Below are 72089 nucleotides of genomic sequence, written 5' to 3' on the forward strand. Positions count from 1 at the left end.
AACATTTCATTCAGAACATTATATCCTATTATATTTATTTGCATCCTGCATTTTAAAGAATGATTTCTTCTTTTACAGATGATGGTCACTGAACTGAGGTAGCATTCAACAAGAATAACTGGTTGCCAAGGGGTCATGTGACTAGCTCGAACATTTGAGTTCTAAATTACACTGAACTAGTCAGTCAGTCAGTATAGTACTCTCTATAGAAAGGCCATGAAATCTATTTTTCAGTTTCAGCTGTTACAACAGGTAATGGTTTACCATTTATTAAAGATAGACTTTTGGAAAAGAGATCAGTTGAGATCCTCCTAGTCCATCCATGTAGTTTCAGAAATTACTCTGCAAACACACTGAGCTCTATTAACTCTGTTACTATATCTGTGCATTCATGTGACACCTGTGGTCAGTCAGGACCTGTGGCTAAGAGATCCTTGTGTATACTTCATAGGAAATGAAACAGCATATCATCAAGGCATCAGCTAGTGATAGCAAAACATTCAGTCATCCATTTAATGGCATGAAAATCTCACTATGAACAGTGAATTTTAACATGGGGAATTAAGCAAAAATTTTCTCTGCAACCAGCTGTGATTTTTTTTGCTAGAGCTTCTCAAAACACTAGATAAAAATATTAATTATGAATGTGTTTTTTAATTCTGTGAATGCAGCAGGGAATGGTATGTTGGTAAGAGAAACTTAAAATATGTTTGCTGACACTTTCTGTAAACTGGATGAAATTCAATAAATTTCTCATATGAAAGTCACCAGGAACATTCCACTGTGCATTCTCTTAAGAGCATTATCAGTACTGTCAGCTAACATGTAATCTGACATTTGGCCTCAAAATGTTTCACACAGAAGTCAGCAGCAGATGCCTTATTTCTTTCATGATGTATATACCTTTTCTATTGCTCATTGTTTATAGCAGACATTGTTAACTGCTGATTGAAGTGTGATTTGTATCACAGACAGTGAGACAGATGATCTGAGAGAAAAGCTCTGCTGGTCCAAGGCCAGTTCCTTCCAATAGCCCAGATATCTCTGCACTGTACTCCTGAAATCAGAGTTAGGATATCCAAGACACTTAACGACATTGTACAAGTAGATATAAAACAGTATTTCCAGTAAAAGAAAGAAATTAACAAACTGGAGTTATTCCAACAGAGGACCACTAAAATATGGGAGTGTTTAAGGGGCTGAAGCATATGATGAATGTGAAACTGAGGGAGCTGTTTGTCCATCATTCAGAAGAGTGTGTGGTGATCTAATTGCTGTCTCCAAGGTTCTAATGGTAGAATATAGTGATGTTGCACTGCGACCTTTCAGCACAGCAGCTGAACTCTTCAGAGAAGCGCCTAACAAAAGAAAAAGGCACAATAGACAAAACTTGCTTCTAAGTTTCCCTGAATGTAAAGAAAAAGCTTTTCACAATGAGGACAGAGACTGTAACTGGAGGCCCAGAGAGTCTAAGGAATCTCCACTCTTTCAGACACTCAAAACTCAGCTGCACACAGCCCTGGGGAAGCTGACATTATATTAACCCTGCTTTGAGGAGAAAGTTTGCACCAGAAAGCCACAAGTGTCCATTCCAACCTAAAGTATTCTGCAGTTATCCATTTCTTGTCATCTCAGGTCACCTCTGCTGCACCTGGGAAAGAAGACTTTCACAGTCACCTTAGTGACTGTCAAATTCAGGGTAGGAAAGTTTTGAGAAGAGGCAGCCCAAAGGCAGGATGAACAAGTCAGAGAAAAACTGTCACCCCTTGGCAAAACATAAGACATTCTGACTTCTCCAGAAAGATCGGTATGGAAAGACTAGTAGAACTGAAACAGATGTCATGAAGGATGTGGTGCTGCATGGGAACTGAATGATGTCCAGATTTACACAGGGAGATCTCAGAGATGAGGAGGACTTTTTCTCAGTGAAGTGCTTTATAATGTGCCAGCCTCTTTTGTAACAATCCTTCAAGCTAAGCCAATACCACTGATCCTGCTGCTGCAGAAGGGAGGAAGTGGACCGATGTCCAGAAGAGAATGGTGCAGAAAAGCACTAGCAAAATCAAGAGACATGATCCTTGTAGAGCCTCTGAATGTGGCCTGAGATCATGTTTGAGACAGGGACCAACAAGAGAAAAGGAAAACATACCCAATCCAGACCTTCATATTAAATTGCTCAGTAATGAGCACAAATCAGGTAAGGTAGTCTCTATGCCTACCACTGTACCACAGTCAGATGGACTAAATCAAGTGCAGCAAAAGGGCCAATTCTGACTTTTAATAGAAGGTACCAGCAGCTTGATTTTTCTTTCACCTGTTTTTGTTCCTATGCAGACTTTTCAAAAAGAAAGGTTTCCACCTGGATCTGTCCTTCCTCTGGGAATGTGCTCAGACTTATAGATTTATATGGTTTCTTTCAAGGGGGAGTAGGTCTTTTAGGTGGAGAAATCACACTCACCATTACTTCATTTTTAAAGACTCCTAGTGTTTCTTACTAATAAGTTACTTATGTGTCTCCTGACAATATCAGCATCTGTCTGTCTTCCCTAAATGGTCTCTATTACTGGGAAAATTGTCAACAATGGGTTATTTGAAAGAGATGCTCAGTGTGGTTTATAACAGTTAGAATACTCTGACTGAAGATGATACTGGTGCTGTTTCAGAGAATACATTTGAAGATCCTGTTGGATGAAGATGATGACAAAGAAATTTTGTCATGGGACTGTGTGCATTCAAAATAGTAGCAACAAGTGAGGGGTCATGTTTTGGGAAAGCAGTGAGAAGAAAATGAGATGCTAACAGTGGTGCAAAGTGCATTGATGCACTTCTGAAGAGCTGAAGGAAAATTTAAGTGGATGGCAACTTTTTTACTTTTTGCAGACAAAGACTGTACTAGTTTGAAAACAAACCAGTGGGAGGCACCAAGTCAGAATAACAATTTAATGGGGAAATTAAATAAAGGGAAAAAAAAAAAAAAACCAAAACAAACCCCACTGTTTCAAACTGACAGAGTCAGGATACAACCTGACACCCTGTTAGTCAGGGTGGCAGTAGCAGTCTGATAAAATGGTGGCTGCAGTCTGCCTGAAGTGCTGGATGTGGTTCTGTCAACGCAGTGATCCTGTAGAACTGGTCTGCCCTTCCTCAGAAGGTCCAGTGGTGGCTGTATAGCTCCTGTCCTCTGGGAATCCAGTGGAAAGGGTGTCTGTGATGTTTGGAATCTCATATTATATCCAGGATGGAATGCTTGGTTCCTCCCTCTGGGTGGAGCATCTCACAATGGGATGATGAGTTCTGAGGCCAGGTGTTGATGGGCTCATTAACAGAAGATAGTCCAGAGGGAGGAGGAAAGGAAACACTGCCCCACCTGGTCTCAACAGCTCATGAGGATGGTAATAGAATACATTGCAACCCGGGACAAAGACAAAACAAGACATTGGTTATGGAAAGAAGGCAGAAAAATTCATGTGTAAAGGACTAGTTTGTTCACCTGAAATATTTTGGTCTTCTCAAGTTAGAGGTTCTTTTTCTCAGAGGTATAATTATTAAATGCTAACATAGCCTAATATCCAATATGTTGTACTTCTTTCCATGTTGCCAGTGTTACAAAGACATCATTTTGCAGCAGGAAGTTCTCTTTCAGCAGTGTGGCTCTGAAAGCATAATTTTCAAATGCTTTTCAGAGTTTATGCCTGGTAAGTGAATCTCTTTACCTTGTGAACTTTCACATTATTGGACCAACTGAAATAGATGCTCTTGTCCTTTCAGGATAGAGTTTCAGCCATAACACTTAATTTCTGACCTTTGTGGGTTTAACTTATACTCCATTCTGACCTTCAGAATAATGGCATGAATATAGGCATTTGCATATTATAGATCCACAGCCTGAAATATCTACTCAAAATTAGAATAAGTAGCTGCTGGGTATACATAATGCTTGTGGGGGTTTTTTGTTGGTATTGGTTGGTTGGTTGGTTTTGGGGGTTTTTGTCTGTTTTGTTGTTGTTTGGTTTTTTTTTTGTTGTTGTTGTTGTTGTTTTTTTTTGTTGTGGGAGGTATTTTGTTACATCAGTGAGGCTTTTATGTTTTTATTCATGAATGCATGTATATATGTATATGTGCCTTTGGTATTGAAAAGAACACAATATGCAACATATGAGCTGAATAGGAGGACAGTAAAAAAGAGAATTTTTAAATTAAAATTTGACTAATTACTTTTTTTTTTAGAATATATTACAAAAACTACTCCTGGACTAAAATCTTATTTCAAGTTTCAGCATGTTGTGGAGTTTTATAAACAAATCACAAGCTCCTGAATATAGGGGTTTATGTATCGAAAAGGCTGACGGTACCTAAACTATAATAGCAAGAACAGGCATTACTCTAACGCAAAAGGAACACTTATCCAGCAGAAGGGTGACTTTGTAAATCATTGTTTTGAAAAGTACCTTTCTACTTAGTTATATTCAATCTGCAAATCATAAATTCTTTATTTTACTGGCAAAAAAATAGGCTGGATTGGATTTCAATTTTTTTTTCTTGCGTCTCATTATTCTACATCTGTCCTGACTCTTCCTTTCAATCATTTCCTTTGTGATTGCTCAGCTTCATGTTTGCTATAATTTGTTAGGCTAAAATGCTTGACGTTTATACTGGGAGTCCCATGCAGCTAGGCAGCTCAGAACCTGACTTTCATCTTAATGGGCAAAGCAAAAAGCCAGCAGAAAATGGAGGCAAAGGAGAAGAGAAAAAGTTGTTTATATTTCTGAATTGGTTAATGCAATGCTGTAAGAGCTATTCTGGAATAGAATACCTTTCTCTTCAGATAAGCACTGGCAGCTGTGCCATCTGCAGTATAGAATACCTACCTGCTTCTGAAATATATAGTGATTCTGTGATAGCTGACTTATATTTACTTACATAAAGCAAGCTATACTTTCTCCTTCTGGATTTGTTCTGCTTTCATTTACTCAGTTTGGCAGCTTACCTTGTGTACAAGCTGTCAAAATTTGACTAATGTGCCTCTGGGAATCAGCTGGTCAGTAAATCTTTCCTTTGTCAGGCTCCTTTGGCTTTGTTGAACTGCTTTGTCATTATAGTAACCAATTGAATTAGAATTGGTTTTTTATTTGATAGTTCATTCTCTGAAACAGACAAAAATTACAGCAGCAGCATGGTAACAAATTGAACAGAGCGGGGGTGGGAGAAAGCTTAATTTATTTTTTATTCCTCTCATGAATAAGAGTCTTAGATTTCCCAATATTACCTTAGAAAGATGGAAAAAGAAATCTACCTGTTTATGTGAGCAATAATTATATATTCTGTGTAAGGAGAAAACATTCTGGTGTGCACTGATGAAGACTGTTAGTCATTTCATCATGTTCTGCAGCATTGCTTCTTCTGACTGCGCACAGTACTAATAAAACAAGTTAATGGAGTTTATTCTGTCACAAACACTACAATTTCAAAGAGCTGATTGCAGTCTATGGGAAATCAGTGTCTAACAGCCTCTTAAACATGCACAGTAGTTTTAACATATTATCCAACAGAAGATATACATTAAAGCACTCTAGTTATATGTGTAAGAAGATATGGAGAAAAGAGCAACAGCATCCACTGTTGCTAGTTCACAGGCCATTTTGTGATAGTTGGATCAGTACAAAAAAATGAGTGCCTCTATGTTTCCAGTATTTACAAACTCTCCAAATGATAGTTTTTCTGAAACTCAAATTAGCTAGGATGTGGAATTGAGAAATTCACATTTTATAAGATGCATTTAAACCAAATTGTACTATTTAATAAGTAACTTGCAGCTTGGATTGATGTTGATAAAGATGTACAAACCAAATGCTGTTTCACAGTCTCTGAAATTGCATGTTATTCATACTAAAATATGAGGCTGATTATAAGATGCAATGGTAATCAGACTGAATTAATAGGAGCCCTTCAACAAACCTTCATTTCCTCAAGACTCATGACATTCCCTGTAAGTAGACATGGAGAAGATGTACTATTTTGGAAAATAGATTTCAATTGTTACATGAGGATTCAGGACTGTCACTTTGGTTAATCAATAGAACTTCCAATTTAAAATACTGTTTAATTGACATGAAGGTTTTCTACAGGATAATATGTTCTTCTACCCCCTCAGTCTAATACCAATTAAACTCTAACAAAAGAGAAAAATGAAAAGAAGATGTTTCGATGTTCACTGGACTTTAGGATCAAAGAAATGTATTTCCATTACAGAACACTACTATTTTACTTCACTGTCTCCTTATAAGAAACCCATCTCTTTGGCTCATGGAATACTAATTAAAGCTAAGGGATCTTAGGAAAGCTGAGGCTGATTCAAATTTCTAAATTTGAAATTTTCTGTCACAGGCAGACACTAATGGGTCTTTCCTTGTATAAAATTTAAGTACACAGAAGCTATCAGGAATGGAGTAATAGCATTGGAGACAAAGCAAAATAGAGTTAGTTTATTGCTGGCCTGGACTCAACATTAGCAGGATGTCCTTTGTTCTTGTTTGTGATGCTTTTTGTGGCTTGGTGAGAAATAGGGACAAAAGGGAGATGGCAGCAGCAGATGTGGATATAAAATGTGTACACTGTTAAACATATGGCCTTAGATGAGAACAAACACAACAGAGAAGGCGAAATTGCCGTTGCCATACCAGAATTTCTGTCACACACATGATGTCTAGCCAGCAAACTTCATTTACAGCCAGCACACTGACAATCCCTAGGATTCAGTAAATGTTGCCTATATGATTTTAAATATCTTTAGTGCAGTTCTAGTATTTTCCTTTTCTTTTTTGCTGTTTCCTGTATTATTTTCAAAATTAAGGGCATTTTATAAAGAGATGTAATCCCATGTATTCAAAGACCTTATTGATCTCATTTCCATTCTTTAATTTTACGCAGTGTAAAGTCTGTCTTTGAATAAAATAAATGTATTTTCAGGGCATCCAATTAACGATGTATTAAACATATTTTTTCCAAAAGTTTTAAAGTGCATAATATTTTAAGTCATTAATTTTTCAAAATAATTTAATGCTTAAAGCCTGTTAAGTGTCTTTTGTCTTCAATATTAAATTCAAATACTTTCTGCTAGTATATCACATCTAAGTCAATCTGCCTTCGTTTTATTTAACGTGAAAATCACATAAATATTTCTCATTATCCTGTATTCTTGATTAAGGGCCTACAAGTGGGTCAGCAGGATATTGATAATGGGGCATATTCTCTCCTCAGAAAGATTGTTAAATCCTGAATAGGTCTGCTGATGTGCAAAGTTTACGGCTTCATTCTGCAATGTAAACGTGCAGTGTTGCATGTGTGAATGTAAAAGCAAGATGGAGAAAGGGTATGCAGAGATGCTTACTACCAGACTGACTGGAAATTGCCCTGGGGAATGAAAAGAAGATTACCCAAACCTTCTGACAGAAGATGGCAGAAGAGGTTAGTGCCCAGTTAGGATAGCAAGATCTCTGTTCAAAGCCCTTGCCACTCTGATACATCTATTGCTTGTCATTTTATCCCTGCTTCAGCAGTAATGAAACCAGCAGGCAACAGCTTCTGTCTAATACTGTTGGGCAATACTTAGGGCAGCTGCTGAGCATAGCTACAGCATTAATCTCTAGTTTAAGTCCCATTGATTTTGTTGGTGTGTAAGTGTGCGGTTCTGAGGATGTCCTACAAATGAGCTCAGTCATGAGAGACCGAGAGCTTTTCCTTTCTTCTGATACATTGGCTTCACCTTAAGTTTGTGCTCAAATAAGTATCTTCCACAATGCAACCTGCAAGGACTTGCAAGATCCTTGTTTAGATATTCAAATTTAAGAGACTAAAACTCATAATATTTACAAGCACTGTAGAAAATATATGTATAGCTCTCCTCTTGTGCTACAACTTGTAGTTATTTTGTCCACCTTTTTAAGTAGTAGTATGCTCTGTTTTCTCTCTCTAAGGAAGAAATAGAAGGGTGTCATAAAATGGGGATATTCCATCAGTTTTAGTTTGACTACAACTTCAATCACATTTACATTATCTACTAGTTTTTAAGTTATGCTGGTTCTATGAAGTAGAGAGTAATTGTACTGAGAATATGTAAATAAAATTAAAGATATTAACTAATAACAATGAATTTTAATTACATATTGATAATGAAATGCAGTAAAAAAATGCTCAAAGAAAAGGCATTATTTTATACCTTTGGATAAAACTGAGGTTAGATCTCGGTCTCCATCTACCCATCATAACTCTTCATAAGCTATATTGTCTAAAGGAAATGTGAAAGTAATCAACCTAACAAATTTATTTATGGGAATAGAAAGGAAGATGCCCCTACAGGTCTTTATTTATTAAGGGTTCTCCAGCTCTTTGCTTTAGAGTAGGTATGATCTATAATTTTTTTACTTTCCTAAGCTATGCAAGGTTTTCCCTTGATGCCTAGGTCCCTCAGATGCATCTTATCTCAATATGTAGATAATTCCTCTTGTCTTCCTTAGAAAGCTATGAAAATGAGGCACCAGGGATATGAATGTCCCATTTGAGTTTCTCAGACACCGTATACAATCCAATGCGGCACCTTTTATTTCAACGTATCTGTAGGAATTTGTCGCACATTACTGAAATCCTCTCAGGGGAAGTACAGCAGCTGTTTAACAATACTTGGCATCAGGCTACAATGTATTAAGGCAGGAAGTGATGAGCCAAAACATATCAAATTGAACTGCAGGGGCAAAATAGGTATGCAAAATGCAAATCCTCAATCAGAATTTGGCCAATCTTCCAGGACTAAAACTGCAACTCCTGCAAATAGTGATGTGAAATTAAAACACAATTGTGAATATGCTGGATAGAAGTCTTACTAATCCCTTTGTTCAGGAACTTACTAAGAAATATTGACTGTGTAGATACCAGCCAATTTATTGAAGCTGTAGCCCTAGGGAGCTAGTGCAAGTTGTAGTGCATTATGATGTTTTGCTCTGTGGCATTAGTGCAAAATATATATCCATTGCAAGTCAATTTTAAATGCATTTTTCTAATGTGATGAGTCGTAGTCAGTGTGTAAGACTTTGGATCTACCTCAAATTTTTTAAAACTTTTTTTCTTGGAAGTAAGGATTGTTTATATATCTCCAATCCTTTTAAAATAGTAAGAGTTTCCAGGTATATTATGAAGCTTTACTAAAGTTTAAATTAAAGGCATTAAAATGTTGAGATAACTAAGGCAATAAGGTGGGTTTTTTTGCACCAGTATCAGTGCAGGATTTGAACCATGTTCTGAAGAGAGATGGAGAATCGATTGTACTGAGAGATAAAGGAAGATGTTTCAAATTAGTAGAAATGTGTGAAGACAGACTAACTCTAGCTGTGTTGTGGCTGTTCAGAAAAGGAGAAAGACTGGTAGCAGATGATCTCTAAGGGAGCAGATCTGTTAGGGAAAGTACTGAAAATTATGGTTTAAAATAAAATGTAAAAAGGAGGACTACACTAGAAAAGATGGCATAAGGGAAGTACTTCCTCTCTTAAAACCAGGAAGGTAGAAGAATTCTGAAATCTTGGCATGTGGATATTGCTGGAACCTGTATTTACAATAGTCACTGCTGACAAGTAAAGGCCAGATCAATGCACAGAGTTAAGTAAAGAGAAAATGAAAAGTTGAAAGTCAAAGATCAAAGATGGCACTAGTTAAGAAGTAGTTATTTGAATTACTCCTGTTTGCCAGAGGGTCACAGGAGAAAATTAATTACATGACCAAGAAGGTGATGAAAATACATAGAAGTCATATTCAGTTTTCACTAGAAAATGCTCTAGATTCACAGATAAATAATTTACTTTTTTTTTTTTTTAATTACAAGAAAGAAAATTATTCAACACAATCAGGCAATAGCTGGAAATAAAGTAATCACTGAAAGTGAAAGAAACAGCTTAAGAAGGATTCAGACAAGCAAATGTCTGTATGATCTGAAGATAAAAGCAGCATATTATGCAAAATTTAGTTTTTTCATTTCATTCAGAGAATGTGCATTCTAATGTAAAACAAGAACTTCTTAGGAATATGGGTCAATTAATTTCCATTGGATGAAAACTAAAATCTAAAGTGGGGTGTTCCCTAAGGCTCACCAAACTGTAATTTGTAGGAAGAATTCACTGAAGACTTTGCCATTCTTGATTAAATTTGAAAGGAAAAAACAAATTTTGTATCTTCTAGCTAACAAAGCAGCCAGCTGATAGTTTGCTTTTGCTTCTTCATGGTTGTATAAAAGTATGTTTTATACATGTAAGTAAAATCATGATATATGATACTTGATTTCAGAGTCTACTTTGTTCAAATGCTGCAAGATGTTTTAAAAAGTCTCATAGCTTCATAAAATGAAAGACAAAATATTTCAAACCCTTTGAAGAGTACAACAGGAATTACTATTGCTGTGTAATGAACTCATAATCAACTCATTGGACATCGATGACTAGGATAGAAATTGGTGTACATTATAATCCAAACATTAAAATCAAAACTAGAATTAAGAAATAAAATCTCACTTTGGGCTGTGAAAGCACATGGTTAATCCTACTATCAAGGGGAATTAAGTGACTGTATTTGAAGCTGTCATGGAATGCCTAGTTCCTTTAAAATCACATTTTTTTTAGATTGGTTTAGTTTTGTTTTCTTAGTGCCTCTTCCAGACCATCTGAAACTGGTAAAAAGTTCTTAACCAGCAAGTGCAGAAGAGTATCTGCTAATGGCAGTGTCCTTAGTGGTCAGACAATGGTCATGCTCATCAACAGGGATTGGGAGAAGGAAAGCACTAGAGGAACTAAGGTTTCTGGGCATCCTAAACTTAACTGTTCAGCAGCACAAGGTGCAAGGGAGAGGGAAGAGTCACTGAGACCCTGAGGAGCTGTGTGGTAGTCTAAGTACTTTTGAGCTGCTGAAGACAGAGCTCATGAGCTCTGACATGTGAGAGTGTGTACTTTTTGTGTAGGTAAAAGAGAAAGAGAGAAGGAGTTGGAGAAATGCAAACAGCTCTATGGCAACACTTGGAATTTTTGTTTTGGAGCTTAGTGGAGTATGCAGTGCTTTCAATAGAAGCTCCTAGTAAGTGCTGCTTCTTTATAGGAAGTACTGAAACGAGATCATTCCAATCATTATCAGGCATATTTCACCTTGCAGACAAAGAATACTGGCTAAAATACTCATTAAGCATTTGAGTTTTACAGTTCATTTAGGCTGTACAGACAAAAAAAACCCCATCAATAAAAAATCTTGAGAATGACCTTATGGTCCTTTCTCTAAGAAAAAAAAAAAGCATATGCTGTGTAGATGAATTAGATGATGGGATACCATGGACTGCAGTTTAACTGAAACCATTGATCTTTACAAATTACACCCATTTGACAACAGGGATCCATCAAACTCCCATAATACAATGCCAAAAAAAATTTTTTTTTTTCTTTTTATACTTCGCTCCTTTTATTTTTCTTCACCCTGTTTCTGATTATCTTCTCCATTTTATGGTGATGGCACTAAATGCTAATGAGGTCATTCCTAGTCCTATCCCAGTCAGTCTTTTTGGCATGATTATTTCTGGAGTTGAACAAACCGCATGGAATAAATGAGAGTAGCGCAGTAGGAGACATTTTCAGAGTTTCATGTAAGAGCTTTCACTGATAATTCACCTTGATGGCACAGATTTATCTGCATTGCTAATTTGTGTGCTTGAGCCTGCCTGTTCGAGTTTGAGTGTGTGTATTCTCTTTGGCAGTTCAGTCTCACAGATACTACAGTACAAGGGGCTGGCTTAACTATTTGTCATAATTATGAGAAGGATCTGTCTTTTCCACCTTTCTTGAGGTTATTTCTGTTGCTGGACTGCAAAATTATAAGGAAGGCTGAGGAATGACAGCCTCAGGAGAGCTGCAAAATGAAAAAGGATCTCTATTAACATAGCTAGAGATTCTGTGAAGTTGTATGAAGCAGTCACTGACGATAAAAATTGCTGAAAGGAACGTCCAGTGATCACACCAAAATGAATTTGGACTGAGGTTTTCTTTCATTTGGTTTTGAGGCTGTTTTGTTTTTTTTTTTTTTTTGTTTGTTTGCTTTGGTAGCAGTGTGGATTGTGTTACTCCAGTTTAAAAGAAAATATATAGATCTGGGTTGACTGATCAGAGATTTAATTAACATTTAAACAAACTGGTATTTGGTTTGGGGTTTTTTTGTCAGATAATGCCTTTTCTTTAACTTTTTCCATCATCTTTACTAATTCTTGCTTGAAGGTAAGGTATGTTTTTTTTCCCATTGCCTTTTTTTGTCCCAAGATATTGCTGATCTGTTTGCAGATATCCATTTACTTGTTCAAATCCTTAGCTGAGCTATAGTAACTTAGACAACCTCATGTGAAGTAGAACTGACCTAAAACTTTTTTACCCTGTAACAGTTTATCTGCCAATTTGGTATCCAAAAGGAGGCTGCACATCTCACATCTGTTGGTTGCTGACCTCCTTTTGGTTCTGACCACTGAACTAGATAGACCTTGACTCTAATCCAGTGTGACAGTTGTACTGTCCCTCTGTCTTGAAAGGGTTTTGGCTGGTGCAGAGATCCTGTTGAACCTCTTATGCCATTCTCATGTCCAGCTCCATAACAGGAATAAGGACAGAGAACTGTAACACCACAATAATGTTTGACTTTAAAGTTTGCTGCTAGATGCTACTGGTTTAGTGCAACAGAGGCTCTTGATAGGCCCATTTGCAACCCTCAGAATTTTGTGAAGTATTTAAGTCAAATATGCATATGTACACCTTTTTCATTACAGCAAAATGCAAAATAAAACAAAACAAGCAAATAAACAAACAAAACAACCCACCACACAAAGCTAGCACCAGCTGTGTAAATATACTGATTAGCTCTCTAAATGGGGAAACAGAGAGATTTATTGTTGTGCTTTTAGCCATTAAACTAGGAAGTAGCTGCCTCATCTTCCCTAATTTGCAGCCAATTCCTGACTCAGGTTTCCTCCCTTGATCAGTTTAGAGTCAGCAGAAGTGTTGTATGAATAAGGATGAAATACAAGCTGAGTAAGGACTCCTTTCTTGATCTACAGGGAGAGACAGAGGGAATGATTATAGGACGGATAGTCTGCTACTCTTACTGGAAACAATTTATAACAGAAAATATTTTTGGAAATGGAGTTTTTTCTTTTAAGCTATGTTGACTTCACAGAATATTTAGCAATTTATCTACCCCCTTCTCTAACTGGTTAGAAAAATATTGACTCAGAGCTAGTTATTCTTGTCAGAGTTCCAACTTTGGGCTTCATATACAGCTGCTACGGAGGAGACTCCAGAGCACTGGCAAGTGAGAAGACAGCATGCGTCAATGTCACTGCATGGCCAGTCTTGGAGACAAAGGGTCCTTATCTTCTTTTCTTCCCTCAATCGGGAAAGTGAAGAAGATGAGCTGAAAGCTGCTTTCATTCTCACAGATGTCAACATTAAATTCTCACTAAACCTGAAGGGGGCAGAGTCAAGCGCTGCTTGAGCTCCTTTTGCTTGTCTTTCCCCACACACCCTATTCCCTTTCTAAAGGCTCCATTTTAAGAAGTTTTTCTGAGATGTCAAAATTTCCCTCTCCCCATTCTAGATATAGTTCCCACAACACAGACGGTAGGAGAATGAGAAGGTGGGCAAGACTGTGCTTAATTTCTGGAAGCTGATAGTACTCTCCTTCAAGAAAATGCAATACCATGAGGTGTGCTCTTGCATATTGCTTCCTTTCCTAATTCAGTTGAATGGGATACTGAGAGCAAGTTGACATTGTTAAAGTAAATGATCCAGGGCTTTGGTAATGAAGACACAGCCAGAGTGAAGTTTATTTTTTTAATCTTGAACAACCCAAACAGTATTAAGTAGGTTGTTCTAAAATATCCTGCAGTATTTTCACTGTGAACTGTATTTCAGCATGGTGCATACAAAATCATTTATAATAAGTTGATTTATGGATTGAAATGGCTTATTTATATGCAGTGTGAATCGATACAGAGTGTTTACTGAATTTTCTCCATAATAGCCTATCATTAGCCAGAACTCCCAGAGTGGGAGAAAAGGGGCTAGACACTGGAGACTAAAAAAACCCACCTAAAAAAAAGCTATATTATGTCCCATCTGCTTGGAAAGGATTCTTTTTTATTAATTTCAAAATTATTAATTTGATTTTTCTTGTCTCCTAGCCAGAAACTGGATTTGGAAGAAGTCACACACTATATTAAAAAATTTTGAGTTTTATAAAATCTGAGTAACGTGAAATATTAATTTATTTTGGGAAGAAACTAAAAAACCTGCAAAACAACAAGGAATTACACTTCTACAAAGTCATTGCTTACCTTTTTTTTTACTGAGTATATTTTACCCTTCTATAATTTTGGGATTCCAATCGCCTGTCAGTGTACTTCAGTGTTATAACATATATGAAATCACTAGTATTATATCAATCCAGCAGAACATAAAATCAAGCCTGATGCTCCTTCCAATTTTAAGAAGCCATTTAATAACAGACAGTATGTCTGGTGTACCACGCTTCTGCAGCAGAGCAGCTTTATTATGTACTGTTGCTTAACAACTGTTGCTTAACAACGAATGAGGGTAATCCTGACTCTTCCATCACAGAGCTCTGCAAACTAGAATCAGTACTAACATCTACCTATCTGGAAGGATAGGTTGGAGAGAAGGAAATTAAAATACGTGAGGAAGGCACTGCAAATATTCCTATCCTCTGCTAATCTATTTGCATCTCACATACCTTGAGCATTCTCACCTCTAAGTGCCTAATGCATGTGGGAGCTTCATGAAAGATAATAAATATGAATAACAGCCTGTAGCACTCCCACCCTCATGGCTCATTTCTAGCTCCTGCTATTCCTATCACTTTTTCTTTCTTACTCACAGAATAGTTATCTTTATTTTTATTTATTGTGCTCAGGAGAGTTTATTGTGTTAGTTACAGATTAGTCTGATTCTGCTACTCAGTAATGACATCAGTAATGAGAATTATGTAAGAAATTCAGTCAAACAATAAATGTGACACCATAGAATCAGATTTTATTATGTATATGTGTGGCAATTGGAGGGTGATTTCAAAATGACAAAGTACTCATGGTTTCAGTGCTTCCTGCAGCTGTGCTCTCCTTTAAGCTTTATTCTCCATTTAAGAAAGAAAAAATCTAAATCTAAATCATACATTATAAACTCACAGTTTAGCCATTTCAATATCAAGAGAAAGTTGAAAGCCAGTGCAGTCATGAATAAGCACTAAGGAAAGCTTCAGACAACTGCTGTTTAAAAGTAATGGGAGGCAGGAGGGAAGAATGTTCTGAGTAAACAAAAAGATTTCAGAAATCTGGAAAACAACTTTAAATCAATATTTACACATATAAAACTGTTATCTAAGTTCTTACCATTTACCCTTTCAGAAAGGGTAAATAGTAAGGTTCTAATGGATTTATGTCTGAATCTAAAAGGAGATTTAAGGTGGTCTTCACAATGGCTTATGTAAAAAAAAGGGAAGCTGGTTATCCTAAACTCCTGCAGTCAGAAAGGAAAGGTGTCCTCCACTAAGGAAATGCAAAACAAACCCTGGGTTATGATTTTTCTTTAAATTTTGTTTAAATAAGCCTCTCTTTTTCAACTGAGACATTTGGAGTCAGTGTCCTCCAATCAGGGCTTGATTTTCAGTGTATTTGGTATTTTCTTTGAGCACATGAATCAGATGTGCAGACACTTCACTTTCAGAGACTAATTTCAGGACGTGCTCCAGCACGGAAAAGGAGTGATCTTTTCTGTGGACTTTCCCGCAGTATAAATATAGAAAAACCATTCCATCCAGGTCCCTCTGGTTTAAAAAAAGCAATAATGACCAATTTCATATACCTAAAGACATTCAGATTTTGATTCACTTTCTCAAACCTCTATTCTTGCTTCAGTTGCATTTTAGAAACCAAGTTTTTTGTTGTTTTGGAGTTTTTTTAAAGTATCAGTATATTTTTTACCATAGGCTTTCTGAAGGAACAAAGGTAGATCACCTCAGTTAAAATTTAAACCTTTAAATTCACCTTTCTTAATCCCCCTGTCCAGGTGTGTTTTTCAGGTGGCTTACTGATACCAAATGTCTTTGTGGCAACAGACTGCTCAGATTTCCTTGTGAACATGAGAAAGATCAGCAAAGATGTTGCTGCTATATTGACAGATGTCTTTTCTGTTTTCACTACTGTAATGATCACCATTTCTTATTACAGTCCACTTTCATGCAGCACGCTGTGGAATGTTCCACTACATTGCAGGCCACTTGTGTGAAGGGACTTGCCACAGGAGCTGACTTTGACTCATGCCAAGATATCAGCTACCTTCCCATGAAGGCTGGAGCAGAAAAAACACGTGCACACAGGATAAATAGCACAAACACAAACTGTGCTTTCAAATTCTAACATGCTTAACACAACGGCAAAAAAAGCCTAACATTTCATGTGGGATTTCTCAGTCACAGAAGCAAAATATAGTGAAGAGCAAGCCTAAAAGCTGAGCTGCTTCTCCTCCAGGGAGGAGTGGTGTTTATCATCCTTACTTGTGAATTCCTATGACAGTCCTTTCGATCTTCCCATTACCTACTTTGCATTTTCTCTTTGTATAGAATGTTTTACTTTTGTTGTGTACATGCTCCTTCTCCTATTTTTTTGTGCTCTAAAACCAATTCTACCTGCTCACAAAGCTGAAAACTCTTTCAGTGGCCATTTGGGTGCTGTTTTATACCCTTGATGACTGCCATAATCCTGAGCCTTTATTCCCAAAGTTTCTGCTATCAACATTTGTTTGCTACACTGGTCCTGCAAGTACTTGTGAACATATTTGGCTTTTCCCACATAGTTAAATATCATTTGTAGCTGTCAACTGAATCATCGCTTGAAAGAGCACAGTTCTGGGCATGCTGACTCCATTGCATTTTGAATCAGAATGTTTCATTACAGGGCAGTCTCAGGTATAAGCAGGTGTGTTTTCAGTACTATGTGTGCTCTGTGGGATCTATGCCACACTGCATGGGGCACAGCATATGCATGGAATTTCTGCTGGTGAAACCCATTCAATATCCATGAAGTGCTGTTTTAACTCCAGTGAAATGAAAATGTGAAAAAAGGAATTCTGCTGAGCTTCTGACAGTACTGCTCTATAACCAGGGCTGTCGACCTATAGATATCCCAGAACAGGCTTTGGTAGATACTGCATCCATAGATGGATCTAGTCTAACTAATTTAGTGGTCTCTCTTAACATGCCCAAAAACTGTGGGGGGGGGGGATAAGGCTTGCTTTTTAGATGTGTTTGAGGATCCATTTCCTATTTGCATTTTGGATGGAATGATCTCATGCAACAGCACATGTTGGGATCAGCAGTTTTGTCAGGGAAATAGAATCTTCCCCTCTATTCAGCAATTGTGAGGCCACATCTGGGAGCACTGTGCCCAGTTTTAGAGCTCCCAACAGAGGAAAAAACAGTCATATACTGAGTAATTCTGCTGGAGGAGCTCCAAGAAGGTCAGCTGGCTGAAGCACATAGGATATGAAGAGAGGCTGAGAGAGCTAAATCTGTTCAACCTTAAGAAGAGAACACTTAGGGAAGGTCTCGTTCTTTCCGTGGGTAACTAGAAGTTCATGTAGATAAACTGGAGTCTGACTCTTCTCTGAAGAAAACAGTGGAAGGATAGGGGGAATGGACACATATTGGAGCATAGGAAATAATTATTTATTAAACTTAATTTACACTTTTTTTTTTTTTTTTTTTTTTTTTTTTTTTTTTTTTTTTTTTTTTTTTTTTTTTTTTGCCATATGTACCAGGATGTGGCAGGTTGCCTGGAGAACCTGCAGAGTCTCCATGCCTGAGTGTACAGAAGACTCAGCCAGACATAACCTGTTCTATTTGGACCGGTTTTGAGCAGGGGGTTAGGCTGAAATCTCTGTAAGTCCCATCCAGCCTATACAATTAGTAATTAGATGCCTAGAGCATCTCCTGCCCCTCCTTCTCCACTGACCTTGGTGTCTGCAGGGCTGTTCTTCTCACATATTCTCACTTGCTCTTCTGTGGCCACAATTACGTCTGTGCAATAACATTTTTTTCCTTCTTACATATGTTATCACAGAGACATTACTATCATTTCTAATTGGCTCAGTCTTGGCCAGCAGTGGGACTGTCCTGGAGTCAGTTGGCATTGGCTTTTTCAGACACAGGGGAAGCCTCTGGCAGCTTCTCACAGAAAGCACCCCTGTGGCCCTCCACTACCAAAACCTTGACCTGCAAATGCAATACTGAGGGCTGGATCATCTCTCCCTGTGAGAGATAGGGGTTGTCCAGCCTGGATAAGAGAAAGCTCAGGGAAGACCTGACAGCAGCCTTCCAGTACCTAATTACGGCAGAGCTGAAGAGGGACTTTTTACGAGGGCCTGTAGTAATGGAAGAAGAGTGAATGACTTTAAAAGATGGTATCTTTAGGTTAAGTATTAGGAATAAATCTTTTACTCTCAGGGTGGTAAGGCACTGGAGCAAGTTACCCAGAGAAATTGTGGATGCCCCATCTACGGAAGTGTTAAAGGTGAGGTTAGTTGGGGCTTTGAGCAACCTGGTCTAATGGGAAGTTCCCTGCCTGTGGCAGGAGGCATGGAACCGATGATCTTTAAGGTCCTTTCCAATCCAATTTTATAATTTTATGATTCTATGAATTTATGAAACAAACCCAAGAATTACACGACTGATTATCTGCACCACTGAACTGTCAACACTGACTCTGCTGTGTTCCCCTGAAACCAGCTTTCTCTCCAGAATGAGCAAGGAGTATGACCCTTGACCTGGTACAAGTCACTTGGCTTTGTGCATGGTGATTGATCTCTGTCCCTCTTTTATTTACCTATATGGACACAGTAGCAGGGACTCAGAACCATGCTTTAGCTATGAACACCACGATTGTCTGCAACACCAAAACACGACTCGTGAAGCTTTGTGAAACTGAACATGCTTCAGTTCACCTTTTGTAGAACTGGAAAAAACCCAAGGGATTCTGTCCAAATTTACAATGAACTGGCTTCATGCCATCCCATGGTTATGCAAACGAAAAACCCAATTGACAAAATATAGGAAAAATAAATGTACAACCTAGCTTTCTGTGCCAGTCACTACTATACCTGTAATTAATTGCTGGTTGAGATTTTGGTCTCCTGTGGCAACAGCAAATCATTCATTATCTGCTTTCCTGAGTTATGACTGATGGAGTTAGACTGCTATTAAACACATTTGGATTTATATTTATCTTATTACATTAATATTATTTTAATTTTAGAGAAGTTTTTCCAACATTGATTTGCTAGCATATGTCTGGGATTAGAAACTTTAGATAAGTGCTAGATCATACATATGTTTTTTGAACTTACTTTCTATAAAATTTTGTGCATATAGTATGTATAGTTTTGATACAGGAGAAGGGAAAAACCCAGGTATCAAAAGCAGAGATTACTCCAGCTGTGTAAAATACCAACCTGCAACTGAATGTGATTAAAAAGAACTAAAATACAAAAAATCTCGAAAGTAAAATTTGCAGTCACAAAGGAAATGCAACGAGACATTTAGCTCAGTGTACAAGTGGGTGAAGAACCCATCTCACACTGCCATTGATGCTTTTATGCCTCAGAACTACTAGCACTGATGTTGAACCTTACCAAAATCTTACTACAATGTACACACAAATGCTCATCTTTACAAAGTGTAATGTTCTTTTAACAATGTCAGAAAAAAACCAAAAATAGGAGCTCCAGATGTAACTGTTCGTGAAGGATAAACATCCTCTTGGTAGAAATGATTGTGTACACATGAAATAGAGATTTGTGGAGTATGAATGTTTTTGTACAGAGCCCCTTTTCAGAAGAGAATGAAACTCTGAAGTCCCATTGCAGAATGGTTTGTAGGAAGATAATATCTCTTATAAAAACAATTGATACAGTCAGACAAAGCAGATAATCTTACAGAGTTTTTCCAAACCTCAGGAGGCTTCTCTATCAAAAGACAGATTTTCTCAGTTGTATCAGGTATTATCTCTTTCAGAAAACCTTGCTTCATTCATATGCCTCAGTCTTTAGGTCTGTAGCAACAAACATTAGATAAAAATATTCTTATTTAGGAATATCTTTGAAATATGAGCTCGCTAAATATGCACATGCACCAATTACAATCAATAACACTCAAACATTGCTAAATGTCAAGTACTGGTTTAAGTACCTGCTCTTCATTTCCCAAGAAATTGTTGGAGTCTTGTATTTGTGCCTTTTTTATTCCCTTGCCATTCTATGATTTTATGCCAATCTATGATTCTGTGAATGCTTCATAGAAGCATTCTGATCCTATGAATGGTTCATAGAAGAATTTTATGATTCTATGCCAGAGATGTAATCCAGATGACTGGGTTTTCTCTTTCTCTGAAGTAGCGACTTCTAACCAGAAAAAAGTTACTATATGGTGAAAGAACCATGCTCTCCAACAACACTGTTTTGTTGGTTTTGTTTTTTTTTTTTTTTTTTTCCCAGATGAAGATTTCACTATGGAAGAGCAATAACTTGTTTTTTTCCTTTCCTGTGGTTAGGCTGTCAAACTAGAGAGAACACTGTTTTTAAACATTACCAACAGATTAAGGCAGTTCGAGTTAAGTCTCCCTGCAGTGCTCATTCCCTAGTCCAACAACACAGGGCTTTTATTGGTATTTTATATGTTACACAACACACTGGCTTTTCTCATTAACGTAAGAAAACAGAAGTTTACAGAGGTACACTTGGTATTTGGTGTACCTGAGAGATTGCAAAAGCTACTTATTTGATACGTATACCTTGCAGTTATTTACATAAAAAAAGAAAAGTCATTCCAAAGCAGGAGAAGCTTAGTGACTGCAATCTCATTGAGTGCAAGTAAGTGCCTGTAAACAAAACTGCATCTGAGTAGTCTATTTTCTCTGCCTATGCGGAAGGCATGGCAGAAGATCAAGCAACTAAATAACATCCTTTCAACTTCAGTGTCATAATATACTGGTAGCACAGGGGTATATATACAAATGTTATATATACACCATATATCATATATAAGTTTGTTTACTTTTTCACTACTTCATCTGCTTCTTACAAAAGCTGCCTCAGACTGTTGAACCTGGTTTTTAAACTGTGAACACAGACATGTTTATTCAGCAGGCAAACATTGATTTGCATGTATATGCCTTGACATGCTCCAAGGTAATTTTGACTTGTGTAACAGCAAATTTTCAAAGGCATAAGCCACCATCCTTTCTTATATTGCTGAGTCTTTTGTGCTACAGGGACCTAACAAAGTTGGGCTCAGCCATATTTGCACATAATGCAACCGTCTGTCCTAACAGGTGAGTGGTCGGAGGTCATGAAATACAGATCTTCATAGTGACATTGTCAAATCAAGGAGAGGCAAACAGCTCTTTATAAAATCTTCATTCCACTTGCAACCTGATTATCCATGTTTTTAAGACAGACTTTTGTACAGATTAATATATGTCTCCATAAAGAAATTCGTATAGAAAGAACTTCACAGGTACATCGCCACAAAAGCGAATGGGGCCAAGGCAAAAGCAAAAGATAGAAATTGATGTCACACATTTTAAATTAGAAGAAAATAGCAATTCAGATCATATGTTACCACAAGCCTCATAGTGGTGATACTTTTCTTTGTTACTGTGCACTTAGTTATGCTTCTTTTATTGTTTAGTGTAAGCCACTTCTATTTAGATAATTGCTCTATTTTTTTCCAGAGGTATACAGTAAAATTCAACATTTAGAAATTTTATGGTGTAAGTGTCTAAAGAGCTGTGGCTAATAGTATTATTTACTTAGAATTTATTTCTGAACTGGGGTCAGAAGAGATCTCTGCAGCTCCACACAACCTTGTTTTGCTGTAGGTATTATCTCCATGTATTGTACATTCATTATCAGAAAGTTGGATTCAGCATTGACTCGATGCCTTTCCTACATAGATGATTAAAGCATAGATGATTAAAGAAGATTCTTCCTGCTTTGCTGGATCTCAATTCTCACAGTACTGAGAAAAGGACCTCCAGTAAATTTTGGGGTTTTCTTTAAGTCAGGTTTTAAATTTAATGATCTGGAAATATCCATTCAAAGACAAAATGGGATCGACAAAATCTATGCTCAAGGCTGTAGGCGTACAGATATTGGGACATATGTGTCATATTGTTTGTTGCTAAATCTGTACTTTTTAATGTGTATATATGTATGTCTGCCTCTCTGAGTGAGACCATAATATAGGAAAGCTAGAAATAAAATAAAAATCCCTTGCATTTCAGGGAATTAATTTACTGTAGAAAACAGAGTCCTTTCCTCACTGAAAGGAGGATACCAAATGGATTGATTATCAGCAGACTTTGCTTTTGGTCTTCAAATACCATGGTAAGAACCAAGACCTTTTATGTCGATGGATTGAGCTTCTCAACTCAGAACACATGGGAAAGAAAGATAGGTTTTCTGGATTCCCCTTGCTCAGAGAAAAAAAATTTAAAATGTAATAATAAATAAATAAATAATAGCATAATTAAAACCTGTCTGTCTTGGTATGACTTACTATGGTGTAAATTCTTATTGTTTGGAGAGATAGCTGTATTGTATTTTGTGCAAAATCTTATTCTTTAGCAGAGATGGGATCTATAAAACGTGTAATAATTTTAATAATTTGAAAGTGGTATAACTGATAGTGAAAATCATATGCAGTTCTGTGAAAGAAACAAGAATAAGTGTCTGCTGATGTTTTTGGGGGGATGTTTGCTATTTTTTGGCTCCTTCCTGCCTTCCTTCCTTCCTTCCTTCCTTCCTTCCTTCCTTCCTTCCTTCCTTCCTTCCTTCCTTCCGAATTCCTTCCGAATTCCTTCCGAATTCCTTCCGAATTCCTTCCGAATTCCTTCCGAATTCCTTCCTTCCTTCCGAATTCCTTCCTTCCTTCCTTCCGAATTCCTTCCTTCCGAATTCCTTCCTTCCTTCCGAATTCCTTCCGAATTCCTTCTGAATTCCTTCCTTTTTTTTCTTTACATGTGCTTTTTTTGTGCCTATGGTTGTTAGTGTAGTACTTGCTGATAATAAGAAAAGTATGTGCCACAGTTTCATGGTGTTGGCCTTCCAAACTTGGGTATTTTATTTCTCTTGAACTGACTTCTATTTTTGCTGTGATGACACTTTAAAATGAACATCACATCACTGATTTCCATAAGCACAGATGGAATTCATCAGGGAGTCATAATTCTGGTTCTTTCCCTCCTCCTCTCATTTTGAATGACAAGTGTAATAATAATGAGATCAGAAAAAGACATAATCTTTAAAATTAGAGAAGGAATGGATAAAGTGAATGGTTGTATTAGTGAACTAAAAAATTACATTTTCATCAAGACAAAATTAGATACTTTCAGAAAATGCTTGGACAAAGCTGAAAATCACATGAGCTTTTCAGAGGATTAGATGCAGCAAATGAGACAGGACACTGTCTATGCACTGAGAAAATGATATGTCACAAGGCTGGGATATTTAAGACAGGGAGGAAGGTGCAGCCTTTTCTGTCTTGGAAGAAAATGGGAATATTTTGTCTCCAGTTGCTATCACAGGTGCATCAGTATTTCAGTAAAGTCTTATCAGGAGTAGATGTTTGATGTATTCCATCTACCTCTGGCAGACACCAAGGTCTTTAGGTTTGTTTGCTCTTTATTATTACACTTCAGCACAAGTGGCAGAGCTTGTCACAGTAATAAGTACTTTTGAGCTACTTAGGAATCAGCATCCGATTTTATATTCTTTGCTAAAGCCAGAGCTAAACAGTTTCTACTTCAGAAGCCAAGGGCTGTTCAGTTTGATGTTGCTGTAACAATTGTGGATGATGCTGGTTGCTTCCCTGAAGTTAGAAACACCTACAAAAAGGCAAACAGAAAATGGAAAAATGCTTTCAAACTCATCCTTTTTCATATATGGACAATGCCAGCATTTACTTTAGAAAGATATCTTCATGTAATGGGAGATAATACGCTAAAATGAGGCAGGATAGAGGCCATTTTGTGCAGCTTCAATCTACATTCTCTCTGCCAATCTTTGTAAATCATAATCAACACATGACATCTGCTACTTAATGTCAACATGAAAAGAAAGTTGGAAAACAAAATTATGCTTTCCATGCTGTGTTTTTATGTGCAGCTCTTTCCATGCCTGACTTTAGAATGCAAATAAAATTTGAACTTCTAAAATGTCCTATTGAACTCAATGCCAGCAGTTCCTGCTCCAAACATGCTGAAATATATACATTCTTGAAAACAGAAGTAATCCAGAAATATTACTTAGAATAAAATATGATTTATATTATTTACCTAGCTGCTAAAAAATAAAATTGAGTCTAAGGTCTTCTAGGTTTCCTCAGATGTTGATGGAAAGACAGAAAACTTTTAAGTGGTCATTCGCTCTATCCTGTGAGTGTGCTTAAGGTTAGTGAGGACACTTAAACTCCGTAGTTGGTTTTGCCCATCAATCATCTTGGCTGGTTTTGTCTATTCTGTTTTAACAAACTCCATGCATTATCCATGTCTAATTCAGATCACAAGTTGCATGTGCTAGTCTGATTTAGGTCTCTGACACAGTGGTTTGTTTTTCATACCCATGGTTTTAAGGCACTATTCAGCCTCCTTTGTCTGTCTTCCAGACTGTGAAAAATACTCTTCAAGCAAGCAGGTTTTTTTCAGTATTTATTTCAAATGGCATGAAATAAAAAATTTCTAATTTAATTTTAACTAAAAAATAAGTCTATTTTTATCTAATAATAGATGAGTTACTTTAATATTACAAATAAAGTGAGAAATATTTCATTTGACTCACTGCAAGTTAAATGCAGCACTTCTATATAAGAAACAGCTGATAAATGTTGCTTTGAGTTAAGGTACTTCAGGACTATTGCTGGATGAATAATGAATTACAGTATTTTATTTATCAACCTTAAGTATGCCTAGACTTAGAATCCAAAACTTCCAACATACCAGTTCTATTTGATTATTAATGAAATTTGAGTTCTCAGCTGGCTGGTATTCATGTACTCAGGTATCTTTTTCTCTTTTTTCTTTTTTCTTTTTTCTTTTTTCTTTTTTCTTTTTTCTTTTTTCTTTTTCTTTTTCTTTTTCTTTTTCTTTTTCTTTTTCTTTTTCTTTTTCTTTTTCTTTTTCTTTTTCTCTTTCTCTTTTTCTCTCTCTCTCTTTTTCTTTTTTTGCATTTTTCTTTTTTCATTTTCTTTTTCTTTTTTTCTTCCTCTTCCTCTTTTTCTTTTTCATGGCGGGGTGGCTTACTTGGTTTGTTGTTTTTTGGTTTTATTCTTTTCTCTTTTTAAATTTTATTTTCTTTGCTTCTTTTTAAATATTATTCTCCTGGTAATCATAAAAGCAGTGAAAGAATAACTTTCAACATTGAATCATTGTTATTTGCACAGCATAGATTTTAATTTAGTTAAAAATGCACATTTTCATTACAATTCCCTTGAAAATCAATGGCTTAAATTGAGGATGAACAGAAAGTCTCATGAAATTACCAGTAGTTTTGTTAAGCCCAAAACTAAATAAGAAAAAAAACAAAAGATGTAAAGGATTCAGAAAACTCAGTCACCATATGATTGCCATCCTGTTACTTCACCTGTGAGGAGAATATTGCAGAACTGCACTCAATGCTGTGGTTGTGCTTTTGATCTTGTTTTATCTCTTGTTTCATTTAAGTATGTAGAGTTAAAACACTGGAGAGAAGTGGATGCCTCAAGGGTCAGATACCCCTCAGACACACCTTTGATTCCTGAGTCTCCTGACCAAGTGTACTCCTAACACTCTCTACCTTCTGAAGACTACCTACTCCATACACTCCCACCTTCTGAAGGTACTGCGCTCCACACAAAAATGAAGCCTGTGAAAGACATTTCCAAACAACATGAAAAGTCAAATCTACAAGCAAAGAGCAATCTTCCTGCTGAATACTGAGCAAAAATCTTCTCACTCGGCTCCTGAGGTGCTAAAACTCAAGGCTACATCCATATTTGGGTCCTTCTCCTGGTTTCATGTGTCTTGATTCATCTGGCACAGTGAAAAAAGAGCATCACGCATCAAAAGTCAGTGCTGAGATAAAACAAGGAAAACTTATGGCTTTGGGAAAGAAGGATTGGCAAAACAGGAGCCTTGGACTGGGAAGAAATGAGGATATGATGTGTGGAGAAGGAGGCATTTGAGAGTGAAAACTATGGGAGAAGTTGTTGGTATTGGAAGGCACCTCCCTTTTATTTGGATCTTTATTGCAGGACAGGAAGCACTTCTACAACACAACTATGTGACTACAGAAGCTATGTCTGTGTTACTCAAAAGAGAAAGACATTGACCTATGACTTTGGAGGCAGCTGTCGTAGGATAACAACTTATTCACACTGCCTGACATTAGCCTGCTTTGGAGCAAGCTGGCCGTGTTCAGACTGTGCAGGCTATACCACGCTCTGTGTTGGAGTTCCCTGAGGCTCTCATGAGTCATAAGATACATAATTATTTCAAAATTTTTTTAAGCAATATGTAGGCCTATGATGCTTTGTAAGTGGGGAGATTTTATAGTACGTAACTGAGAAATAGTCTTCCATGTGATGTAGCATATGGGTGCTTGAGAATGCAGTCTTTTGAGTAGGTGTTTAACACAGTAGGATGAAGAGCTATCACTGGTGTACCTTATCTACGCTGCCTTTTGGGAGTGAGATCTCATATGAACAGCCTCCCAAGACAGTGCTCTCTTCTGACAGCAACTATTTGGTAGGGGAAGAGAATTTTTCTTGGTGAAAAGCTGAAGAAGGATGAAAGACCATAGAAGAAATAAAGTTTCAATGTGATCTTCTTGTATGGTGCTTTAATAAAATCATGCTAGTGTGCTTGTGAGGTAATGCTGATTGCTAGATGGGTGTGAGCTTGAAAACCGTGTACCCTTTTTTCATATGTCTTACCTGGTAAGTCCAGGCTAGACCCTTCCCACTGTATAAAAATAGGGATATCAGTGGGAGGTATTTGAATTTCTGAAGAGCACATCACAGAAATGCTACAATCGTTTGTATATTTTCCATCCCATAAATCACTTTTTAATATCCTTTTATTAGGAGCCATAACTAATAATTCTCATTGTCTTAGAAAATGTTATTTCATCAGAGGTTTTTACTATTGTGTAAAGCTCCATTTATGCTTATGTACTATTACTAAGGGCAGAGAAGATTCCAGCTTTAAAACTTTAAAAAAGTTTCTGATTGAGCAGTTTATTTGCAAGAATTTATCATTTTACTTTACATGCTGTCTTCTCATTTTACTTCACAGATTTAAAATATTTTCTTAATTTTTTTTTTTTTTTGGTCTGACAATGGTGGAGTTTGAATTTTGTATGGATTGTGGGGAATTAAGGGAGTTTATAAGAAATTTTCCATCCTGGAAAGACTGACATTTTATAAATTCCATATGTATTTACTTCTAATAATGTAAATGAGGAAAAAAAGAATGCCACAACCATTTCATTCTCACAAGATATAACCATGTATCTTTTCTCTCCTGTCTTCAGCTGCAGGTTAACTTTTAAATGTTCTATCTATGATATTCTTTTAGTTTAATAGCTGTTGTTAGAAAAGAGACATGCCTTTTTCTTATGCATGCCAATAAGCAATAGTGTTTGAAAGGTGAAGAATAATGTATTAGAACCATTTGGATACCTTAGTGGGATCATGCATTTCTCTTCTTTTTCTTGTGAAGTAGAAGTTCAGTGGCTTTTTTTAACTCCAAGGGCAGAAAGATGTTACTCTCAGTGGGGTTGAGCAAACATGCCTAGAGAACAGATAAATCCAGGGAAGAGTAGATCAACTTAGTGACAAAGAAGGAATGGGAGCAGAGAGAAGTGTGTCTCTTAACCTCACAGCATGGGAAAGGCACCTGTCTGAAGGACACAACAAAAATTAGTAGCATAAAATCACAGGGATGAGTAAATTATTGCTTAGTGCTACAAGGTCTCATATAACGTCACATTTTTAATTTGACAACTGAGTTATAATTTACAGCAGGAAGGAATTTGCCGATGGCAGATTTGGCTTGGGACGAGGGAATGCTTACTATCTCACTACAATATATCAAACCATCTGTTTTATATAGGGAGGCACAGATTGAGAAAAATGGAGAGTTATCAATGTGAGACAATATTCCTCATTCTCATATTTTGAATCAGAATTGTGCTAGTGCGGTCCATCTGAAAGTACCTACACAAACAAATAGATATAACATATATACATGGTGACTTTAAATTTCTTCTCTGACAGTCTCTGTCTCACTCACAAGTGCATATATGCACACAAACGTGAAAATTCAGTCTACATGCAGTCATTTTCATATCAGACAGAAATAAAAGAAATTCCATCTCTGAACTTAAGGCAGGCACCAGGATCAGATGGATTTTCGGCCAAATATTATAAAATATTAAAAGATATTTTATATCTCACCTTACTGAGTACTTATAACCATGACTCAAGAATGAAGCTCTTCCAAATTGCCTAAGATTTGCTCTTATTTCTTTATTAACAAAGATATAGTAATTTCTTGTACATGATTCATAAATACACTGTTACTGAATAAGATTTTAGTATGCTTTGAAGTAAAAAAACATTGAAAGCTTTTGGCCTTAATGAAAACCATGAATTTTTCCTCAGGAGGTTACCCCAACAAGCAAAATGCAAAATTCCAGATTAGAGAAAGTTGTTTAATTCATCCATATTAAGGTGACTTACAGCTGACACCTTGCCAGAAATATTCATAGATTGACAGAGGTAGTGAATTTTAGCAAGGTTTTACATTGCCTGATACACAGGTAGGTGGAAAAATATAGTTCTTTTTGACTTGGTGATCCCCACTTACATGGAGTAAGATTATGCTTGTGAGATTATGCTTGCACCTGAGAATAGGGAAGTTAAAACCAAGGCCATCTCTGATGAATAAAGTAAAACAGAAATCTCCAATTCTTGGACCACTTGGTAGCTTAATAGAAAAAAAATGAATTTGTCCATGTTCACTGCAGGAGGGTTGAATGAGATGACCTTTAAAGGTCCCTTCCAACCCAAACTATTATATGATTCTATGATTGATTCTATGATTAAGGATGTCATGAATTATTTGTATTTGGCTAGTTTGTAGAAATGCCAGTGAGGACTGCACTCTTACAATTTGAGGTACCCAGGTATGTGTATACATGGGTACATTTAGAACTTGCAATCTGACTAGAGAAGGCAAACAAGGAAATACAGACACAGAAAGATTAAGTCTGAAGTTACCTTTTATGTCTTGGGGTAGCTGGTTCAGTTAAAATATCAGTAGCCAATTCATATAGCCTAAAAATACTTGTGAATCATCGGAGGTGTAAAGCTTTTGTCCAGCACTGCTAAAATATTTTAATTATAAAGGGACAGATATTCAAAACTTTCAATGGGAGAAAGTTTCTTTCAGAAAGCTTCTGATCCCAGTATGTTCTCCCAAGTTGTGTACCAATAAGTAAGATCATGCCCTTCCCCACAGCTGATGGCCCTTTGCCCTCTCATCCTCATCCCCTGTGTTGTGTCCCCCTTCCCTCTGTGTGCACCAGATGTGATCCCTAATCAGCATGATGCATTCAAAGAGACTAGCCAAGCATGTGAGACACGAGAGAGTGTGCAAGGATGACACGGGACAGACCAAGAAGAAGGTGCAGGAAGCCTTTTCCTATGTTCATCGCACACAGTTTACATCTGGAGTGGTCCAGCTTTTTTTTTTTTTTTTTTAATGAACAATGATTTAAAGGGGTAGAAGAGAGACCCAGGTGCACTGACAGAGGCTGACTATGCTGTCTATGAGGTGGTGTACATTGCACTTGACTCTCATTTACCAGGACCTTAATGAAAGATTTTCCTTCCCGAACCATAACATTATCTAATCTTCCCTTGATTTGGTGTTACTCTGTTCTACTCTCTAGGCAAAATTGTGTCAGAAAAACACAGTGTGGCACAGAGCTTGTCAATATTTGTCACAGAATGAGATTCAAGAAGCCTATTTTCCCCAGAGGCAAAGATTTCTGGCTGTGAGTAATTATGGCCTCTTAACATGTTCTGTCTTCTCCTAAGGTATTTTTGGAAGCATATGTTCCATCTCTTCGCTGCTCTCAGAGCATACTTGTGCCAAGGCTTAAAACTCCAATCAGATAATCCTGAGAAAACCAGAGTAAAATAAGATTTTCAAAATCAAATCTGCAAGGCAAGTTTGGATTTGGAATAAGAAAATTTGATCCCGGTTTACCTTGCACCAACTGGCACTGAATTGAAACAGACCAAATAATGTTCTGGAAAAGAAATTTCAAACACATTTGTTTTAAAACAGCAGCATAAGGTGAATCCCAAATGTCTTAACTGTCTCTAAAAGAAATCTTTACAGATTTTTTTAATCTCCTGTATTTGTAGAATCCAGGTTTCAGAAACCAAATTGTCAACGTTTTATATTTATATAAAACATTGTTAACATCTCTTTCTCTCTCTCATAGCTCTTATGAAATCTTACCTTAAGATGCATATGTATATATATATTTCTCTGTAATTGTTTACTACTTATCATTTTGACCAGTGCTCTCAAAGATGGCTCTGGCAAATCCAGGTTTGCCAACACTGGCATTGCCCCCAGTTGTCCTCCCAGCTGCCTTCTGCCCTGGCACACTATTTCAGTTTCTGATCCAGTGTTTGAGCTTGATCATCAGTGAAAATGGGTTTGCTTTAGCATACCACTCAGCAAACAGAGGCTTAGGCCCAGGTAGCTATGGATGCTGGTGGAAATCTCTGTAAGAAACATGGATGAGCTACAGTGAATGCTTATCTGACAGAGCCCTGAAGAGTTAAGCCACGTATCTTTACTGTCAACAATTTTCACAGAAGAAAAACGTGAAGATCAAAATGCTCAGTAAGAAAAAATAGTTTCTGAATTCTTTAAAGACAAAGATGAGATTGATTTTGCTTTGTTTACCAGTAAGGAAGCAAATTCTACTGGAGAGAGAGTTAAAATGAGTCATTCTTATTTCTCCTCTGCTTTGCTCTGTTCTCTTCACTGACAGACACTTGCAGTAAGACAGTGTTGTCTGGTTTTGAAACTTATACACAGGGAAGTAGGGAATTAGTAGAAAAACACAGTAAAGATTCTGACAGCTCAGTCTTTTTGAATTCATTCAGATAGTTTAGGCTTTTCTTTCAACAGTTATTTTGAAATAGTGTTGAAACAACATAATATTGCTTCACCCTTAGAGAGCCCCTAGGACATAAATATTGTTACAGCCAAAAATCTCAGCCATTACTTCTTTATCTATCATGAATGGTACAAAAAAAGCATTATCATTGACTGCAGTTGGAAGCAATGATTTTAGCATAGAACAGGAGTATTCTCACACTGAAGTGTAGAGTGATCTTTAATTTATTATCTCTGGTCTCAAAAATATTTGAAGCACAGTGTCTCTGAGCTTTCAGGTGTTTCCTGTATTAAGTTAGATTCCAAAGAGATTTAAAACCTGTTGTAATTTTGGAAAAGCAAAGCTTCTTGCTCTTTAGTCTATCCCATGCACCTTGGAAATGAGTGCAGTTGATTCTAGTTTAGCCCAAGCAAATACTGCAATAGGTCACTTTTTGAATTTCAGTTTCCCTGCTTACTTTTGGGGCAATTAAAACAGCTGTTTTCAGAGCTGCTCGAGTAGCAGTTGTTATCTCTTTAAATAAACTGCCTATGATGTACATAGATTGCTATCAGGTCTCAGCAGATATTATAATATCAGAAGATATTATTATGATAAATGAGACCTGATTACATTGCTTTTCAATGGCATTAATTTACATGTCTGTAGAAGTCTGTTGGGATTGGCTTTTATAGCTACTGTAATTTGTAGGCTTTTGACATTGCTTTGGGATAACTTGTCTAATTGGCTTTTTCCTCTCATCAGAATGGAGGATGTTTTGAAGCTGACATCACTGTGGACATTATGCTATAAGGGGTTTCTTTGGATTGTTATAGGAAGGATTTTTGCCTCTTGTTAGTCTTTTGTACTTGTCATTGAAACTTTTCTTTGAGCTGTAAAAGCCTTTTTCTTTACAAAGTAAGAACATGATCGAAAAATGGAAAATGTGTCAAATAAAAAATCATGAAAGGGCCACCTATACAGCAATCAGCTGGGGGGAAGGATTGTTTCCCCTCATAATTCTAAGGCAGATCATTCTAAAAAGAGACAACCACCATTAAAAAAATGTGCCAAAAGGACAAATTGCTCAATAATATCTTCTGAATGCATTTTATTTTCTAGTAGCAATTTGTTTTCAAAAACCAACCTGTGGCCCATACAAGTTTACAATGGTAACATAGGCCGCGTTAAGGAGTTTCTGACTTTTTTCTGATAATTAGAAAACTAACCAACCAGTAAGTCTAATCTCATATTTCTTGTGTGCTGAAGATTTCCATTGTCTCGATGAGGAAAATATTTGAAAATACACAGATAAGAAGTCCAGGGGTAACACTAACTTCTCCCAAATGAACAGGGGAAAAAAAAAGAAAAAGAAAAGATACCGTAATAACCCTGGAGAGAAGGTTAAAGGCAGGTGGTATATTTATTTAGGGAATCTTATTTAATAATGTGCAACTCATTAGGAGATATACAGCTGCTTTTCTTTTTGAGTCTGAGTAGTAAACAACTTGTTTTAGAAACATTGGGATGGGAATTCTGCCTACTTGTGCACTTCCTTTAAAAAAACTGTTTTTGGGAGATTTCCGTCTTCCTGCAGGGACTGTTGTTTGGAAGCTGAGTTCACAGCGGATATTGTAGCTAGGGTTTCTTTGACAAGATTACATTTTTGCCCTTGTTAGTTTCTTTACATTTGCTATTTAGACTTTTTCCTCTGCAATTTCTGTGCAGCAATTGTCTTTAATGCTGCTTCTTTTTGCCCCATTTCCTGCCTGATAGAAGTATTAGCTATTGGACTTACTACAGGAAATAAAACCTTGTCTTTGCCATGGCCCAAAATCTTATTTATTTTCTTCTTCTTCATCATAAGGATAGTCCATAGAACATTGTTAAAAAGATGTCAAACCATAAGCATTCTCTAGGTCCTACTGGATAAAATTTCTCTTTTGTCTGTTCATGTGCGGATCTGTTGTCCTTGCATTGCCACACAGAAAAAAATGAAGGTAGGATTTGGTCCAAAGACAGTAAGAAATGACAAAGAACTGCCTGAAGTACTGAATATTGATTTAGCAAGATCAGTCACTAGAAAGCCAATGAGTATAGTATACTAAGACTGCCTTTCATAATACATATTCTTCTGTTGTCTGATCTGTGTTAGTACTAGATAGATTTTATATAACTACAGGGAACTAGGTCATTTTAAATCAACCCTTGAGAAGTGAGTTCATTGCTCTCAAAAAATTTAAACATGGCTGTCATTTCAGGCAAAAAAAAAGGGAACGACTCAAGTTTAGCCAGATAGGTGACTTGGTTGCCTTCTTTTCCAGGATATTTATTTCTAGAAGTGAGGGAATATGAATATGTGTCATATGTCCTAATAAGTGAGATAACTTCTTGGCTCTAATCATATTGAATGTCTTCAAAGAAAATGCTAATTTTCACATTTTTTCCATTATTAATTCCAACCCAGAGGGAATATATTTTTTTAGTTATCCAAGGGTCACATACTAGAAAGTTACGATGAAATTCTGGCATAATTTTCTATAGAATAAAAGCATCTGAATCCAGCGTTTATGTGTTATAATTTCACATCTTCTGAGTGAATTTCTAGTTTACCAAAAAGGTCATGAAAGAAAACATGAGAGTTCCATGCTTTGTATTCTTCATGTGAAATATGTGCTATATAATTAAAGTAACATCAATTCATCGAGTCCTTTTACAGTAATGAAAGATGATTTGAACCCTTGTGATTTCAAATAAGCTATAATTGAAGAAACATAATATAGTAAGGGTAAGGGTATTTTCAGAACACTTGTGTGTATCTTGTGTCAAATCAGTGTATTGGCTGTTCCTGTCCTGCTTTGTAAACTGAACTGCACCATGGATTCAAAGGATATAAGAGGTACTCTAATAATCTTTATAGTGTTTCTGAATCGGTGAGAAATATTCCCAACACAAAAACAGCCACAGTAGACCAGCAAGTAGAATTTCCTCAAGGTCTACTTATCCACATTGTGCTTAAATCCCTTGCCCAGTACCAGCCTCCCATTATTACCTAGTGGAAATATAGTTAGGTAGCTTAAATAATGGCCATCTGTAAGGCAGAATGAACTCCTGGCCATATATCGGCCCATCCTGGGAATTAGGAAGTACTCCTTGGGAAGCCCTCCTAGGAGCACTCTGCTTGGTACAACACAGATCCATCATTATTTTACAGTCATAATAATACAAGAACATAAGAAAACAAGAACCTGATAAAACACATAAATTAAAAGTGATTACTCAAAAAAAGAAAAGACTTGAAGCAAACTTTTATATTCACAGATCTTCAGATTAGAAGATCTGTATTGATCCTCTCTAGCTACTTGGTACGAGGTCAGAAAAAAACCTGAAAAAATACCCAATCCCTCAGTGAAAATAAATTAAATACATTTCTTCTTTTGGTTTCTTTTTTCCCAATACCAAACCCCAGAATTTCTTTGCTTTTTTCACTTCCATCCATTCCCTTACAGTGGTGTTGCTGAGAGGACAGTCTGCAAATAGCAGTTTTTCTCAAATAGACATCATCAGATAAAAAAATTACACTGGACCAAGCCTGCTTTCAATTTTGGTTTCCTGAGAATTTCATTCTAAAATGTACTCTTTTCTCTGCCTGAACACAGTCCATAATGTCATGTTTATTTTCTTTTAAAAAAGCTGGATAGGTTGAGTAGTCAAAGCATCCAAAAGAGATAATTTAGTCTGGGGAGCCAAATCATACAGACTGTGTTTATTTAGCCACTCCAGCGAAAAGAAAATGGCTTCCGGGAGGTAAGCTTTTCTGAAACAGCACAATTAGTGCATGAAAACTTGGCCTTGAACCATATCTCAGGGTTAGAAGTAGCATTAACTGCTAAGTATTTATCTGTACTCTGATGGTTTGGAATAGGAAGACAATATGCCAGCTGGTTCTCCACTTGCCTCTTCCCTTCCTGTAGCAAGGGTGTAGCAGCTAAATAAATTAATAGTACAGTTAGCAAGGAGTCAAAAGCTCAGGTCATTTTAGTGAAAGAACTGATGCATAATTTATAAAAGGGACGATGTATTAGCCATCAAAATCACTTGAGTGAAGTCTGTATTTACTAAATGAATGGAGGAAGGAGAAGACAATCCTATATGGGCACAGTGATGTACAGCCAGCCTACATACTATTTGAGACTTTGTCATGAATGAGCACTCCTCATCTGACTATCAGTCCACACCTACCTCAGGCATCAACATGAATTCTTATCAGTGTGGAGAGTTAATAATAGACATTAAAAAAACGTAACTAATTTTACTGGAAGCTGGTTACATGCAGGAATCAATACACTCAGTTGGCCTTTCAGGCCACTACATGAAGGCAAGGTTTGATTCTGGTTTATAGCTTCACACAAATGTCTCAGATACTGTAGGGCATCCCAGATGTCTGAGCCTAGTCAAGGAAATCAGATGTACATCTGAAAAACCCCTCAAATCTAACCTACTTCCCTAAAGATTTGAGGTCAAAACTCTCACTAGAAATGATCAGGCTTTCAGGTGTTGACTACCCACAGCTGTCTGTGAAGATGATGTGAAAATATAAAGTACTGCTGTGTGATTTTTTAGATGAAGTCTCCATAAAAGCATTTAGATTAATTACTAAAGGGAATTCAAATTTCTTTAGTTAAACGTCAACTATACCTTCTTTATTTTATTAATCTCTGAACTAAGATAGAACTCTCAAATTACTAATCAAAATACTGATGTTCTATTAATACAACCATTCTGGAAGCCATCACTCAAAGCCACCAATGCTTAAAAAAGAAATGTAAATACTATTGTCTTTTAATGTGGTCTTAGGCTCTGTTTTAAGGATTTTTCTTTCTTTTTTGGATGCAAAGAAACATTTTACAAAAATCAGATTCTAAAGAGCAAAATTCAGCTGTCTTACCCCATTTACCTCAATAACGTGTTCATTGCTTCTCCTGTTCCTACCTCCTTGCAATCCGTCCTTCAAGCACAATCTTTGCTTTAATGAGGTGCAAATTTTAATGTCTAGTGGGACAACTTAAATGCTAATATTATTAAGCATGGGCAATTTTTCCTTCTTTTCATTCAGCCTCCCCCGCAAGGATATTAAACATGAAAAACTATGTTAATGTATTGTAAAGTAGTATAGCTTGGCTGAGAAAGTTATGAAAAGCAAAGTGTCTATTTTCTGTACCAACATTAAGTCAACTATACTGCAAATCCTGTCTGTTTTATAACAACATAAACATACATATGTTTTCCATACAAAATAATTTTTTTCATAGCAAAACAAAATGAAAATATAAATGGCATAAACCCATAAGACACCATAATCTGCCCTGGAAAACTGTAGCTGTCACTTGTCAGATTTCCAAAGACTGAAGTTCTCTCTCATTTCCCAAGAGCATGGTCACTACTGAAGTCTCCAGTAAAAAAAAAAAAAAGGTCTGAATAATGATGAGGGCTGGTTAAAAGGCTTTCTGGGTTACTACCAACATTCCTACTGGAATACTGAATTAATTCTAACTGAAATTTATTACCAAACAACAAAAGAAAAAAGTTCAATTTTCTGCAAGGAAATGAAGTATTCTATCCCAACTGTCATGTCTAGAGTCAAAATATTCCAGTGAAGTAGCTAAATCTGTCTTTTATTTCCCCTAACAAAATATGCTACTCATGCCTCATGGAAGGTTTACTTCAGCAGCATTATTCTGGTTTTCTGCTGTATGGGAAAAAATATCTGGTCAGATTACTGTGTTACAGTAGTAACTATTCTGAAATCTTCACTTCCATCATCAAAAGGTGAAAACCATATCAAAAAATCTAACCATATATTGTAGTCTACAAAGATACTGAGGCTGTAGAGTATGAATATTAAGGGATTCCACCATGAGATTTTGAATAAAAATATTTATGTGTTGAAGATAAATGTGCATGTTTTGGGGGTAAACAATGATAAATGTTGTTTTAAAAAAAATCATGTCATGAGGCACATTTTTGTTCATAAAGAAGACATAATGGCTTTAAACATCTGTTTTCCTTTGTCTTTTCAGAACTTGGATGAGGGATAGGGCACCCCTTTGGGAAAATGGGAATCTCTAATTTCCAAGAGAGAAAGCTCCCATTTCTAGCTCTGTAGAGAAATGTGATAATAAACTTTAAAATCACAGTGTGTTTGTGTATAAAAACTTGTTACTGATCCAGGACTGATTCTTCTACAGCTTTGGCCACCAGCCCAAGAGAAGAAATGCCAAATCTGTAAGGAGAAGGAGGAAACATTTTTATGGCAATTTGATTTAACAACAAGAAGAACAATAAAGGAATCCATTTGAAGCAATTTAAGGATTAAGAATGCAAGACTTGGGTTTGATGGGACATCAGGAGCAGAACAGAGGAGGCAGTAAGTGTACAGAAGAAATTAATTTATACAATTCAGTTAAATATTTAGTTCTGTAGTGCATATATATTTATCTGTATATGAACATGAACATAATCCTGTACCCAAGTCTGTAGTTTTTAAGGCTACACCATTTTAAGAAATTCTATGTTTTATATTTGTCCGAGCCACGACTAGCTAGGCATTTAATCACTGGAATGAATTCATTATGGGCTGATGCAAAATAAATAATACTCCTTTACAACACCCTGGCTAGAAGTGAATTTGCTCTTCCAATATTACTCCAACTAGAATTGAAATCTACTTTAAATTCAGAGAGAAATTTCCTAACTGCAGAATTAACTGTTAAATTATACCACTCTAGATAAAATTAAAGCAGAAAAAAATAAGCTTACCAGATAAAATAAAGTTTACAGGTTGAGAATTGTATTAAGTAAGCTCTAGGAAATGAAATAAATTTTGAGACATCAAAAATGACTAATAATGGACACTTGACATTATACCCTTCACTTAAAGAAGATTCCCTAAAACTTAATCTGTAGAAATCCTTAATTGTGGACTAAGGTAGCCCATCAGGATTTCTACAGGTCAGTTTTAGGAAGCAGATCATGCACATAGGCTTAATTTTTGTAGAAATGAATAGTTTAACGTGTTACTGCATACTCAGTTGCTGACATAAGCCAGGATGTTGTCACTGCATTTGATCTGGCTCAGAAAAATTTGATGCCTGCAGGCACATTTATTGCTCCTTTGCACTTGGGGTGGTTAAGAAATTATTAAAAATGCTTTAAATGAAGAGTAATTTTTGCTACATCATCCAAAAGAAAAATAACCCTGAATTGCAAAATTCATTTAGTAAGTGGCAATTTTATTTCTTCTTCTATGAACCAGTACAAAATGGCACTTAAAATACCTTAGTCTATCCGGATTTTGACCTCATAAATATCAGCATCCCAACAAATTGATGAAGCCTTCTGTTTTTATTTGGTATACATAAAGATGTTAAAACAGTGAAGGGTTAATTAAAGGCTTAATTTGTACTTATATAAAATAGGGAAATGGCAGAAGATAAATTTTATTATGTCTATATATGCATAACCTCTAAGTGTTTACTAACCATTCCTAAATTATTTATAAAACAAAATGTAATGCACAATGAATGATCAAATTATTTCATCAAAACATATAACTGTATTTCTTTCAAATGGCGTAAGTCACAATAGTGCTTCCTAAGTGCAAGAAACAATGGGTTATAAAGAACAAATACTTTCCAGGCAGGTCATAATGATCTGTGTTTTTGCAGAATTGAAGTCCTGTTGCTTAGATTTCCTGAATCGTTCCCATAGCAAACTTGTGTATCCACTTTACTGAAAAAAAAACAGAAAGAAAATGTATCCATCCAATTCCCCCTTTTGAAGGAACTAGTATTTGGGGGGCTGGTATACATATTTTTACCAGCCTATGCAAGGAAAAGAGCCATTCAAAACAAAACCTCTTCAGAAACAGCAAATATGTCAACATTAGTGCAGGATCAGCACTGTTTGAAGAAGCTCAGGAATCTAATCTTAGTGTGATCATTTGATTTTCACACACTGTATTTCAGGCAGTCATCTTGGATCATCGCCAACTCTCAAACTAAACTTTCCAGAAAATCAGAGGACTTCAAATATTATAAGTCATGCTTCAATTAGAGGGAAAGCTCCACAAAGATCTGTAGTTCAGCTGAGTGGCCAGCAGCAGAGATTATATAGAAGAGAGCCTGGCTTTGGAGCAACATCATCTTCACTTTCTTTTGGTGGAGCATGTTGCACTATCAGGCATTAGGATGCCTGGTGAGATTTTAACTCAAAGTAATCAATTTGAAAGGGAATGCAGAGGAGTGATAAAGCACTAAGGCAGATTATTGATAAAGAAATTAAATAAGTGAGTAAGTGTTGAAGTGTGGTTTTTAAAATAGGGATTAGAGTTCCATTATTGTGTGCCCTTTATCATTTAATCAGACTCATCCTGACTATACTGAAACAAAGTTTGTATTCTTGCCCCACCATTGTAGTTAATTATCACAATGTTTTACCTATTTTACAGTGTTAGAGGCCTTGGATTAATGTTATTTTAATGCATCATGGTTTCATATAGGTGAGTTGCTTTTTAGCAGATGATTTTCAGATGATATTTCACTGCAAAATATGTCTTAAAAGGTAGGAAAGAAGAGGAATTAGTACCTTGAAGGGTAGCACTGATGCATGCAGATCTTCTGAAACCTGTGATATTGCTAATCCTGCCAAGATTCAAGTTGTTCTGTGTCAATAAGGATTAAGAGATTAGTTCACAGTATCACATTTAGCTTTAGACTTGCATTCAATATCAGAAATAAGAATAGGGCTGGTAAGAGTCTGATTTCTTTGAAATCACCTAGTCCAACTCCTCCACCATGGACAGGAACATCTGGCACTAGATCAGCTTGTGCAAGAGTGTAGCGTGATGCTCTACCTAAGAGGAGACACTGCAGCTCAAACTTTGTTATCAGTGGTGGCTTGAGCAAAGAAGGCCTCCTTTTTGGTGGTGCAAGAAGGGTCTTCTGATCAGTGATAAGATTGAGCAAGGAGAGTCTGCTGTTCTTAGTGCTGAAGAATGCTGAGACCAGCTTGACCAAACTATCAGACCCACCACAAGGATATGCAAGATAGGGAGACCCTGACTGGGGCTGGGAGCAGCAAGGATGTGCAGACCCTGATACAGAGTCAAAAGTACCGAGCAGAACTGCTTACACATTTTTTAACACAAAGCATATTTTGTTGAATAAGCCTAACAGCACATAATCTAAAAATGCATAGGTCTGAAAGTCAATCACTTTTTACTATAAAAGGTCAGTCTCATTTTTACACAGTGAGGACATCTAGTGTACCTCCCTAAGGTGTGTCAGTATCCTTCCCTTGCATGGGGAAGCCCCACAAGGTTACTTTTTGAGGCTGAGAAAAAGAGATCTGAGTATGGCAGTTGGTATAGGTAAATAACATCAATCTCTACTTAGCAATTGTTTTGCTAGCTTTAATATTGCTTCAATATAATTGATTTAAGATAATTGCTTCAATATTGCTTCAAAAATAGTGCACTGTATAAGGAGTTATATCCATACAGTGTAATAAATAATTCTGATTGAGGTATTTTTGTCTAATCATTATTGTAATCAATTTAAATAAATAATTTTATTTATATAAGAATATTTGGGTTTCCATCCTTAATCCTGAGGGACAAAGTTGTATAAAAGTCTAATTATGCATGTATAATCCTTTAGCCATAAACCCCTGGCAAAATCTGCAGCTAAGATTGAAACCAGCTGCACCTAGGCTCCTCTCTGAGAAGGACTTTACAAAGCAAGGGGATCCTCTCTTCACCTCGCGACTCAGTTGGAGGCCTTCTCTAACAAACTTTGAAACTCCCACTCTGCCTGTGACAAAGAGTGATTAAGTTATACAAAATCTCCTCCAACCTGACCTTGCCTTGAACACACATAGTGGTGGGACATCCACAACTGCTCTGGGCAACCCGTTGTATTGTTTCACCACCCACACCATAAAAAAAAAATTCCTTATTTTCAGTCTAACTCTACATTCTTTCATTTAAAAACACAGACTCTTCTCCTGTCACTTACAGGCTCTGACAGAAAGTCTTCCTCCTTCTTATAATTCCCCTTTACATATTGAAGGACTACAATAGGGTGTGCCTAGACCCTTCTTTTCTCTAGGTTGAATGTCTCAACCTATTTTCATAGGAGAGATGCTCCAGCATTTTGACAATTCTCATGATCCTCTTCTGGACCTGCTCCACCATGTCTATGTCTTTCATTGGGAACCTCCAAGCTGGATGCAGTGCTGCAGGTGGGGTCTCACAAGAGCAGATCAGAGGAGGGAGAATTACCTCCCTAGACCTGCTGACGTCTCTTTTTATGTAATGTACAATATAGTTCACTTTCTAGGCACAGGGAAAGTTTTTTATGTTTTACACCCACCATTACCCCCAAGTCTTTCCTTACAGGGCTGCTCTTAATTCATTTATCCCCCATCTGTTACTGGGCAGTCTCAACCCAGGAGCAGGACCTTGTGCTTGGCCTGTTGGACTTCATGATATTCGCGTGGAACCACTCCTCAAGCCTGTCAGGGCCTCCCTGGATGGCATCCCTTCATTCACACAGATCAGCTGCCCCACTCAGCCTGCCATCATCTGCAGACGTGCTGGGAGTGCACTCAATCCCACTGTCCGTGTCACTGATGAAGACATGAATAGTATTGGTCCCAGTATGGACCTTCAAGGGACATGATACCTTATTGGTCTGCACTTGGATGTTGATCCATTAACGACAGCTCTTCAGACATAGCCATCCAGTCATTTTGTTACCCATCTAACACTCCATCAGTCAAACACATGTGTCTTTAATTTAGTAGCACTTACTGATCACAGAGGTGAGGGTGACTGATAGTTCCTAAGGTTCTTATTTTTTCACCTTTTTAAAACTTGGTATAATAATTCCCTTTTCTGACTAACATGACTTTTCATATCTGATTGAGAGTAGCACAGCAACTACATCAGCCAGTTCCCCCAGGATCCTAGGTTGCACCTCATCTTGTGCCATGAACTTATGTATATACAGGTTCTTCAGGTGACCTCAAAACTGATCTTCTACAGTGGGAAATAATATAACAACCTCCTTCATCTAAGAAAAGTAGCCTTTTAGGTCATACTTACCTTAAACATCATACCTGTAGTCCTTCTTATTCTTCTTAACGCTTCTCAAATTTTATGCTATATAAAATTTGCCAAAATTAAGTATTGCTTAAGTCAGGTCAATCTTAGAACCAAGACCTCTTTAGAGATTGCAGAGCTGGACTTCCAGTGGCGAATTAAGTCAATGTAGTCTCACAAGATGCAGTTCTGCCATTGATTTAGGTACAGACTGGAACAGTCCTATGCACTCCTACTGTATTAAACCCTTTAGCAGCTGCAGTTGGTCTGATGTTTATTGTAACACCACTTCTTTTGCTGCTTACAAAAATGAGGTGGTGTGATGACTCCAAGAATTGCTATAAAAAGTGACAAGTTGTATTAAGGTATAACATGAGCAAGAAAATTAGCTATTCTCACTAAAATCACCTTAATATTTTAAAATTTGAGGGAATCAATAATCAAACCCCGTGTGAGAGCAGTAGACAGCATTAGAACAACAGAAAAGATGGAGAATAGAGAAGAAAGCACGTGACATACAATTTCAAGTCTCATGAATTCCTTTCATTCCTTAAAAAAAGAGAGAGAGAGATGTAGCAAGCTAATTTGAAAGTAAGAAAATTTCTAAATTGCAGTTTGCAAGACTCATTGACTCAATTCAGTGTTAGAAGCAGAGAATAGCATCCCTCTAGATCTCTTTTCTGGAAGGCATCCCTTTTCAAGAGAAGACTTAAACATGTGCTTAATGAGATGAAGGCAGATGCTTAAAGATAAATTTACGTGCATACTTGAATCAAGGCCTGCAAAATTATAGGCAACAGGCTGGAAATAAGCCTGTTGAAATCCTGTCCTTTCCATCTGGACACAGAAATACTTGTTGTCAAACGTTCTATACTAGAGAGATGGGATATTTATCTGCATGCTGAGAAACATAGCTGTGCAAAAAAAAAAAAAAAAAAAATTCTTACAGATGACACATACGGCAATTTTTTCTTTTTTTCTTTTTTCTTCTTAAACGATATCCAAAAACAATTTAAGAAATCAAAATGCATTTCATAATTTGACCTGCAAAGTGCTACAATACTGTGTCATGGAAACACACAGTTAGTGCTCTGGGGACAAAGTTCATAAAACATGTTGAGTTCTTCTACATCTTGACTAAATAGAAAAGAAAATCAAGAAAAAGTCCACAAAAAATATTGTAAGTAACACAAAGAATGCTAGCATTTAACATTTATTTTCAATAAATATTTTTAGAAGAATTTGCAGTAGTACTCATGCTAGCTTTCAGATATTTTCAAGAAATGCTTGAAGTGTAAAAGAAATTAATTAGATTTCAACCCACCTGTCTTTGTAGGTAGGCACATAATTCCACTTAGTGCTGTTTATATTTTCTGTAAGATTAATGTATGAACAATGACAGTGCCCTTCTTATCATCATGCTTCTACTAAGTGTACTTACTGTAGGAATCTAGATTTATTAAAGGTATATCTGGTGCATCTTCATTACAAGAGCCACATCTCAAATCTGTCTGCTTCATTTTTTCCTAATTTTAATGTTAAAGGACCCTTAACCTTTTGTGTTACATACACACAATATCTGCATGGCGAAGTCATAACCCTCTGTAGTATTTCATTATATCCCTGTCATATCTTGCAGAATAATTTAAACTATCATTGTTCTAGTTAATATACCTCCTTACCCAAGTCTTCTGAAAAGAAATCCTTGCCATTTCCCTGAAATGTACACATGAAAATTTAACTCAGAGGAGTCCCATTTATTATCTATTAAAAGCAATAGGGAGTTTTTGTCACTGCATTTGCCTTTTAAGAGTATTTCCCACTATGTCTTACTTTGCACTTAGGCACTTATAATCTTAAATCTTTATAACATCTCTGTGAACTCAGCTATTTCTCTTAGTGCAGAAAATTACTAATGATTTACTTAAACTGGAGGCATCAGTCTTTTTCTCTTCATAATTAGTTAGGTTGAGAGAGATTAAAATGATTTCTTTTCCTTCCATTGTATTCTTCCACAGGTTTCTCATGCTCTGTATTTCCTGCCTTCTCTCTACTTGTTTGAGCAAGATTGGACACAGACTTTTACAGAAATACAAAGTGCCTGAGAGAAGCCATTCTGTTATTTGAAGGTCTGGTATTGTCTGACCTATGAGCTCACTCTTGGACCTCAAGACTATCTCAGGTAATGCTATTGTTCACTGAAGCAGATCCAGCTCTTGCAAATTACTAGTTGTCATGTGTTTTCCCTTTCAAGGACTGCTTCACAGGCTAAATGACTAGTAATGAAAAGAAGAGGATAGTCTGTATTTAATAAATCTATTTTATAGCAAAACACAGTGGAATCATGTGATTTGTAGGCTTACCATTTATTTGTGCAGAGTAATAATACTGTGTGATGAGCACATAGGTATAAGAAACTGCAGCTGTAAATAAGAGTCCTGTAAGGGGCACAAGAGAAATTCTCCCACTGTTACAGGGTAGGAAGTGCTGGGAACTTCGTGTTGGGCAAATATAGTAAGTTGCTTTTTTTTGACTTTTTTTAAAGCACCCTGTGTTCAAAGAGAGACAGTGTTTCTTCATGGCCGGTAATAAAACAGGAGAGAACTTGTCATAAATCAAGACGGTGCAGCAGACTTGGCGAGGCAGCAAGACAAAGGAGAGTGGGCGGTGAGGTTGTGAAAAGTAAATAAGGACACACTGTACACTCTCTCTTTTTTTCCCCTTTAAAAAATCTTATTAGCTTGCTATCATTTTTCTTTACCTGCCTTGAATATTGAGAGCATAAGCCTTTCAAGAGCAGTTCTGCTGTTTCTATATTACATAGCTTATAGTCCAGTAAGACCATGCTCAGATTCATCAGTGCTATCAAACTAAACTTTAGATATTATAAACATATATCCAAGACACATCATATTTTTCCATTATAACATGATATCCAATACAAATACATATCAGGTATAAATTTAAAGACATAAATCTAAAAATATATAAATAACGCATTTAGATGTAACTATAAATAATGTTTATGTATATAAAATGTAAACAAACATGCACACATATACATGCACACACACAAAAGTCTATTCCTTTTCATAAGTAAATTAGTATATGTACGCTTTTATTATGCATCTGTATGCCACAAATTGTCCATTTAGTGGAGAAAAAACCAAATAAAACAAATTATTGAGGGGTTTGTCCCACAAATCACATAATCTTTCCCTACAAGATATTAGTGCCTCAATCTCTGTGGATTTAAATTTCATCTCCCACCATGTACCACAACTGAACTCTAGTTTTTACCTTTATTCTGTCTTCTTTCAGTTTCTGCACATGAGGGAAAGTGCAGATTTCATACCGTTCTTACCAGTAAAACAACAGGAAATAAAATTAAAAGAGCAGTTTTTTCAGGTTTGATAAGCATTAGATAATATATTGTAACAATCATTATTCTACACTCAAGAGCAAGACATCAATTATGTTAATACAACTTCCCCTGGTGTAATAAAGGCATTTCATGACAGCAATTAAGTTAATCTCCTACAGTACTGAGGTTTTGTGCTATAGGAAATCCCACATGAGAATGACCATAAGACTCCATGTCATGTAATTTCATGTCTTGAAGGTAGCCTATTGCATTCTCCAGTGAATCATACGTTTTGTTAGATTACTTTTTAAAGCAGAAGTGGAAGCTGAACCAATCACAATTATGTTGAAGACAGGAAGGAAACAACAAACACAACTGACATAGAGACACCCACAGCCTAGCAGAGGATTCAGATTTACAATTCCATATACCAGTCGTTATATCCCAGGTTCATGAAAATGACCCAGGTTTATCCCTCTAATTGTAAAACCTTCCTTAGAGTAAGAAATTGCACATATTTGGCACCACTCAAGGATTTCTAAGCACTGTTTTTCTATGCTGCTGCTTTCTCACACATCCAATTGTTTATATCTCATCCCTATCTTTTACTCTTCTGGAGTCTGACTGAGTTAAATAAGTTCTTAAAATTAAGTGAGATGAAACCAAGAGCTGAGATGCATGTTCATCTCACTAGAAGCAGGAGTTCAATTTAGGATTTCCAGTGGCAACACATAGTGGCCTCACTTGACAGTCAGGGTAAATCCCTTTCTCTTGACAAACCATAACGGGCATTTAGGAAACATGCTTTCATCACATGCAAACTCTCTCCAGTAAAAACCTACAGCTGCAGCTGAATTCTCTCCTGCTCTTTCAGCTTTCTGAACATGGGCATCTCATGCCATCTGAGTGATTTCAAATCAGCCTGATTTTCTTCCAGTTGCCAGTCCAGAATGGTATATATCTTCTGTAGTACCCACAACCATTTTCATGCATGGATTTTCTGGATCTCATGTGATGTCCAGACAAAACCCATCACCCAGTTGTCCACCCAGCAGAATCTGAACCTCCCATTTGTCCCTCAGAGGAGAACATATTTTCACTAAAACAGTAGAAGGAGGGAGATAATGTCAGTAGTAGGCATTTTATGATAAAGAAATGTGAGGAAAATAGGAGGAAAATTAAAAAGTGAAACAGTTTGATGCATATATCTGATGCAAAAATTCAGAACAGCTCTTTGTTATGGCCTTTGGAGTCAGGAGCCTGTTCTTGCTGGGAGCAAGGTGAGGAAGAATCATCCCTGTTTGGAAACAACTATGTTCATTCATCCAGAGAACTGGTCTTCTCAGCAGCAGAGGTAACAGTGGGATTCATGATGGCAGTGATGGCAGCTGTCAGCTCTGTAACACAAGGAAGGCCCTCGCCATCTGCATGCTCTAGGCAGACAGCTGAAGGAAGGCACAGAGACCCCAAGGTTTCACACTGAAGTTTTACAAATGTCACACTGCAAGCCCTTCAGCACTGTAGCTGTAGATCACCTGCATGATGAATATTCCATTGGAAGAAAATGATCTGGAAGTTACCATCTTATCATATCTTGAGGTAGCACTGAAGAATTCATGTGTGTCTATGCAAATTCAACAGAAGAAACCTGTCTGTCTGCTTTATTATTTATAAAGAGAAAAATATCCCTTGATTTAAAAATGAATCAACAATTCATACAACCTGTGGGTTTTGGTAAACATGGTTTATATTGTATTTGTCAGCAAAGAAGGTGAGAGAGTCACAAGTCTACAGAAGCAGGGATGTCTTAGTTTGGATGACAAGTCTGTTTAACCCTCCGGATGTTTAGCTTTCTTGTAGGTTTTATCATAACTCAGATTTTTTAGACATTTTATTTTCCCTTAATTTGCCTTTTTAATTTTTTTTACTATCCTTAATATCCCCTTTTACTTTCTTTTACTGTTTCTTTTCCTGGCCTTTTTTCATGTTTCGTCTACTTTAATTCTACCTTATCAAAACTCTTCTGTTGAGGAATACCTTCAGAGCAGGCAGCTTGGGGTGCAGATACAGTGCCAGCTGCAGGTTGAATTCTGGGTGGCTGGAGACAATGATGCCAGAATGATTTTTGCTTTTATGTTTCCTTCATATATATATTCTAGCTCTGTTGTTGTATAGGTATATAGTTCCTGGCTATCCCCAGTAATTTTCCCTACCCTGATAGGCAGAAAGACAAAACACATTCCAAAGGCTCCAATAGTAATAGAAACAGAAAGAGACCTATGCAAAGCTAAGCAGCGAGGGTTTCTTTAATGTTTCCAAGAAAATAAAATTATATTCTGAGTTATACTTGGAACAGTTACATCTTTTCATGACCTGAGATTTAGAATACATAGATTTAGTGTGCTAACATTAGCTAACAGAGAGAACCAACAGAGAAGGCCAACAAACACTGCAGTTTGAGCATAAGGATAAAAGAAGGGGATGCCAAAGGGGGCCTTGTGAAATTCTGTTGCTGTACTAGTCTCGCACACGGTGCTAACATCATAGGGCACTTTCTTCTGTAGGTGTTAGAGCAGCTGTCCCTGCAAGGGTAGAGGCTTCAACCCAAACTAAGTCTCAGGCAGCAGAATCAACCCTACAAGTCTGAGGCTAGAGGAAATTCCAGGAGAGACACACTTCTATCCTATGGGGAAGGTTTGCCATCATGGAGGAGCTGTTCTGGCAAGTGGAGGAACTAAGAGCAGAAATGAGCATCAGAGAAGATGAAAGGGAAAAAAATATAGGATCGTCACTGAGACTCTGCAGCTTGAAAAGCTTCACACATCATCTGCAGAATAGCAGCAGTCAGGGTTCGTCTCCACCGTCAATGTAAATGAAAATTTTGGAGAGGGGGAAGGACAGAAAACTAGTGACTGGACAGGATTGCTACCTGCCAGGGTAGCAATTAACAAGAAGTGCCAGGTCCTGCACCTGGAGAGGAACAGCTCCATGCACCAGTATAAGCTGGGGCCATCAACTGGAAAGCAGCTTGGCAGATAAGGACCTAAGGATCCAGCTGATCAACTTGAACATGAACCAAAATGGTCTCTTTGACACTCAGAAGACTATTGGTATCCTGGGCTGCCTTAGGAGTGAAGCCTACATGTCAAGCCATGTAATCCTTCCCCCATACTCAGCACTTGGTGAGACCACACCTGGAGTGCTCTGTCCAGCTTTGTATTGTTCAGTACAAGAGAGACATGTTGAGATTCCAACGAAGGGACATTAAAGTTGTTAACAGACTGGAGCATTTCCCACATGAAGAAAGCCTGAGAAAACTGAAACTCTTCAGCCTGCAGAGGAGACGCCTCATTGGGGATCTTACTAACATACATACATGGTTGAAAGAAGGGTGAAAAAAGGCTCTTCCCTCAGGTGTCCCATGACAGGAACAGAGCAAATGGACATTAACTGAAATATGGGTGTTTCATTCTAAACATCAGAAAACACTTTTTCAGTGTGAAGGTGACTGAGCAGTGACACAGGTCACCCAAGGGTATTGTGGAATCTTCATCCTTGGAAATATTCAAAAGCTGTCTGGACATGATCCTGTGTTAGCAGGTCTAGGTGGCCCTGCTTGTCCAGGGAGATGGATGAGACGATCCTGAAGTCCCACTTCAGCAGTTCTGTGATTCTGTCACATAGCTCAGATTTACCTTTTCCTGAGGATTGATTCAGTTAGAATCAAGTCCTTAACCTTGTGTCTTCTGCTTTTAAACACCTATATGATTTTGATTTATTGTTCACTAAAGCAAAAAAACAACATATATTTCTCAGTCCAATACATTCACAGCATATTTGGCTGTATTTTTAATTAGGAGTCCATACAAATTTCAGTGAAAAAAAAATGTTATCAGGATTATGAGATGCTAGTTAGAGTGTGGGAAGGGTAGGTGGTTCATTTTTGTTAATGAATGTTTCTACGTGTAAGTGTTGTAAACTATCTCTGAACTCTGTCCTGTGCAAATTCTGCTATTCAGGGAACAAACTGAATGTGAACAAGGGATCCATGAATAAGTGAATCTAAGACCTACAGAAATAATTTTCACATGTTCTCTATCATAAATAAATGTAGCAAGCATGAGGAGACATGTCAGATAAGTACAGTAAAGCTGTATTTTTTACCAAGTCTCTAACTCAGTTTCTGTCTTTAACTCAAAATGACTCACAAATTTAAATAATGCATGGCAGGAATGGAAAAACCTATGAATTACTGAAGACACTGGGACAGCTAAAATAATCTAAGAAGTTCAGACTTCAATCTGGTCTGCCCATAAAAGAATGAGAATCAAGAAATGGTCATCAGGTTGCTGGGGATGTGCATGGGCAGTGTATCTCACTATGGACTTCTGCAACAAATCCCTGCATAACAGAGCAGAATTTTTGCTGGCTAATTATTTTCTTCTATTAAAGATGCTTAAAAGTGACCAATAATGTATTTTCCAGAAGCCTATTTTGCCCATTGTTTGCAGTGGGCAGTGTCTGCTACTTCAGCAATTGCATTTGTTCTGTGTAATGAAACCATATTTAAATGTCCAAAGCATTTCCAATTACCTTTGCTTCCTGTGTCATGATTGTACTTTCCACCTCTCTGACTGCAGTCCCTGTTGGTTTGCCCTGCTCGCAGCCATTTGAAATTTTGATGCAAATACCATTTTCCTATCTCATTGCTTTGATCATCTTGCTGCTCAGCTTTGCATTATTTTCCTAGTGCTCCTTTACGGCACAAATGAAGTGTTTCCATTTTAGAAGTTTTCCATGACCTTTTCCATTTTCTATAATTTTACTCCCATCGCTTATCTGAAGTTCACTCCCCAACTCCTGGTATTGTTGAGTAAGCATCTTTTTTTTCTTTGGTGCTGAGACATGCCCCTCACTGAGAGGAGTTTCCTGTAATACCATTTTTTTTATTATTATTATGTCTACAAAAGACATTAAAATAAGAAGGCTGTTGTAATACATTACTTATCTTTCTGGGTAACTTTGTCTCATTGCCTCCCTGTGCTGTGCCATCTGTCTTTCTGTACTTGTTATCCCACCTCTTTGGAGCAAGGATTATTTTTCTATTCTTTGATTGTAGACCACCTTTTTAAGTGGGCCACTATTTCAGAACTAGACTTCCTAGATGTTGTAGGAAGTACAAGAGTACTTGTAATGTACAAGAGTAATGGGTCAGGAAGCAAAAGATGAATCATGCTCCAAGATCTTGCAATCTAAGCCTAAAACTAGAGATGGCAGATGGATACTGACAGACAGATGGTGTTGAGCAAAAATTAATACAAACAATTACCAATAATATAAATAATACAAACAAAAGGAATACAAATAAAAATAACACTCATACATATGATATTCATAAATAATAATCTGGATAAGAAAATTAGACATATGTAGAAGAAAAGCATTTATAAATTGAAAACTACCTCACAATAATATTGTTTTTACCCTTCTCAGATAGCTTAAGATTTTAAAAATTTAGTTGCTTTGCCTAGGTTAGATTTCCTCAGTAAATAATATATTTTGAGGAATGTGCTCTTATTGCCTAAATTTAGATCTTGCTTAAGTTACAAAATCAATTTTTATAAATCTTTTTACTACAGAAAGGAAAAGAAACACTTCCAGAGGACAATTCCTACAATATTAGGACAGGATATGCCAACCATTATGAGAATCTATATAGAAAATTCAGATAAAATCTTCTAACTTTAGAGTTAGATAAGGAAAACGAAGATGCGCATATATTGGAGAAGAGATATGAAGTCTGGGAAATAGCTGAAAATTGAACCTAGAATTCTCAAGTCTCAACTAATTGTCATAGCTCTGAAACTTCCTTACCAGGAACCAACAGCCCAGTAATAATAAGGTAGATTTCCAGGGTCTTACAGAGCAGAATGTCAAGGACCCTGTTATAGTTTTAAAGTAAACAGACTTTAAATAGAAAATATCCTTGAATTGCAGACAATTTCAGCAAATCACTCTATCCAAGTCTTCCATCAAAAAGTAATAAATAATTTTCCTTGGAAAGTTAACATTTATTTACTTAACAGTTTCTATGATTTTTGATAATTACACTTGGTACATAATTTTAAGGATAATATGTTTATATATTGGGAGCTGTACTATATTTAGGTTTGCATTTTGCTTTCTTGTAGCCGGGCTCTAAATTATTATGGTATACAGCTCTCTGGTTGATAATACAACATATAAAGTCACTGTTTCTGCAGTCAATATTTGGATTACTGGGTCAACATCTCGGCAAGTACACATGTACAAGGCTTCAAATGATTAGAGAATATGTTAAGTGTTACTATATAAACTGATACCAGGAATCAAGTGGAATTAAAATGTAGTCAATTTGGACATCAAACCACAGCCCTCTTTTATTCAGATGTTTGAAAATGTGAAACACACAAGAAATTATGAAAAACAGCATCGGTGCTGCTGGAGAAAGAGGGGGGAAAACAAAGGAAAATATGTAGATAAAGGTGTTATAAAGACAGAAAGTATTAAATTTCATTCTCTTTTCACCTTTCTACTGCTATGCTATGCACCCATTTTCATAACATCCATGTTTAACACTATAGAATTTGACATTTTACCAGAAAAGGGGAAGAAGCAATGTATTTCAGCCATTAGTAAATCAGTTACTGGGTATTTCTGCAGCTTCACATATGAAGTTTTCATTGTAGGCAAGACATTTGGCAGTGCATTCCTCCTCTGCCCTTTTGAATATCTATGATAATTTTGTTTAGTGAGGGCGGAATATAAATACAAAAGTGAGGATAACTTGATGGTCTGCGTGGCTAAGTCAGAAAGTGCTTTTGCAGACACAGATGAACAAGTTTGGCAGAGCACACGGAAGTGCTGGGTGTCTGAACCCCAGTGCTTTTTGTGTGTTGCACAGAGCATGACTGGGGTCTCTCAGGGGTAGGAATTTTGTCTGTCTGGAATACTTCACACTAATGTACCACATGCTATTCATGGCATGGATATCCATGGGCATGCTTGTCAGCTCCAGAGTCTATGCAATTTAAAGTAATGGATTTACAGCTCTCCTCTAAAGTGAGATTTCTTTCTCAGATGGAAAGCAAAAGCTTAGCCTATTGATGTGAAAGTCTCTGTAAATACCATAGTGTATGGACATATCTGACTGAGCTTGGCTTATGAGGAAAGATAGTATCCTACAGAACGACTCAAAGACAGGCAAGGGAAATAGCTTACCAATGTTGATCTCCAAATCGCTATTATTTTGGATGTGCACTACAGACTTCTGGAGGAACTGAAGAGAAAAATCAGCTATTAACCCAAGTGCAGGATACTCAAAAATGTTTATGTGCTCAGCAGCACTCTGAAGTGGTTTGAAAGGATTCAGACACCAAATCTCTTATCACTGAGCAGGCCAAGTGACATAACATCGCTACTTATATTGATTTTATAGGGAGTTCTACATATGAACTCCTACAGACATGTACTAAGTTATTTAGGTATAACAGTTATGTTGCTGAAGGCTATAAGTGAACAGATATAACACCAACAGAAAAAGAAGCCACGCATATAATAACTTGTTTTAAAAAATTCCCCAAAATGTTCAGAGATGTTTAATTCATTTCATATTACTTGCAAGAAATTCTGTCTTCATTCAGTATGTTTTTTGGGTTTTTTTAAATGTAATGGTTCCCTTTTGCTTTCTATTTTTAACATTGTCATAAGCTTGTAGTTGAAATAATTCTATTTTAATGTTTAATAAAAGACTTTAATTTAATAATTGGTATTTCTTTCCCCAGAACTTATTGGGAATCATTGATAAGTTTTCAAAAGGTTTTATCTGCTCTGAAGATAGGTAATACCCACATAACATAACCTGAAAAAAATAGTGTAATGTCCTGAACTGATCTGAGATGAAAATCAACACCAGGATCTTCATTTGCAGACATCCTAGAGGCAAAACTGGCCTAAGATTTTTTCCAACCCTTCTTCATAGCTTACCCTTCATCACTTGTGGTGTACCACTCACTTAGTGGTGCTGACAAAAATGGCTGTGGGGCTGACCTGAGATCAGTGCTGGAGCAGAAATGAAAAGAGGAGGAGAAGAAGCAGTAACTCATTAAGTTCACAGTAAAGTCAACTAAAAACAAACGTAACTGTGCCCCAAGGTGGTAGCCAAATAGGAATGTAGTAGATTTAGATAATGTAGAGGGTTCTAATACATCTGCTCACATTACCTTGTATTAGCACTGTAGACTTTCTTCCCTCAGCAAAAATCACTTTTGTAAAATGTCTAATTTTGAATTTTGAGTGCTTTGAAATAACCTTTTTTTTTTTTTGTCCCTGATCATAACATCTCAAGTTCTGTTTCCAGTGCTAGCTTGATAAAATTTAACAAGAAATTTCACCGTTTGCTTCTGAAAGCAGAAGGAAGGAGACATTTCTGGCATGGGGAAATAGATTACTCAGTTGTTAGCAGTGCTATTGCCACTTGCCATCGTTAGTTTCTAATTTTCACTTTTTATTTGAGAAGAAGCTTTATATCCATCATTAAAAATAGTCTTACTTTTATGTGACGCAAAGGAGAGCCTCTATTCAATATTGACTGTATCAAATTCAGATATTTAAATCAAAGTTCCAGTGAGATCAACTGCACCATCTGTAGTGACAAAAAAGAAAAACATTCAAGAACCCTAATACACATTTGTAGATCTGTTGATTTTCAGAAACTTACATTTCCAGCTCAAAATACAAATGCCTAGACTAAATTATATTAGTTCAAGAGATAACTAAGCTGCATGGTCTTTCACAGTGTTCAGCTTTAAAAGGACATAATTTTTATATTTTAATGCACTTATGCAGTGCAATTATTCATAGAACTACTCTGCATATAATTCATATTTTTCATCACCTTAAAGATGTTAGAGAATTTCTGTATTTTTTAGATAGAGGTGTTTATGAACTAGAATAATTTTTTCAGAACTTGAAACGGCAATAGATCAAAGTGATGCTTTATTAAATGTGCATTTGTTAAATACATAAAATGGAACAACAATTTAAGATTAAGCACCTAAATACATAGTTTAGGCATTCAAATCAGTGACTTAACCTTAGGATTGTTGATAGCTGTGTTTTCCTTTGATTGCTTTCCTGCAATGAAGGAAAAACACAATTGCTCCACTTCAGCCCTGGATTTAACTGTGGTAATTCACTGTCTTTTTATTCATTGATGCTGAATGTACTAATATGAGCAAAGAAGAGGTAAAGCCTAAAATGGTTGCAGATGTTTGACAGCAAAATTAGCTGCCAGTTTTCTAGATAAGATGTAGCATTTTTACTTAAGAGTAATCCTACACACAGATTCTCTCTCCCCTAAGATGCCCTTGTGCTCCGATGCATGATCCATTACCAGAACTTTTAAAGACAAATATCCTCCTCTCACAAAGTCACTGAGCTGCAGCAGTAAAGAATGACACAATCCCAGATAGACAGATAAATAATACAGTCTTACACTGAATAGGGTTTGACCACTTGGGGGATAAAATGATTTCTATTTTGTTTTGTGATTGTGTGGTAGATTCCGTGACTAATGAATACATGGCTATGTCTCATCATCTGTAGCAAAGTGTCAGAAGTCCATCTTTATGGAATAAAGTTTTCTCTGCTGGAACAAAGGGATTTTTATGAAAGCATGACTGACTGTTAGTGACTCTCTTTACAGAAGCAGCATTAGGAAAAGAAGGGGTTCTGTTCTAAATAATCACTAGAGCTGAAAAAATGCAATTTCTTACTACAAATTCAATACAAAAATTGCAGATTAAATGTTGATTGCAAAGTGGATAGTGAATTCCTACATCAGATTTAGTGCAGCTAGTCAGTTGGTTAAATATTTTATCACCTTTTATTGCCACAGCATCCAGACAGCCCCTCCTTCCAAAATAAATTACAAAAGCCTCAAAGCTCACCTGGACCCAAACCCATGAACTGCAAAGATCAATCTCTGGCACTGGAATACTCGGAAATTTTATCTGCAGAATTTTCAGTGGTGCACAGTGAGTGACAGGTGTTGAACAAATGTGCTTCTACTGCTACAAGGACCAATTTTTTCCATACAAAATGATTGTATTCCTTCAGGTAAGTGAGTATAGCATTACCAGTCTGGAACATGCCTGCTCTTGTTTGCCAGCCACAAACTAATCTCACCTTATTCACCATGGCAACATTGACACAGCTGTCTATCCCTCTGTTTCCATGGTGAAGGACCGGTAGATAGTACTCCACTGCTTTATGCCAGACTTCTGTCACAGGTTTCCAAAAATTCTAATGGTTAAAATTTGTGAAGAAGCCTTAAAAATGTCATAACTTCTAATCTACATGTAAAAACCAAAATCAAAACCAAATCCCAAAAGTTAATAAAACCCAGAAACAACCAAAACCAAACTAAACTGGAGACAAAATACCTGGTCTTAAAAAAAAACAAACCAAAAAACATAAATAAAATTAAATAAACAAAAAACATAAATAAAATTAAATAAACAACAGTCTATGAAAGCAGAACAAATTAAAATTCTTTTCCACTATAACAGATAGTGTTAAAACTTTTTTGCCAAATCATAGGATCCTTTCAAGGACTTTTTTTTCCTGTACCTATGTTTTTTTTCAAAATTTTTACCTCCTAAACACAGCCCTTGTCAAAACTCTCACCAGTCAGAAAACTTTGAAGTGAGAGTTATTTCCCAAGCAGTGAGCTCTTCAAAGTTCACCACACAGAGACACAACTTTAAACATAGAGGTAAAAGACTACAAGTAGCACTGCAGTCCCTCTCAGCAGTGTGAATTAAGAGCTCTAGTCACATTTTCAAATACTGTGTTGTAGCCAAAGTTACCCTGTTAGGTTTCATGGTTGTGTCTGAGCACTCCCAAATGCCCTGGCTGATGCACATCCTTTACTTTAGGGACCTTAAAAAACCCAATATGTATGAACTGCTTTTGAAATGTCTCCTTCAAACCCTGAAGTCACTTTGATGCTTTTGAAATGTTTCTCATACCTCTGTTTGAATACAAACCTATCAGAAAAAGTTCAGTTGTAGGGGGTTGTGTCTGTGACTAACTACCTTATGTGAGCAATGATCTGCTATAGAAATTATTGCTTTGCTTCTAATAAGACAAATACCTACTAGTTACTTTGCCCCAGAGTTTTCCCTATTTTTATGACAAGTCTGTAACCCTGACCTTAGCATATGCATTCCTACACACTTTGTTATTATTCAAATATAATGTGCTGCTGACATGGTTTTGAGAGATGTGTTCAACAGCACTGATTCTTGTTTTGAATTCCAGGCCATATTTTGCAGTTTCTAAGTGTGTAGTCAGTAGCTAGTTACAGAGATGTGATCTTGAAAAATAATTTTTAAATTGTCTTTCAGAAGCATAAGCATAAATATATGAGTTTATTACCACTTTACATACCCCAGCAATATCACTAAATTGCTGAATCTGTGGGTATTACCTTGCTAAATACTTTAGTAGGGGTGTCAGTGCTATTGTATCTTGCCAGCAAGTTCCTAGCATTCATTTAGATTTTCCTTACTAGGTCACTTCATTAAAAAAAGATTAAAGTCTACTCCAGCTAGAGGCATGAATTCCCACTTCTGTTTTCAGAGAAGTCTGATATCAGTGCAATTCTGAAATAATCTTGGTTATAAAAGCAATGTTAAACACATTCCTTAGGAGACCGTACATCTCTTCTGGGTCGTTATTGGGTCACCTAATTCTAACCTTTGTAGCACTTCAATGCAAGGGAACTTTCCCAAAGAGCGCAGTTTTAAAGCTGCAGGAGCTGAGGTAAATCCAAAGGTAAACACAACATAAAACCACAACAGTGACATCTGCTGCAGTATTTTCCCTACACCTTACTGCCAAATTCATAACTTCCCACACATGCCATTTGAAAAGAGATTCACAGAGATCAACAATCTGAGATAGAAGTTGCCTGAAATACTTTTGAGGGAGAGAGGTTTTCCTCAAGTAAACAGCATTCTGCCTGGAGGGAAACCACCTTGGAATAGCCAGGAGATGAATAGTATATCCTTTCTAAACCATGGCCAGGAAAGGGCTGCCTATGCCCATTCTTCACATTAATCCAATTATTAGAATTAAATTAAAATTTTGAAGGAAAGTGGGTGTTGTTTAAATCCTTCTCCAGTCAAACAATGAGGTTTGAAACAGTGTCAGTGGGAAGGCCCACACATAAAAACTCTCAAATAGAGAAGTTTTCACTCCTGATTCGCACGTGTGAAACACACTGTTCACGTGCAGAAAAGCATGAGAGAGTCAGCCACGGTATGAGCACACATTGAAACATCTGTGCTCAGCAAAAACTCAGCTATTTCATTAGGGTTGGTGGGTTTTAGGTGCAAACTGGTCACTAGAAAATGGCTTTGTATCAGAGCCTTATGCCACAGCAACAATTTAAATGTCATGGGGGCCTCACCAGCAGAAACGTGGGAATGGACAGAGTTTAACAGCAACTAGGCAAAGGCAATTGTGAATGTTCCTGATTGCTTAAAGGCTGAACTTTGGCAGCTATAAAACGCTTTGAGGTCACAAATTCCACATGCTAAGTCCCCTTCTGACTTCTGACTCCAGTCAGCTGAACTGTGCTGACTTTCATATTTTCACTCAAAAGATTAAGTGTATTCATTTGGCTGTGCATGTTGCAAGAGCACTAAAAGACTGCTAAAGTACATGCTCACCATTGGCCTGATCAAAGCCCTCTGAGATCAATGGGAATATTTCCTTTGACTTCAATGGGCTTTTGATAAGATTCCAAATTACCCAGTGGAAAGTTAGCCTCTGAAGGATGGTCCTGATGTTAGCATACCCATGGGCATGGCACTCAAAAGGATCTGGCTTCGCACCTGGGTGATACTCTGCATCTCACACTAGAGCAGATGCAAGTGTGGCATCTAGTTCTGATATTTCATAAAATACCACAGTGGTGATAAAGGAAGCATATTTTGATTGACAGCTTCCATACTAGCTAGTACTTGAAACAGCTTGCAGCCACATCAGGATCTGGAAGCAAGCCAGACCCCATTCACAATAATGGGACATCATACAAATATCAACAGGGCTGTATCCAAACCAGCTGTTATTAATAATTTCGTGTCTTTTAAGAGCAAGAGAGGATTTCAGCCATTTGAAAGGATTTTTCAAAAGAATAATTATACTGTTTGGTGATGTTTAATTTCTGTTTACCTCTGAATGCTTCTAAAGTTGTAGCTAGTGATCCCCTATGAATTGGATTTAGAGATACCGTTGCTGTTTAATTTAGCTGACTCACTTGAGATGTCTTCTGCATTTTTGTTACAGGAGGTGATTTTTTGAAGAAAATTGAAGGCAACTGAATGTTGACAAAAATAAAACAACATGAAGTTGGAGTTTAGAAAACTGTGCTTTGATATAAGAGTCTGCAGACAGTTTATAAAATAGGAGAAAAAAATATTTGCTGTTGTGGAAAAGCTCCAGCAATTGGAGATTAGAAGTGAACAAACAATTCACCGTGAATCATCTCATCTCCATGGAAGTTTTCAGGGTCTTCATTCTATTTTGCCTTAAGAGCTAGCTTGAGAGTAGATGTGTTATTCTTTTCTGTTATACTGCTTTCATTCTTTTTATTAGAGAGAATTTCCTACGAACAGAGATTCAAGTTCAGCTGTATCTTTTCTTCAGCAACAGCTGAAAATTTTTAGATGTTTTATGAAAAGGTTTAGTCTCTATACCAGGAGGCTGTATTAGAGTGAACACAAACATAAACAATAGTAGAAAAATAAAGAAAAACTTAACCTCTAAGATTATGTCGACTGAGATAGAAAGGGTAAAAGGGGTAGATTTATGGTCTAATTTACGATCAACATAGAGTTTCATAGCTCTTTTAGGTAATTTAGATATGCCACTTTCATGTGGTACAGAATGTCGACTCTTCTTTTGATACTGCTTCTATTCTTCATTGATACAATAATCTGTGCATGTGTATATATATATATATGTACACATACAAATGTATTTATACCTAAACAAAATAGCTACAGATAATAATGTTAGAGGAACCCTGTAAAATGTATTTACTTAAGCCTGATGTGGAGGAACTACTTTGAATGACAGATTTCAGAAGAAAACCCAAAATATATAAGTGGGTAGATGTATGCAGAAATTCTTTAAAATGTGGAGCAAGTTGCAAAAGGATTTGGTTATGATATGAAAATTGTAGGGGGAGGAGAGGGAGAGTATCAAAGGAGACTTCTGTTTCTGGATGACTGAGGGTGGTAGCATGAAAACTTTAAAGGAAAGCTTTAGTCAGTTCAGAAAAGAAAGATTATGAGCCTGGTTTAGTCATCCAGCTTTTGAGAAATTAGTGAGCTGCTTAAGATGAGATATGTGACTTTGAAAGAATAAAGGTCTTTTTGAAGGTTTTGTTTAGGATGAAGTAGTGGAAAACCCTGCAAGCATAGAGGGAAAGACAGGGGACAGGAGGGGAGGGAGGAGAGGGGAGGGAATGGGAGGCGAGGGGAGGGGAGAGGTCAGAGACTCCAGATCCCAAAGAGAGGTAGTGGAAAAAAACAAACTTATTATCTTGCAAGAAAGCCCACTTGGGTCACTCTCATGTTATGAAAAAAGTCTCACAAATACAGTGGGGTTTAGTTTTAATTGTAGTCATCACAGGGACTGATGGGTTCACTGCTTTAGAGAGTTTATTTTTCACACTATAAAGTCATAGTTTAGACAAATAATATGTGGGGTTTTTGTCCTTGACAGATTGGAGTAGTATTTTCAGTCCTAATCTTGTTATCTCAGTCTCCATCTTTCTGTTTTTTCTTGCTGTTTTATCTTCAGATTTCAAATAACAAAGTCAAAACTCCGGCTTCTGAAAAAATACACTAAAATATGAGCTCTGGAGAAATACATTTGAAAATGTATGTATCTCCAAATTAATGCTGCTAGACTTTTTACAGTTCTACCTTAGGAAATTTCCAACCTGCATATGAAAAAAATTGTGCTTTCTGTGCTTTTAAAGTTGTTACTAGCCTGACTGAATGTGCAGCTGGTAGTGATCTACAGTTTATGTTTATCCTGCTGAGTGAAAATGAGGGAGGACATATTTGTAGACTCATTCAGCTAAAATTCTGAAATGCTGTCTCATATACTTTGTTCTCCTGAAATGTTGCCTCGTTCAGTCAATTATCTCAGAGGTTCCTTTTGTTAACAATAATGCTTAATAAATCCAGCATCTAAACTTTTAATGTCTAAAACCAGCTGTATGTCAGAGGTCAGTTTCTGTTCATCTTTAGTTGTATGAACTTTCTGAAGACAGAGTTAGGAAAATACAGGTTTGAGGGCAAGTAATTTTAGGTAGCAAATTAAAGATAAGATATGGATGCTTACTTATGATGAATACTTAGGAGCTAAAATATTTTTATAGAATTCCTTTTACTTTCACACATCCATTAGTAAAGCAGAATATCACTTAAAAGAAAAATCTTATGCAAAAACTACTCCTCAAATTATTATCTTCTAAAGATCTCACTTATTATTTTCCATAACTTTAGATCCTGAAAATTTCCAAATATATTTAAAGATCACATTTATGAAAGGAAACATTCCTTTAATTTAAAATACATAGAAGGCAGTATAGATGGGTTTTATGCATCAGTCTGTCTGTATGGTATCAATGCCTATAAGTGCACTTGCCACTAATAGTCAGTACTATAGGTATATCCCAGTGCTTCCTTTTTGATAGTGTCTTGTTGCTTTTGTTTTGTTTTGTTGGGGTTTTTTTTCTGCCTTTGTTGTAGTAGCTCTTTTTCTGTCTGTGATACACCAAGATACAGGATTCTATGTTTTTGTAATATAGGAGATGCTGTTTTATCTATGTGAAGTACTGTCTTTTTGCTCAACATCTCCTTGAAAAGGACAATTATTTTCCTGAACCAACAATTCAACAACTGCTGTGAGTAGCTGGTAGGGGAGATCTGTGTATTTGTTGATATTTAGGGGTTTTTCGGTTGCTTGTGTGTTTTTATCTTTTCTTGAAGTCACAGATTTCTCATCTACTGAGCTTTTTACACCATGTGGATAAAATCTGATATTGTATGCCTTAGTGTGTGATTCTCTTCCTCTTCACTTTAACAGCTACTGATGCTTCTGAGTCTATTTATCTGTTTATGTGATTTATCTTAGAATGTACTAACTCTTAGGAGAAAAAAAGAAAGAAAAAAGGGGGAGGAAGGAAGAAAATGTACCTATTTATTTGCATGAAGTAGAAAAAAATGTTTTATTTCTGCTGCATTGTTCACAAGCTTTCTCTTGCATTGCATATACATTTTTTACTTCTGGGCTTTGAAGGCTCTACTGTTTTTATTCATTAAAATAGTCTTGTGGCTTAAAGTATTTAGTAATAATGACTGTGTCTGTCACTTCATAAAAGTGCTATCTCTTTCCCACATAAGCTATTGTTTCTCTCAGATGCTGGGTGTCTATACTGCAAGGCAGTCCCTCTCCACAGCAATAGCAAATTTTTTTTTCTTCAAACTTTTTCTTTTATATACTTTTCATTCAGAGCAAACTTGTAGATAACTCAAGTAATAGTCTATTTCTTTGGGCTGAATTTGTTACTATTCAAGTCCTCTGGTTATTACCAGTAGTTCTTCAGTTCATCTGAGATTTTAAGGATTTTCTGTTCAGTAGACTAAATGTGTAAGAAATTATAGATAGTTTTTTATTTCAGGAATTGCATTACTAAAGTTACATGTTCTTTCCAGATCTTTTGGTCTTATGACATAATTATCTTCATTTTCATCTATGTTTTATTTCAATTTTTAATTTAAATTTTTCAAGTACCGTATTAATTCTGAAATCAATGTATTCTTTCAATGTCTATTTGTTTGTCATACAACTGTATCATTTAATAAAACTCTTGTATTGAGATATCTCAGCTCTTGTCCTCCTAAACAGAATGGGAAATAGTTTGATGTTGCTGTTGGCTTATCCATACTACTTGTAGACAATTCAGTTGGAAATTGATCTGTTTCAATCATGCAAAAACTAAGTCCAACATTCTTTAATAAAGGGATTCAATCTTTGCCTTCTCTATGATTATTACATTAAAAAGTATGGAGATTTCCAGCTGAAAATCACCATTTTTTTACTTACAACTTTTCTGAAGAATTATAATAATTGGTTGAAAGAACTTTGTTGTAAATTTTTAGAGGAGAACTTCTCTTTCCTAAGATTTGAATGTTCAAGATTGCACTCTTTTGGGCAAATATTGTTTTAGAAAAAGTTCTTCATAATTGCAGGACCAAAACAAAGTAGTTTTTTGCCATTTTATATTTTCAATTTTCTTTTTGCTTTTTGGGTTACTTGTCCTCCAGTCCTCATTCTCCATTCCCCCACACTGATTTCTGATTTCCTTAAATTTCATTTTGGTTTCTGTATTGGGTTTGCATGGTCAAGCTCTGGTTGTGGGTGGCCATGGAAGTGGCTTCTGTGAGAAGCTGCTGGAAGCTACCTCCATGTCCAACAGAGCCAATCCCTGGTAGCTCCCAAGATGGATGTGCCACTGGCCAGTGCTGGGCCAATTAGAAATGGTGATAACACCTCTGTGATAACAGATTTAAGAAGAAAGAAAAAAACCAAAGCTTGTTGCAGAGTTGTAATTGTGTCCAGAGAAGAGGAGTGAGAACCTGTGAGAGGAACTGCTCTGCAGACACCAAGGTCACTGAAGAAGCAGAGGGAGGAGGTGCTCCGGGTTCTGGAGCAGAAATTCCCCTGCAGCCTGTGGGGCAGGCCATGGTGAGGCAGCTGTGCCTCTGCAGTCCATGGAGATCCATGGGGATGCAGAGATCCATCTGCAGCCTGTGGAGGAGCCCCACGCCAGAGAAGGTGGATGCGTGGGAAGAGGCAGTGACCTCATGGGCGACCCGAGGAGGGAGAAGCCCACTCTGAAGCAGCTTGTCCTTGAAGGACGGCACCTTGCAGAAGAGTGACCAGTGCTGCAGCAGGGGGGACTGTTGCCTGTGGGATGGATTCATGCTGTAGAAGTTAATGGAGAACTGTCTCCTGTGGGAGAGACCTCAGAGTGCAGCAGGGGCACAACTCCTCTCCCTGAGCAGCAGGAGAAACAACAGGTGATGAACTGACCATGACCCCATTCTGTGCTTCCCTGAACCTCTGGGGTAGGGGGTAGAGCTGAGAAGGAGGGAGGGGTGGGGGGAAGGTGTTTCAAAAGTTTTATTTTATTTCTCATTATCCTGCTCTGATTTTTTAAGTAATAAATTCAATTAATTCTAATTCTAGTTCTAGCTTGTTTTGCCTGTGATGGTATTTGGTGAGTGATCACTCCCACTCCTTATCTCAGCTCATTAACCCATCATTAAGTTTCCTCTACTCTCTCCAGCTGTGGAGGGGAGTGATAGGGAGGCTTTGGTGGCTGCCTGGAATCCAGACATTCTACTCACAATCTACTCACTACATTTTTCTTACTTAATTTCTATACAAAAATCAGACGATGCAGCAAAATGCCACATACTTCCCTGTATCTTCTTCCACAACATAAGAATGAATTGTTTCAGATCAGTTGTATTTCATGTGGGCCAGTATGACTGATAGCTCCCTGAAAGTGTTTGGGCTCAGCCTTTTGGGTAAAGTAGTAAAATTACATGACTGGAAGCTATATTTCTGAGAGATTGTTAGGTATTAGGTCAACGTTCTCCATAATTTCCAGGTATTACTGGGAAACACTTTCTCTAAATCAACCTCACAGGGTCCTATTTCAGAACTGCAGAAATGTAGTTAAGAGATCTCCACGTGAACCTACTCATAAAGGGCATCTTACTTGGGCAGAAAAAGGTAAGGATTGATAAATTTGTCTTTAGACCCTGCAAAGAGAGTGGGGAAGAGTGCCAGATGGCCAAGAGAAAGATATAAGGAGTCTGTTATGCTTAAGACTAACAAGTGATCCAGAGGGTAATGTTTCCTTAAGGCATAATCAAGCATTCAGGAGGCAGATGGTGGAAAGAGTAGGAAGTCAAGACAGTTCTAATTAGTCCAACACCATATGGAGTAGCTTCTCTTCTAGAAGCTCAACTTTCTAGACAGGCCTGTGGGTTTAGCTACTGGACATCCCAGAGATCTTTGAAAGTGTTGAATGACTCACAACCAACCCACTTGCCCAGATTTTTACTTTAGAGAAATAAGTGGATGATGCTAAGTGTGGGAAGCCTGATTCATAAATCTCCAATAAGAAACTAAGATGTAGCTGGATTGAGACGGTACCAACAAACCAAGAAATTAGAATTCCCAAGTCTGATATAGCTGGAGTCTACAGAGGTCCCTAAAATATTACTTCATTTTGTTTCCATTCATAAAAACTCATCTTCTTACTTCCAGCCAGCATGTAGGACGAAGTATTGCAATTCTGCTGCCATTACATATGTGGGCTATACTCCTATTTTGCAGGGTTTTTTGGCCACTGTGATCACCCCATTTACCACTACTCTTAAAAAGTAGAATATATCTTCTCCATCTTAACTCTATTTATCTGTACTTCTATCCTTTCTTTATTTTGTTCACAAAGTCCCACACCATCTGTACATGCTGGGAAAAACAATAGCTTTTAGTCCTGGGAGAATACGAAAGAGAAAGCCATTAGAGAGCATATCTACAGTTTAGGGTAGATTGCAGTGCTGACAGGCAGGGACATTTCTAAGGGATGGGGACAGTGGGTAAAATAGGGACAGTAAGACATGTGAAATCAGGAGCTCCCAAATCACATCTGGAAGTAGCACAGCACAGCAGGATAATTCAGTTGAATGGAGTCCTCATCAATGCCTTTACAATGAACATAGCACCTTCTGTATGCATCAAGAAAATATTAGTAAAAAATTTAGTGTTATATTTTTCTGATACTACCTGCAGCCATTTAGAAACACTGAAAACATGTAGAAGATCTTCAGAAACAGAAAACTCCCACTACCTCATACTTGTGTATGTGTTGTCAGTTGAATTTTAAATAAAACTGTTGCAGCAAGTGGTGTTTAAGCCCCAATATGTCCCAAGAATATTCATCTCATCACTGACAAGTTATTAAATGCATTTGTCAAACCTTGTCTTCTACCTGAAAAAATAAATACAGAATCCAGATCACCTAGTATTCTGATGACAGAAAATACATCGGCATTCATCTTCACATTTGGTATCTCAATGTCTTTCCGTATAACTTTTTAGCTGAACTTTTGTACAAAAAAAGACAGACTGCCTCCTTATTGTCACCAATCACTGACTGCTTAGTTTTTTCCTTCATTTGTATTTTAAAGAAGAATTTTAGTTTTTTCCCTTCCTATATTGAAAAAAAATGTCCTTATCAGCTTATTCTCATTATTTCCTAATATATTCATTAAACTTAACCTAAATGTTTATAAACCATTCATTTTAAAGACAGGAAATTATTTTTACTGGAGCTTTAGTGATTCCTTTTCAGTTCAACTTTCCTTAAATACTACAAAACATCATTACAAATAAATGCATAGCTTTTCGTTTTGAGAGTTATCAACTGGCACTCAGAATCTGAAGCAGTCTCTGGGTCATACATTCTACAAAGATAACACTCATAAGCCGTGGGTGAAATTACCTTCTTTTATTTCTTCTGTTACCAAATTCAGACTTTAAGGAGTGATCTAGGCTGCTATTCTTTTCATCTCCAAGTCCAAAGCTTTACTATCCCCTAAAGCTCTATCTCTGTTCGACTACTCTGTAAAGCTGTTGAAAGAGGTAATGACTAACAAGAGCTGAAGTGCCAGCATTATGTAGGTGACACAGCACCGGCATTATACAAAACCTAAACCCTGGTGTTTCTCAAAAATCTTAGTACCCTGAAATCAAAACTTGGCTGAAGAACAATTAAAAGACAAAATACAGAAAAGTTAAAATTATAGTCTTAAGAGAAGTATTTGTGCTCTATCAAACTGTACAGGATGAAGTTGATTTGCAGTTTCAGTACACTTGCCCACTATTTAGAATTTGGTCTGGTCAGTGTGACATCTTTATTGACAAACGTTTTAATGGAATTAACTATAAGGGAATAATCTCGACAACATTCCTCATTTTAAGTTAGGTGTGTACCTAACTCAATTGTCTAGGCTCCGTGTACAAGTCAGCAGGGAGAATCGCCTCCAGGGTACAACTGATGCCATTCACATCTTGCTCAACACAGTAATTCAGATTCTGTATCTGATTTATCTTTTCTTTTGCAATGTGTCTTCTTCTCATTTAAAAATCATTTGACTGGTTAAAAATACTGTGCTCCTCAACATGGGTATTAAGTACCTAAGTAACCACACTGTAGAAATAAATGCCTTTTCTTTTTAATGTATTTTGCCCTCATGCACAACGCTTCTGGATCACCTGACCACAGACTCTATCTGCTTTCTTTATGGATTAGTTATTCATGATCCTCAATAAATAGTTGTCTCTTCAACATGTCATCTTCATTAGCAAACTCCTCATTTCTGCACAAAATGATTGCTCTGGTGTTTGAATGAGGCCAGATACTTTGCTCCTGCTTATTACTAGGTGTGCAGCACTTGGTGGCAGCTCATCTTTCATGATGATGGACAGGAATGAAGTGTACTGGAACATAACAATTATAGCCTTGTGAGGAGGAGAAGAAAACAAACTCAGAAAATCTGTAACTGGTGGGGCTGTTTAAAAGTTTTTCTCTCAAGATGGGCATGAAAGGTTTGAATACAAAAAGACCAAGGGAAAGAAATTGAGGGATGACGCAAAGAGCACAAAGAGCAAGTAGAGAGGCTGTGTGCATAAGTCCGTGTTGTTGGAGAATGAAGATTTTGCAGCACCTAAAATCAATCCCAGCACCCCAGATAAAACATTGCTTTAATCCATCAATGCACGAAATGTATTTTATTTTATCCTATTATTCTTTTCTTTTGAGACAAGTCACTGCAAATTTCATTGGTATTTCTCTTTTCCTGAATTCTGTTTTATAATTGATATTTTATTGTATTTTTTTTGTTTTGTGCATTTTCTTCTTTTTAAATTAATTATTCATTAAGGATTGATTTTGGGACTGAAATTACTTTCAACAAAAAATTAATACATAATCATATTTTTCATGATAATTACTAAGCATAATGATTGTATCTAACTTAGTGTTAAATCAGAAAAACTTTTAACTCATATATCTAATATTTCACATATTTAAAATTGCTATTTAGGCCAGGGTTTTTATAGAGATTTTTTGTAAAACTATTTTTCAGTATCAGACTTCTGGGATTGCTCATCTCCCTTCCCATTCGGATTCCAACTCTAAGAAGAATTCCAATACCAAGAACATCTGTTTTGAAGAGCTAATGAAAGAGAGTGCTGGGAAGAAAAGGAAAGAAAGTTTTGGGGTTTTTTTCAGGTATAAACCAATTTACCACCAGCAGGAGTGTGTCCCAGTCTACTCACTACATTATTATCTGAAGTTATCTTGTCTTAATTTAGTAATCTCAGTTGACTTTTTGTTAAAACCCTTTTTTTGAAAATCAGGTTCTTATTCCTTATGTCTTGCCTATGAACATCCTTTAATTTCAATGAAAACAGAAATGCAAAAGATTGTAGAAATTAAGCTCACATTTTTGCTGGAAAGTTAAGGAGGTTAATAGGTCAAATAATTTTGACATCAATTTTTATCTGCACTAGCTCTGCTTTATCAGGCAGACGGGACAATGATCTGTTGAATCTCCATTTCCTTGATTGATATCCCAGGAGAACCATTGCAAGGTCAATACAACTGATTTCCTGGAGTGGACTGAGGCTCCTTTGTTAAACCTGCTGGGAATGTCTACTTTTCCTGTAAGCAATCATTTTTTGAAACATTTATCTGTCCGTATGGGCTAACACTTTTTCATAAACTAAACCAGCTTTACAGAAAGGAACTGTTACACAAAAATGAAATGTTTGATACATGGCAATGAGATTTATGCAGATGATTTTTTTTTTTCCTGAATGTATGAACAGAAAGATGTTGATAAATCATAGTGAGTTTAGTGGAGAGTTACCACAATGGGATAGGATGGAGCACTTGTCCTGCCAGGAGAAGGCCAGGAACAGGGCCTGATGCAGTCTGGAGAAGAGATGGCTGTGGGGGCACTCCACAGCAGTCCTCCAATCAAAGGAAAAGGAAACTTCTCAAAGCATCAGTGAAGAAATAGTAGTGTACAGTACCTTGTTTACTCTCCAACAGCTGGGATTTTTTTCTGAGTTTTACTAAAGACTTTAACCAGTCTTAGTTCAATGAGTTCGATGTTAAAAATAAATTATTATATTATCATTAGGAAAAATGTTTGATTTTGGCATTGGGAAGAAAAAAGAGAAAGGCCTAAAAAGCAAAACAGCAGAAAAGAAATTCTACTGTTGAAAACATTGAATAGTAAAACACTCAGTTTTGTCAGTCAACAAGGTGTGAAGTTAATTGTTCTAGGAAAGTTTCTGCCAGTTGTCCCGATATAACATTAATGTAAATACTTTGAGAGTACAATTTATCTGTAAACAGTGGCTTAATCATGTGAGTTTTACACAGTGATTTTTTCCATCTGCAATTACTGAATTGTCTGCTAACAACGTTCTCCACTTTTCCACTGCAGTTTCAAGGTTCTCCATGAGAAGATGAGAAAAACTCATTTCAAAGGTATTAAAAGTACACAGTTAGAAAGTAGGTCTGGGTAAATGGTTTGGAAAAAATCCAAATTTTATCATGCATGAAAAGTGCAGAGCACAGAAATAATGCAAGAAAATAATTTCTTATGCTATTTTAGACATCCTGTGTGTCCACATTTATCTGAATACCACACCCAAACATATTGGGTGGTTGATCATTGCTTCATGAAGGTTCTAGTCTGGATTTATCTTGCCTTCATGCCACCATGCAATGACATAAAATGTCGTATGTGATGGATATGGCTTTGAGAAAAACACAAAAGAACACAGAAACAGCATTGTAAAGTTTTCTCCATATGATTTCGATTCATCATCCATTTTGAGCATTAGTGAAAGTAACAGAAAATCCATTAAGGTCTTTGATCTTTGGAGGGAGGTTTTGTGACAAAGCAGCTTTACCAGGAATCATAGAATCATAGTATCATTTAGGTTGGAAAAGACCTCTAAGATCATTGAGTCATCTTCCTTTGTCTTTCCATTCCTCACTTTCTTGAACACATATCTTGGCTGTTAGTGAATTTGAGATGTGATGGCCTTCTTGAATGAGATATGTCAAGGTGTAACTTTTAAAGAACTTGGGACTAAAATCTTTTGCCCTGCTTAAAACCCAAACAATGTAACATTACACTGGAATATATGAGTCTGAATCCTCTGCTCAGTTCAGAAATTCTTTGTGACATAGGCACCGAGTGATATTCATATGGCTGCTTTCTCTTTAGCACCACTACAGGTTGGCTTGCAGTGCTGTGAGCATTTCTGCCACCACCACTGTGCTCTGCTGGTGCATGGGATCCTTTCCATACTTGTCAAGTTCTGCCTTTGAGGTCCACAATTCAGGAAGACTGTGGTTTATACTGTGTCACAACATTTGCCTGTGTGACACGGTAGAGTTGCAGTAGTTCTATTGCTTTTGAGGAAAATTATACCTACGCTAAATGGGACTGAAGATTTCTAACTTGGTGATTGTGCCAAAAATTGCCTCTGAAAAATGCTTGAAAATCGTTTTTTAATCAGTGTTTATCAAGCACCTTAACAAGACATTTTACCTTTGTTTTTTCCATCCTATACTCAAGGAATCTGCTGTGAAAATTACATGAAAGGCAATTCCAGGATGCTTTCCTGGATTTCACTCCTGAACTGCCCTCCTCAAAGGAAGACCATGCACACTACAAAGAAAATGGTTAATACTTAATGAGCTGGGTAGGAGCAGTTTACTTAGTCACTAATAAGTCACTTACAGAAATTGTAGCACTCGATTTAAGCCATACCTCAATGCCTAGATCATTGAATCACACTTATTGAGTTGCAGTTTAAGACAAACAGCTATCTTTCTTTGAACACATTAACTTATAGATGCATATTACCTTATACATACAGTTTATATCTATTTTAATTAGAAAACACTTAGAAATTCTAATTATAAGCAATTTGCCGAGTAAAAAGATCATTATTTAGGTATTAGTAGAGTTGGCAAGAAAACAGAAATTGCTCTCTATTGAGAAATTCCTACATTTTGAATAACTTTAATTACCTGTGAGTATAGAAGTCAGTGTTTCAAGGCATTTTATGGATTCAAAGGGCTTAAATATTTCATTTTGGAAACGCTGATGTAGCCCTTCAAAACATGAGACCACATAGGCTTTTAAATTTTAAGTGTAGTTAATATATATAACATACTAGGTACAAGGATTGAAACTGAATATCTTGTTTTGCTTTCAACCTTATATGTCAAAGAAACTGAAACATTTGTGTCAAACATTTTTTTATCATGAGGACATTTTTTAAATCAACTTGATCACTTTAGTTTTAATTTTTTTTCTTATTAATTGCTAAAACTAGGCAGTTGTGTACTGATCCTCATAAAAGAGTGTTTTGTAATAGGTGTGGAGGGTATTTGAGCAGGTGGAAAATGAAAACAGGAAAAAAATAACTTGAATTACCTCCCCGCATAGTAAGTACAATCCTTGCAAGTATAAGGCAAGTATAAGTTGTATCTGTCTGGAGGACTGTATACAATTCTGGTCAAGTTCAAAAAATATTAGCTCAAACTGATTACTAATATGAGAAAGGGTTTGGAAAAAACTTCAGCTGAGTAAAATGAAAGTGGATCTATTTTAGCTAAAGAATAAATTTCAGCAGAATAATAGAATATATTTTGCCAATTAATAACTTCTGTTCATAAATTACAAGAAGGTTTTTAATATCTGAATATTTCACTATTTCAAGTGTGATTCATTAGAATACAGCTGGGTAAAAACATATTTTTAAGTTGTAGTTTCCTAAATTTGGGATGAAATTGTGTGATATATTTGCTTCTAATTTTAGGGATTAAAACTAAATATTCCATGGGTTGCTGGGAGGTGCTTCCATAAGTACCCTGAGGTCTTTTTAAAGCAAACAAAACTCTAGTCTG

At 36.7% G+C, this 72089-nt stretch overlaps 1 long non-coding RNA gene across 2 annotated transcripts; it reads left to right on the plus strand.

Annotated features, from left to right (window-relative positions):
• The first annotated feature begins 3334 nt into the window (after positions 1–3334).
• LOC138118729 (uncharacterized) lies at positions 3335–27355 on the plus strand. 2 transcript variants are annotated; one of them, XR_011155272.1, is made up of 3 exons: positions 3335–3392; positions 3602–3695; positions 25844–27355. It is a non-coding gene; the product is annotated as an uncharacterized lncRNA (long non-coding RNA). The 2 variants fall into 2 exon arrangements; XR_011155271.1 differs by lacking the exon at positions 3335–3392 and adding an exon at positions 22409–22511 and having other exon boundaries at positions 3419–3695.
• Positions 27356–72089: the final 44734 nt, after the last annotated feature.

This window comes from Aphelocoma coerulescens, chromosome 1 (assembly GCF_041296385.1).
Source record: "Aphelocoma coerulescens isolate FSJ_1873_10779 chromosome 1, UR_Acoe_1.0, whole genome shotgun sequence".
Taxonomy (NCBI): domain Eukaryota; kingdom Metazoa; phylum Chordata; class Aves; order Passeriformes; family Corvidae; genus Aphelocoma; species Aphelocoma coerulescens.